This window comes from Gadus macrocephalus, chromosome 8 (assembly GCF_031168955.1).
Source record: "Gadus macrocephalus chromosome 8, ASM3116895v1".
NCBI classification, from domain to species: Eukaryota; Metazoa; Chordata; class Actinopteri; order Gadiformes; family Gadidae; genus Gadus; species Gadus macrocephalus.
The window spans coordinates 12556969-12621439 of NC_082389.1; the positions used below are offsets into that span (position 1 = coordinate 12556969).

The following is a 64471-nucleotide window of genomic DNA, read 5'->3' on the forward strand; positions in this document are numbered from 1 at the left end:
GGCTCTTTGACCTGACCTGTAGGCATCGTTGAGAAGATGCCCTCATCTCTACCTCCTACTGAATGACGTGTCTCTTTACTGTCTAACCCCTACCTGGTCCTTAATGACCTGTCACTGTATTCACTGTCTAACCCCTACCTGGTCCTTAATGACCTGTCTCTGTACTGCCTAACCCCTAACTGCTCCTTAATAACCTGTCTCTGTACTGTCTAACCATTGTCTGTTCCTTACTGACCTGTCTGTACTTTCTAACCCCTACCTGCTCCTAAATGACCCTTCTCTGTATTCACTGTCTAACCCCTACCTGCTCCTTACTGACCTGTCTGTACTGTCTAACCCCTACCTGCTCCTAAATGACCCTCCTCTGTATTGACTGTCTAACCCCTACCTGCTCCTTATTGAGATGTATGTTAATGAACTGTAAGTCGTCCTTATCGTTGATATTCATTTTGTTCACAGTTTTCTCAGTGCAAACAATTTATATTTGTATATGTCATTACGAGGAATGAAGTGTTTGAAGTGAGATAGGAGCCTGACAGCCACCTTTCAACCGTCTCAATGTCTGTTGCATCTTTCTGTTTCTTCAATGGTCACTAGGCAACACTAGCTCAGGTTACAGGCTTTTTTTTCCAATTTTTGGTAAAAAATTGTTTTACTTGTGTGACTGTGTTAGCCTCTTCCATTTTTTAAGAACCTTTTATTTGTATTTGCTAGTCGTTTCTATGATCACGCATTTGGTTCAATCAGTTGTATTCATTTGATTAATGCAGGTTGTAAAAGCGGCATTAAAAATGTAATGATTTTTATTTATTTAATGGTTTATTGCCGTTTTACCACACGTAGGTGGCCCCAGATCTCAGTTAACTCCTTACTCCTCCCCCTCCAGCACCGTTGCCATGGGAACCCAAGCAAAAAAAACACACGCAATCCGCAATAACCAATAAATCAAATCATCATACCGTCTCATTAGGCACAATTAGCGCTCTGCGCTCTGCCAAGCTTCCATTGGCTTCCACATGGCCTGCCACCATCATCAAAGAGGTCACAATCAGACCGCCAATCTAGACGATTATGACAACTATGATGTAATTTGGCGTTCCATCAGGGATATTAGAGTCAGATCGATCACACGGGAACAAAATTTGGGATGGGTTGTCGGAAGAACAATGTGTTCATGTGTTCGTCTCGCTATGGAGACCTGAAACAACATGCACACCTTTCTATTACTCCTAAATGATAACGTGTTGGCCTGTGTGGAGCTGGTTCAGCTGTAGTAGATGGCATATGCGTTCCGTGTTAACTCCAATGCCAACAGTAGGTCTCCTAAAGCCAGACGCCCTGACACCAGACTGTACCCCCTGCAAGTCACTGTAGACATGAGCGTGTGCTAAACGACTGCCCAGTAAGAACATGTTTCCTCTCATCGCCACCATGGCACACACACACACACACACACACACACACACACACACACACACACACACACACACACACACACACACACACACACACACACACACACACACACACACACACACACACGCACACACACACACAGACACAAGTTCTCCCACTTCCCAGGAAGACGACAAAGGCAAATAATGCCTGGCTTACAGTTGTGCACGCTTTGTCATTTAATACAGTACACACAACATGGAAACCAATATGCATGCACACAATCACATACGCACGCACGCACGCGCGCGCACACACACACGCACACACACATGGCCCTTTGCATTGAATAACCCAAAACACAAATATTCTGCATGTGATTCTTCAACCCAGATACCCTTCCATTGTCCTCCATCTTTCTACAGTTCCCTCTCTGCCTAGGGAAGCTCAGTGCACAAGTGCCTGTAAGACGAGCTAACTGGGCCAGGAGAAGACACAACTAAACTCTGCCCCTCTTGTTGTTATTACCCATGAGCACTTGCTGCCTGGATGAGCCCATGGACAATGTACAATCTTGTTTAATGCTCGGTTGCCACAGGTGAATATTCTATGCATACAAAATATAGAATAAAGTATAATTAAATACATTGAACAGTGGTCAAACTTCACATGTTACATATGACCTAATTTAGTTTCAGGGGTCTAGTTCCTAAAGCACTGTTCAGTTATGGTGTCTGAACACCAGCCTGGCTGGAGTGATGTGTGAGAGGTGTGGGTTGGAAACAGTTGACAAGTAAAGCAGCAGTCAGACCTGGGGTCTGCACTGAAGCTCACCCGTTCCTCAAATAGGAGAGTAGAACAGAATGGAATAGAAGAGAATAGAATAGAACTAATGGGAAGAGAAGAGACTCAAAATTGGATTATTGACGATGGTCTTGCTGATGGGAAATATGTTAATTTGGTCAAATTAGTCGTATGGAGGTGAAACTAGTTCACTAAAATACTAAGATAAGAATAATAATTTAACAATCCCTCCCATATTGTATGTTATGTCATACAATTATGCATAATATCATATTATGCATATTATGCATTATATTATCATATCATCAGTTGTATATTCTGAATCACTGTGGGTGAAACACTGGCATTTGGTGATGAGACAAACACACACACACACACATACACATACACACACACACACACACACACACACACACACACATGCTCGTGATTCCAACAGGTATAACCTGTAGCGGAAGAGCCTGGGGGGGAGGCCATCAGACACAGAGCAGATACCCAGAGCGAAGCCCCCCTGGCTGGGTACGATGGGGGACGAGAGCTGGCCTGAAACTGACCTGTGGAGGTGATACCAGAGGTGGGGGGGCTGGGTCCTCCATACTGTACATGTACTTCCGGACTCCTGACACTGAAGGTCTTTTACATCAGGTTCAGATTTTGTCGGGCGATTTATTTACATTTTGGGAAGCACTGTATATTGGTTTTGCGAGAAAGTGTTTTGTTTTTATGTGTTACACAGTCTAATTTGTATGGCAGTGAAGGGACTTCAACCAATAATTATAATATTATGGTTTCGTTTTTCTCGTTTATCTTGTAGTTGATGTGATTTGTCCCTTATGTACCAGGACCACTGAAAGCTGAGGATCTAAAACTGTCCATTCCCTGACCCCCCCGCACCCCCAGCCCACACACTCACACCCCAAAGAAAGAATATACCTTATATAAAATGACCTAATGCTGTTATTAGCATTTCTTGTCTTTATCTTATCTTTTATCCCATTTATTTTCCCTGTAGCACCGACAAACTCAACCCCTGAGCTTACCTGCCAACTATGTGATTCTGATGCTAACGCTTCTTTATCATAGGTACACAAGGTATTTAGCATTTTATTATTCATCTATTAATGTAAAGTTTGTTGCCGTGAATGCGAGGTGAATTTGAATCGGAATTGGCCGCAACTATTTGCATAATGCAAATCACTTGGTATATACATGGTGGTTGTTTGGGTTCATATTGGCTTGTTTGTTGTTGAACTCATCTGATACTGGGGTGTAAAACGTCCCCTCATTAGTCACAGGGCCAGTGGTGGATCCTGAAGCTCTGTTTTACTGAGAATTACTACTGCTAGTTATACTATTATTAAGTATTATTGTCCCTCTCTCTCACTCGCTCGCTCGGTCTGTCTCTCTGTCATCCCCTATCTTCTCCTCTCTCATCCCCCTCTCTCTTTTCTTGTATTCCCTCTTATCTTTTTCTCTCATCATTCTCCTCTTCACCATCCCTCTCTCTCTCTCTCTCTCTCTCGCTCTCCCTCTCTCGCTCTCTCTCTCTCTCTCTCTCTCTCTCTCTCTCTCTCTCTCTCGCTCTCGCTCTCGCTCTCGCTCTCCCTCTCTTGCTCTCCCTCTCTTGCTCTCCCTCTCTATCTCTCTCTCTCTCTCTCTCTCTCTCTCTCTCTCTCTCTCTCTCTCTCTCTCTCTCTCTCTCTCTCTCTCTCGCTCTCCCTCTCTATCTCTCAGTGGCTCTTCCTAGCTAAGTAGCTTCAAGCTCGTTCACAAACATTGACTGAAAACCTATGTGACGTTTAGCCCGTTTAAACACACACACACACCAGGCCATCCCAGCATGTTGGGCGGTAGACTGCTCACCACCTATGATCCTGATCTCATTAGGCTAACAGCTAGCTGCTAATAGCCTCAGTAGCCTGGCTGAATGCCACTAAACCAGTTAGCCAGCATGGGCTTGTCTGACGAAGGACAGATTCAGTGTGCTTGAGGTGGGTTCCTCGCCGTGTTGGCCCCTGAGTCACCGCTCACCATGAACATCAGAAGTTGGCGGGCCCCTATTATTTGGGGGATTCTTTTTTATTATTTCTGGATAATTGCGGCGGAATTGGCCGCAACTATTTGCATAATGCAAATCACTTGGTATATACATGGTGGTTGTTTGGGTTCATATTGGCTTGTTTGTTGTTGAACTCATCTGATACTGGGGTGTAAAACGTCCCCTCATTAGTCACAGGGCCAGTGGTGGATCCTGAAGCTCTGTTTTACTGAGAATTACTACTGCTAGTTATACTATTATTAAGTATTATTGTCCCTCTCTCTCACTCGCTCGCTCGGTCTGTCTCTCTGTCATCCCCTATCTTCTCCTCTCTCATCCCCCTCTCTCTTTTCTTGTATTCCCTCTTATCTTTTTCTCTCATCATTCTCCTCTTCACCATCCTTCTCTCTCTCTCTCTCTCTCTCTCTCTCTCTCTCTCTCTCTCTCTCTCCCTCTCTATCGTTTAGCCTGTTTAAACACACACACACACCAGGCCACCCCAGCATGTTGGGCGGTAGACTGCTCACCACCTATGATCCTGATCTCATTAGGCTAACAGCTAGCTGCTAATAGCCTCAGTAGCCTGGCTGAATGCCACTAAACCAGTTAGCCAGCATGGGCTTGTCTGACGAAGGACAGATTCAGTGTGCTTGAGGTGGGTTCCTCGCCGTGTTGGCCCCTGAGTCACCGCTCACCATGAACATCAGAAGTTGGCAGGCCCCTATTATTTGGGGGATTCTTTTTTATTATTTCTTCAATTCAAAACAATAGTTAATTTTTCCTTTCCAATTGCAACAAGACAATGAGCAGCAGTCATTAAAACACTTAGTTAATTAATTAAATGATTAATTATTTCATTTATTTATTTGGAATTGTATCTAAATGTGTTGACACGTCACATAAAATACAGTATATAAATGATGTTAGCCTGAAATGCATATGGGGTCATGACAGATTGCTGACATGTCTAAAAGTATTCAGTTTGGTGCAATGAACTGTCTATCCATTTTGGTTACAAGAATTCTCAGACCTATAAATTGGTTGACCTGTTGAAAAGGTGATATAGCAACTCAAAACATATCATCAGATAGACAGCGTTACTGACTATATCACAAACAGGCCTAGGCCCATTCACTGAACGGTTGTTCAGTTGTATCTATACTTCTTCATTTGTTAATTACTTTCCTCTGGCAGTATTTCCTCGCTTATTCGTTTCAAAATGTATCTGCAGTCCTCAGCTTTGTTGCTTGTGTGTGTGTCTGTGTGTGTATGTCTGTGCCAAATATGAGTTAAAATGAACACATCACTAGACCGCACACATCTATACCAAAGGCAAAATGCTTAGCTGGCTTTTTTTTATTGTTTAAAATGTTAATATTAAACAAATACAATAACCACAAATAAAGGCTTTTATAATAAAAGCTACCTAGACAATTCTTATTTCAACTCAATGTACAAAGTGGTAATATGTGAGTCATAAGGGGCTACTCGTGAATAGGGTGTATTTTATAAGGCAATAATGTCAAATGTTAGCGCCGTGTTTTTCTAAGCCTGGATCGTTTCAGTTTATGGGGGGGCAGAGAGGCCACGCTGCCTGCGCGCGCTCGGAGCATCGGGAGAGGAAGCACGCGCGCAGTATTTCCTCGTGCAGCAGGAAGCTGACTCAATTCCCCTTGGCTCCTGCACACTGATTTGGGTGGGCCCGTTTAAAAATAACGCGTATAAAAACCTGTCTCTGCTCCGTCAAGCTCACAACCGCCCGGGACACCGTGGGTACGGGACGTAAAGGCCCGACCGCACATAAATTGATGTTTTTCTTGAATTATTCATTTGTTCATTAATTTGCATGTGTTAGTATTTATATTTATTTAGGGGGAGGGGGACAAGGGGCCTTTTTTCTCACAGACAATCAGAAACGATGCGACATTAAGTAGGCCTACTACTAATAAATACACACTCAACACGTCAAGCCGCGGGCCTTAATGAGACTTCACCTTCACTGACAGATTGGCGACGTCCACCCCCCCCCCCCCCCCCCCCTCTCCCTCCCTTCCCTACCTGAGCATTACCATAGCAATATGAGTCATGTTTGGTAAAGATCATTAAGAATTCTCGCTTTTGTTTGCGTCCGGATTAACAGGTTGTTTCGATGGCCACGCCGATCCGCGGCCCCATTCACACCTCGGTGTTTGGACACCGCGGATCGACTCGGGGACAAATGAATGATTAGTAAATGCAGATTAAGTCCCATGATAACGAAGCTGGGAGATACGTTTTGGTTTTGCTTGAGTTGAGATGGGTGAAACTATTCGCTGATATTTTTGGAATTCATCTATAATAGCCTACCAACAAAATAAATATGACATTTTATTCTCATTCAATCACATTTTATTTATAAAGCGACCTTTTGGGTGGAAAATAAACAGTTTCAATACTGTTGATTAATTGTCTTATTAAAGTAGGCCTATAAAACAAATAAAGGCATTGTTTTTTTTATTTTAATCATTCAACCTGCGATCAAACATTTCTACCCACAAGGGAAAATCCCATTGTTCCTCTGTAATAAAACGTTATAATTTTGGGGTTGCTCTCGAACAAATTTTAAAACGATTGTCCCTCCCGGCCTCCATTCCGGCCCGGGCTGCCTGTCGCCCCTCAGCCGCCAAGGGCTACGGATAGTTCTCAGGCCTAAAACAGGGCAGTGTGAGATAATACATCATTCACACACTCATGAAACCGGCCTCCACCTGTCATTTATCCAAGATAAATAAAGAAAGGTAGTGGTTTATATGATAATAATAATAATAATAATAATAATAATAATAGGCCTAATAATAATAATAATAATTTATATTTTACGCTTCAACATTAAACAATCCGTTAAAGCAGAGCACATCTGCTATTATTTACTAGCCAACATGGGGCTACTTTAAATTGGACGATTTTACTAACATAAGTATTCTGGTTTCGGAACTGCTGTTTCTCTGTCCTCACAGGGCTGCGTCTGATTGGTCGAAGGGGCAGCAGGTGTGTCAGGACAGCCACGCCCCCATTGGCTGTGGCCATATAAAGTAAACTCAGGCTCTACTCTGCTCTACTGACGTCCTTCACATTTGTGCCTTACTGGCGTGGTCGCACACACCGATCAATGGACATATAAGTGGCGATACTGGTGTGTGTCTACCGCTTCAAAAACATCCTCATTGTTTAGTGTCTGTTGTCCTACTTGTCGCTGAAGAGGCAGAATGGCAGTCGCGGAAGCCGTGGTGCTCTCCGCCGCTTCTTTCCTCAACTTGCAGTCGATGGACGAAAAGCAGTCGGAGATTGTCAACGTAAGTAGGCTGCATGGTGATGAGCTTTCGGACGGACTGGGAGGAAGGAGCATAACACGTTCTGTATTTGTTAGGTGATGTGTATGTATATATATATATATATATATATATATATATATATATATACCTATACATCACCTAACAAATGCAGAACGTATAGATATATATTTATGTATATATATTTTGAAAAAAGTTAATCGAGTTCTTGTAGACGTCAATTCAATGTAATGTTGAACATCATAGCAATGCAGTAAATGCGCGTCATTTGAAGCGCAATGAAATGTGTCGGTTGAATGATGCAACGGGGTGGATGTTGACCGTGGTCGCGTATTTTTATCCTACAGCTTTGGAAGGTGTCCCCCACGGAGAAGCGCGCCACAGGTGCTGGGGACGTGACCCCGCACATCGAGGTAGAGTTCAGCATCATCGAGTCCCCTCCACTCACCGCCTCCACCCGGGACGAGGACGAGCTGGGGAAGTACCTGGACCTCGAGTTCATCCTCTCCAACACCATCGGCACTGAGAGTGTCCGCCAGCCCATGAGTGACAGCTCGTGCTCGCCCCCACAGCAGCAGAGCTCCTCGTATTTCCTCCCGGAGTCGCCCGAGAGCTGCAGCGGGAACTCAGCGCACGAGACCTGCGACGCCCCTTCACAACACCGGTCCCCCGACTACCACGGCACCAGCACGAGCTTCTCCGAACCGGGCACCGACCCCGTGCGCAGCCTGATGGCAGAGCTCCTCACGCCGGAGATCAACTATCCCGGTGGTGAGAGCCTAGGGGACTCTTCCGCCTCCAAACCGATAGACAGGCAGGAGTTCACGGAGCTGCGCGTGTTCAACCCGGTAAACTCTCAAGCGACGCTATCCCCACCGCTTGGATACAAAATCAAAACAGAGGCGCAGGAGCATTCTTGTATGATGGCTTCCTCATCATCTTCTTCTGGCGGGGACTTCATGCGGCCTTTGTACGACCACGGCCAGCAGATGCGCCCCGCGATGCACCCCGCGACTCTCACGCGCCATCAAACCACCGCGCCGGTGCCTGCGCAGTGTCCGGGTGGTTTCGCTCCCCCGCCGCATTCGATGCAGCAGCTGGGGAGGAAAGTGTGCCACATGGGGGGGATGAGCACGGTGCTTGGCGCGCATTCCCACCAGCACCTCCACCCCCACCACCATCACCATAGCCACAACCAGCCGCGCTTGTCACCGTACGCCAACGCGCCGTATCCACCACAAGCGCACCATTACGCGCACGACGGCGCGCCGCCGGCACAGTTCAACGGACAGTACGGCCTGTACAGGGATCCTATGCGCGCGCAGCTTCCTTCCACCATTCACGGTATGGTGCTCACGCCACCCTCCTCTCCTCTGCTGGAGTTCTACGTGCAGGACGACGCGGCGGGCATGAAGCAGAAGCGCGGGCGAAGGTCGTGGGCCCGGAAACGCGCGGCGACGCACAACTGCGAGTACCCGGGCTGTGGGAAGACGTACACGAAGAGCTCGCACCTCAAGGCCCACATGAGAACTCACACAGGTACGTCACTGGCACCGTACCCGTCTGTACGTCATAGGCCCCGCCAAACACGTACATCAAGGGCCTCGATGACCTCGATGTTGCATTTGGTGTCGTCGTGTAGTCCTTAGAGTTGTATGCCTTTACGTAACATATGACTAAATATGTTTCTTCTTCTTTGCTCTATAGGAGAAAAACCGTACCATTGCAACTGGGACGGCTGCGGATGGAAGTTCGCCAGATCCGACGAACTCACGCGTCATTTCCGGAAGCACACGGGCCACCGACCGTTCCAGTGTCACCTCTGCGAGAGGGCCTTCTCGCGCTCCGACCACCTCGCGCTCCACATGAAGCGGCACATGTAAAGAAAAGGAACACATTTCGGACCAATTGGAACGCGGTAACAGTTGGAATGCGTTCCAATCGACTGATTGGCTCCTAGTCCACCCCTTCCGTCCGGGTTGAACCACAGCGTTTTCGACTGTCGTAATTATGTACTTTTAAAGACAAATTAGTTAATTAAGACCGTCAGTGTAGCATGAATAAGTTATGAGTGGCGGGCGAATGCCTTATGGGTTAGGCCTCAAGAAATCGAACACTAAATTTGGGCAGGACCCAAGCGTTTTGTTGTACATATGTAATATTTGAGTATGTTTACATTACATGTTTATGTAACTTTGATGCTCGCTTACTTATATCAGGTCAGGGATTTTATAGAGGGAAAAATATAATCGAAAAATGCCTGTAAGATGCCATGTATACTGCATACCATGTCAGACTTCTAGGCCTTAATGAGATGATCCGTCCAAACGGATAAAGCACTGCCTATTTTAAATATAATTGTTGATGTTTTCATATTGTTTATTGCCAAGACATTTTAGGATGGAGGAATCCAAAAATTAGTTTATGGTTTAAAGTGATCTCATGGCGCCAAAAACCTATGATGTAAAATAAAACCGAACTCTCCGGAAAGTGCGTTTTTCCAAACTATTGTCAAAGATTGGAACATGTAATTATGCTTGAATGAATTGGCTCCGATCCCGTTTTTACTTGATCATACACCTTGCAATGAATAGTTGAACTATGCTGGGATACTTGAAACAGAATTATGACAGATTCTGACTTAATTTACTTCAAAAGTGCAATTGTTTACTTTTCTTCTTTTGTATTTTATTGTATTTTTTTTCAATACCAAATTGTACCAAAATGAAGTAGTAAAGGGCTAAATATTATCTGAAAAACTAATAAAAACATTCAAACCAACTTTTTGTGTTTTGGAGGACTATTTCATATTTTTATCACTTGCCTAACGGTAAATAAAGTTCGGTCCCAGATATTGTCAGGAAACAAGAAGGAAAATAGGTTGGTAAATGGAGAAAGTGTGCGTTTGCGAAAAGAAGTCACTTGTAGGCCTATGTCATTTTATTTGGCGTTTAACTCATTGGAAAACATTAAAATATGTGGATTATTCAACCCAGTCTCACGGAAATACGTCACGTCATTTAATCTATTCATCCGTGATGTGGGACACGTAATTTAATTTTTTCGTGCCAAAAAGCACAAATCACAAACTCATTCTAAAAAGAAGAGATGAAGCAGCTATCTTTTTTGCCGCCGGGGTTTGCCTACAGCAGCGCACCTGCATTAAATATATCCGTGAATGTCACAATTTCTCAGAATCAAAGGTGAAAGTAGAAACGGGTGGCCAAAAGCTGTCATATTGTTAGAAATGTGTGCTTTTTGGCCCGAGAAAAATTCAAATTACGTGTCCCAGATCACGAATGAATAGATTAAATGACGTGACAGTGTCACGTATTTCCGTGAGACTGGGTTGGATTATTAGCCAACCATCAAGTACTACAGGCTGAATTGAAATTTACATAAATAGATAAATTAATATTTGTCATGTTCACACCTCTCAAACCAACTTAATAGAAATGTCCCTACATACATAATAATCACACATAGGCCTACCTACAATTATTCTAACGGGTCAACTAGGCCTACTCAAATATTAAAGCTACCTCCAAAAAACCTCGCGCATGCAAATCAGTAAGATTTCGTTTTTTATCAATTAAGATAACCTTAACTGAAGTTATTTCTTCAATGAAGTGCTATAGTAAGGCCGATGTTCCCAGGAAGCCTACTGCAGATCCTCAATGAAGCGATGAGGGAGACGGTGGCATAGGATCCAACAGGCGGAAGGTCCCGTCTCATCTTTCGTTGTTAGGTCAACGCTGCCCTCTAGTGTTCGCGTGTGACGACATTGCATGCTCCCATTTCAGGGCTTATCTAACCATATCATTGTCCATTTTGTTAAAAAAAAAAAAGGCCTTTTTTTTATTCTACACCATCCAATCATTCAAACATGTTTTTTATGTGATCTAAATTTTTTAAAATACGTCAAGTGTTAAAAGTCGAGTAAACTGCAAATCCCCATTGACCCTGCATGGCCCCTCGGTGGCAGTACATGCAAGTGCGGTTGTTGGCCACTTGAAAGCAGTAGCAACACATTTGATAATATGTGTTGCTATACTGCACCAATCAGAACTACTATAGGTCAAACCAGAGCCATTTAGGGAGAGAGTTACGACAAGCGATGCTCAAAATACTTGATCGTCACTTGTTTTTTGGAGACTTTTCCATTTGAATCTGATTAGAAAGTGTAAATATAGAGACAGAACTGCGGTTTCTTGTAATTACGAGTCAATACATCCTTTGATTCACAATATCTATATAGCATAACAACATGAGTAGTTACGTCAATATGTTTTTGTTTTTGTAATTAGGGGAGAGCCGGGTCATTGAAACACTTTTCAGTTAAACGTCTTTTCCAAAGATGACGTTATGTATCGGCCTACAAATAATTTCGTCATGTGATCAACAACTCACATGTATTCTCTTAGTTACAAGTGTAATTTAATACATATCATTTATTTAGAGGGAAGTGAAGGAATGTTTAAAAAATGTTCTACCATTTCTTTAGTTTATGGTGGCTTCAGTGATCCCATGATACCTAAAAGCATCGTACTCGGTTAACTGATGTAATCTTTATGACTTTCAGATAGGAAAGAAAGAAACTCACATGTAAACTGACAGCAGCAGCCAGCGGCGGATTTAGCAAATTGGGGGGCCAATGAGTACAGTGTCCTCAGAATATTCAGAGTAAAGGTGCGGCCACACCAGACGCGTATCTCGCGTACTCCGCGTATGAAATCGCCATTTTTTCCATAGGGAACCATTGGTTTACGCGCGTAATACGCGTATAAGCAACATTTTACGCGCGTATATCGCGTACATTTCAAGAGTTCAAAAAATTGAACTTTTTACGCTCATACGCATGACGATTAGCCGTGTTGCCCAATCAGCGTTGAGCTTGACCCGACGTCACTGGCAGAGAGTAGTGAGCTTGGACAGAAGCATACGGCCGACATCTTTCTTTATTCTGTGTGGAAATAGTAACATAGTTACGCCATTAAATGCTTTCATGGAAACATTTCTAGCGAGAAATGTGCATTTTACTTTCATAATGTTCGCTCGGTGAATGTGAAGGATGTTTGGTTTGATAGTTATGACGAAGAGGGAACGCTCCGTTCACTTGCATGGACAGAGTCTCTGGTTACTAAGCAACCTCAACGTCTTGGCGGACTATATATCTGCTGATCAACACTACGAATGCTGGAAACACACCAGACACACCATGTGAAGTTATTTAACCCGATTATTGTTATTTATATCCGAGATTATTTAATCTAACCCGATCTAAACTCTATCACCAAAACACGGCGGCGTTTGGGTTTCCTACCTCGGACTCCAGCGCAGCCACGGCCGACAACTATCTTTATTCTGGGTGGAAATAGTAACATAGTTACGCCATTAAATGCGTTTATGGAAACATTTTTAGCGAGAAATGTGCATTTTACTTTCGTAATGTTCGCTCGGTGAATGTGAAGGATGTTTGGTTTGATAGTTATGACGAAGAGGGAACGCTCCGTTCACTTGCATGGACATGGACTCATCTAGGCGAGTGACGTAGGCGCGTATGGCGCGTATGCAACCATTTTTGACACAAAATGGTCAAGCAACATTTTACGCACGTATCTCGCGTAAAAATTACGCGAGATACGCGTCTGGTGTGGCCGCACCTTAAGGGTAAGCATGTTTGTACTGTCGTGTGATTCTCTGATTGAAAGAGTTATTTTCTTCCTTCATTTCACGTCAATGAGTTATCTTGTTGGGTCGGATTCTTCTTGTGTTTCTTCGTTCTTATATTGTTACACCCTTTAAACGCAGGTATTTATGTAAAGATATGTATGGGCCCCAGTCGCGGACTCAGACTGTTTGAAGGGCAGGGACGAAAAAATAAATAGGGCACATTCTGCACAACATTGGGCCCAACCAGCGTGTAAAAAGCTATGATGCATCATGTATGACGAAATAGTCCTCATCCTTGATTAAGATTAGCATTAAATTAAAGGAGACCCAGATCAAAGTAATTAATGATATGACAATTCAAATTATAACCACACCTCTATGATAAAACCACACAGGGAACTATAAAACATTTACAATATTTATTCCACAAACAGCAAAACACAGAGGGATACTCTTAGTCTGCTTTTTGCTTCGTTATGCATTGCAGATTTCAGTACCACTCGATGAAACTGTTCGTCATAGCGACGCCACATTAAAACAATGCCTCTTTCGCATTCCCCGTTCGTCAGCTACCAAGGAGTGGAACGTCTGCACCTCATTTTCTAACCACATCATGTTTTTTCGGTTTGCCTTATTCTTGCTCTAGAGGGCACATCGCCATAATCCATTGTATGAAGGGGCACCAGAGGACACCCATTCGTTTTTTTCACATGTAAAGGGAAGCCAATAAGGCACTTTCTCTCGTATTCACCACTCTAGAGGGCACTTTTTCAACCATGGAGGCACTGTAAGGGCATTAAGAGGGCACTCATTGAGGCACGTTATCGAATTTTCTTGTTCTAGAGGGCTCATCATCATAATTTATTGTATGAAGGGGCACCAGAGGGCACCCAATATTTTTTTACACATGTAAAGGGCAGCTTATAAGGCACTTTCTCTCGTATTCGCCACTCTTGAGGGCACTTTTTCAACCATGGAGGCACGAGCCCCCCCCCCCCCCCCTCCCCTGAGTCTGCCACTGGGCAGACTCAGGGGAGTCTGCCCAGTTTAAGTGATTGTTTACGTGCGTGCGAGGGTGAGAGAGAGAGAGAGAGAGCACAAGAGAGAGAGAGCGCTCTGTTCAATGATGTATCTATCTGATCGTATTTACTGTAGATGGATGGTTAAACAATGTCACACGACCAGGCATACTGCAGGCTCTCATTTTCAAGTGCACTGGTTGCGTGCCAGTCTCCGATAGGCTATACCTAGCATTTATGCAGTTGTTGATTGATCTACTAAGGCCCCGTTTGCACGAGGACGCTTGCGGGTAAAAACGACAAAATATTTTATCGGAAGTGTCTTTCGTTTAGACGGTGACAGCGTTTTTGGGGCATGAAAACGCATACATCTGAAACCACCCTCCAGAGTGGAAAAGTTTAATATGCTCCGCCGTAGCGTTTCCGTCTACACTGCCAAGACGCAAAACACTGCTCAGATCTGCTCACGTCGCGTACGCGTTTACGTCACATACATGTGCCAGTACAAGAAAATAAACAAACATGTCCGATTATTTCCATGCGTCGGACCTTCAAGCTGCTGTGGCAGCTCTAACAAGTGTACAGGAGTCTTTCCACGAAATGTACAGGATATGTACAGATAGTATTACTGAACAGAGAAGAATCTTTTTGTATTTTGGTCATATATCAGTGGTCATCTAAATATTCCAAGATTACAATGACAAAAAATATGTGAGGTAATCATCTATCCAAACAAAAAAACAAAAAAAAGAAGAAAATATAAATCTGATTATTTAAACAACTTCCCTTTTAAAAGTGCATCACAAACTGTCTATTCTGTTGCAACTCCAATGGGTTTCTATTGGGAGCTGCTAACTCCTGGAAACTATTGAGAGGCTCCAAAATCTGGAATTAATGTAAAAAAAATCTATTGGATCTGACGGAGATGCTGCGTCTCTCTAAATGGCTCTGGGTCAAACATTAGGTCAGAAATGATTAGCAAATGTATCCTATACCGAAACAATGTTTACTGTATTTAACCCTTATAAGGTGTTCGGGTCTGTGGGACCCGTTTTCAGTTTTTAGCTTTATAAAAGTGATACAAATAATATTTTTTTTGAACTAAGATTCATTGGCTTTGGCTCATTTTCTGTGAGGAACATAAATCAGAAAACATTTTCAATGACCCCCCCCTGTATACCCCCCATCACATTTATATTACACACAGGGTGTTCGGGTCTAGTGGACCCGGAGCTAGTTTAAAATGGGTTTACTTTCAGATCACAAATCCTTAGTATTCAACTGCACGAATGTGTGTGTGTGTGTGTGTGTGTGTGTGTGTGTGTGTGTGTGTGTGTGTGTGTGTGTGTGTGTGTGTGTGTGTGTGTGTGTGTGTGTGTGTGTGTGTGCATGCGTGTGATGAGGCTATTGTGTAAATGTGAGGCTATTATTGTGTGTGTTTGTGTGTTATAGTGACTATTTTTGTGTGATATGGTGACCGTTTATGTGTGTGTAAGTGTAAGTGTGTGTGGTGTGTCTGATAGTCTGTTATCGTGTATTATTGTGGCAGGCATGCATGTGCATGTTATGGTTATGGTTTAATGCATATGTTGGATGATCGCGCTGTTTTTTAACAATTGCCAATATTTGAGGTTTAGTTTTGTTACGGCTGCCGTCTAATGTGCATTTGATGTTCAATGATTCTGTATGCAAATCCAGCTGGGTGATTCCCTTCCGATGATTGGTCCCCTCCCTACTTCCTGGATCCCATCGAAGCTACCAATCGGGAGTCTCCAATCAAGCCAGCTGCATATAAGTAGCGTGTGTGTCCACAGCTGTGAACCAGTGATCAGTCCGCCTCTTTGTTGGTTTACCTTTTGTGGTTGCTTAGGGAATTAGAGTTTTGATATCGTTGTATTGCCTGGCTGTGATTGAGTGGTTTCAGCCAGTGTTTTAGTTAACCTTGTGTAGTTTTCTTTTGTTGTAATTCTGTGTGCATGTGCACCCTTTTCAGTTGATTAAACCCCCGATTTTGACCCGAATCTGTCCATTGTCACTCATCCATTTCATTTAACATCCCAATCACGTGTTGCGGCTTTTAAAACGAGCCGGGTCGTAACAGTGTAAACGGCCAACTGCCTTGTTTGCTTATTTCACATTACCGCATGGTTATAGAGCACTTTGCTCTTTATTGCTTTGAATTATTTTATTTCAAATTATTGTCTTACACTTTGATGATAGCGAACAGCAAACCCATTTTGATATTCATATATTGAGAGGGAAGTGAAGGAATGTTTCAAAATTCAGATTAGATTAGTTTTCTACCATTTCGTTAGTTCATGGTGGTTTCAGTGATCCCATGATAACTAATGGCGTCAAAATCTTGTTAACTAATGTACTCTATATGACTTTCAGATAAGAAAGAAGGAAACTGACGGGTGAACTGACAGCAGCAGCTAGTGGCTGATTTAGCAAATTGGGGGCCCAATGAGTACAGTGTCCTCAGAATACTCGAGTAAGGGTAAGCATGTTTGTACTGTCGTGTGATTCTCTGATTGACAGAGATATTTTCTTCCTTCATTTCACGTCAATGAGTCATCTTGTTGGGTTGGATTCTTCTTGTGTTTCTTTGTTCTTATCTTGTTACACCCTTTAAACGCAGGTATTTAGGTGAAGACGATATAAGGGGCAATTTTTTTAGAAACGCGTAGTAGTCCCACAAAAGGATGCAATTTAACAGTAAATATAAAGACTGTTGCATTGATACATTACAGTAGAAATATCATAATTTACAGAGGGAATTTTTCGCGTTCAGACTTTGTTTCTGTACTAAAAAAACTTTAATTTTTGAGGTTGGTTTGTTGCCCCCCCTATGGGGGCCCCAAGCAGACGCCTACCTATGCCTCTGTTAAAACCGCCACTGCTCATATCAGTGGTCACTCCTGGAAACTATTGAGACTCGAGAGGCTCCAAAATCCAGTATTACTGTTAAAAATTGACTATTGGATCTGACAGAGATGCCGCCTGACGGAGATGACGGAGATGCCGTCTCTCTAAATGGCTCTGGTTCAAACTATAGGTCCGAAATGATGAGCAAATGTATCCTATACCAAAACAATGTTTACTGTCTTTAAAATGGGTTCACTTTCAGATCACGAATCCTTAGTATTCAACTGCATGAATGTGTGTGTGTGTGTGTGTGTGTGTGCGTGTGTGTTATGAGGCTATTGTGCAATTGTGAGTCTATATCCTCATAGGCATCTCCGTCAGATCCAATAGACAATTTTTAACAGTAATACTGGATTTTGGAGTCTCTCAATAGTTTCCAGGAGTTAGCAGCTCCCAATAGAAACCCATTGGAGTTGCCACAGAATAAATAATCAGATTTATATTTTCTTCATTTTTTTGTTGTTAGTTTGGATATATTATTACCTCATATATTTTTTAATATTTAGTTGACCACTGATATGAGCAGTGGCGGTTTTAACATAGAGGCATAGTACCCATATTATTGTGGTGTGTTTTTGTGTTATGGTTTGTTTGTGTGATATTGTGACCGTTTGTGTGTGTGTGTGTGTGTGTGTGTGTGTGTACGTGTAAGTGTGTGTGGTGTGTCTCTGATAGTCTGTTATCGTGTATTATTGTGGCACATGCATGTGCATGTTATGGTGACTGTATGTGTGTTTGTGTGTTGTGTGTGTGTGAGAGAGTGTGTATCTGTATGTGAGAGACAGATGTTTGCGTGTGTGTGTACGTTTGAGTGTGTATGTGTGGGTGAGATGTAGTTCAGGAACATGTTCAAGCAATTGTGCGTGCGTGTTTGCCTTGGTGTGACTGTGTGTCAGAATGGATGCCCCGCCGGTGTTCTTGTTGACCTAACCCAGAGAGTTGTGCGTTCTGTACACACCGACGGGGTCCGGACCCTGAACCCTGATGCCAACATTCTCTCTCTCTCTCTCTCTCTCTCTCTCTCTCTCTCTCTCTCTCTCTCTCTCTCTCTCTCTCCCTCTCTCTCTCTCTCTCTCTCTCTCTCTCTCTCCTTAATAATAGTATAACTAGCAGTAGTAATTCTCAGTAAAACAGAGCTTCAGGATCCACCACTGGCCCTGTGACTAATGAGGGGACGTTTTACACGAGAGAGAGAGAGAGAGAGAGGCTCTGATTGGTAAGGAGTTGGCAGCCGGACCAGTCAACCTTAAGAGATTCTCACAAAGCATTTACACTGTTATATTTTTGCTAGGGCATTTCTAACCGATTAGACTAAATTATAGCTCTGGAATCATAAACCTTAAAGAGTAAGTGGAGTGGTTCAAACACCAATTTCTACCGTCGACTTGTAGACATCGTTGAGCAAGTTGGATCATGCAAGTATGTCCCCAGTCTGTGATCTGGGCCGTAGCCAGTTTTGAAAATCAGTGAGGTCAAGATGCTTTTCTTTTAATGGAGCCTATTTTACTGTATTTCTGCACAAGAAAAATTCATGTCAAAATGACACCTACAAAAACAACCCTGTTCTCCTCATCTCTGTCCTCCTCCTCCTCCTCTCTGTTCTTCTGTCTGTTCTCCTCCTCTCTGTTCTTCTGTCTGTTCTCCTCCTCTCTGTTCTCCTCCTCTCTGTTCTTCTGTCTGTCCTGCTCCTCTCTGTTCTTCTGTCTGTTCTCCTCCTCTCTGTTCTTATGTCTGTTCTCCTCCTCTCTGTTCTTCTGTCTGTTCTCCTCTCTGTTCTCCTCCTCTCTGTTCTTCTGTCTGTTCTCCTCCTCTCTGTTCTTCGGTCTGTCCTGCTCCTCTCTGTTCTTATGTCTGTTCTCCTCCTCTCTGTTCTTCTGTCTGTTCTCCTCCTCTCTGTTCTCCTCCTCTCTGTTCTTCTGTCTTTTCTCCTCCTCTCTGTTCTTATGTCTGTTCTCCTGTTCTGTTAAACGTGTGTGTGTGTGTGTGTGTGTGTGTGTGTGTGTGTGTGTGTGTGTGTGTGTGTGTGTGTGTGTGTGTGTGTGTGTGTGTGTTGGTGGTTTATGTATATCTGCAATGGCCCAGGAAGCCCAACTTCAGTGTTGAAATCCATATCTAACACATCCCACCTACCCTAGTCTGCAAACAGCCTTTAATCAATGGAGCTGCCTCTGTCACCATGGCCACAATCTGTCAATAGGGGTGCACACTAGCAGATAAGAGAGTTATCTCTGCCCAAGTTACCATTTCGGTAGAAAAATGTAAACACTGAGCTTTAACGTGGCTGGGAATAGGAATAGCCTATTTTGAAAGAAGTTCTAATGTGGGCTATTATGAATATCAATGGGTTTCTTTTCTCAATGGTTTCGATATCAGATGTAGCAACCCGAATGTTTCAACTTGCTTGTAGGCCTATGAATAACTTCAACACGTTTGCTTTGAATCGACAGAGTTAATTGGGACATTGTGTGAATGGGTTAACAGTTTATTATTGTTCCCTCAGCTCCCGGCTAGTGTACGTGACCGCGCCGCGCATGCACGATTCTCCTCTCTTCGCAGCCCCTCTAACGTGCCTGACAGTCTCCCTCAAAAAAAAAGGTAACAAAAAAAAACTAAACATGAAAAAAAACGACAAAAGGCTTCATTCGCATCTCGAAGCCCATTCCAAGCATGTCCATCCATCGCTGCTTTCAACCTGACTCTCTGCTCGTCTCTGCCTGTATCTATCGATCTGTGGCTGCATGTAGAGGTTCGCGTACCACACCTGTATGTCTACTGTGTTGCCTGGGCTCTGCACCTATGCTATGCGCTGAATGTTTTGACTGCGAGATTTAGAAATGATTTCGTGGGGTTGTGTCACATGTCTTGCCTGCACTCTATTTGCAATAAATAACCCTTTGTAGCCTCTGCATCTGGCTGCACGGTCGCCTGGTCCACCCAAATCGATTCTAAAAAAACGGTACAAAGCCCTCTCCCCATGTCCTGCGAGGTCCTGCTGCTACTGCAATGTGCTTTCGCAACAAAGGGGGACGGGGAGACGTGTTCCGACGCTACATGTGTGCAGATGTGCGGTTGTAGGCTAATTGGCGTTTACATCTATGTTGTGTGGACAAGTGTGTGCATGCATGTTCGATAAGCCGTTCATCCATCACCATTTATGGCTTGTGGTACAGACGGAAGGAATTCTAACTGGGTAGGCTACTATCACGTTGTTTTTCTTAATAGTAGTAGGGCGCAGGGGGTTGTTGTTGTTGGGATTGTCAGTGCTGGCAGAGGCACACATTTTAAGAATAACATTTTGATTGTTAGTTGAGAACTGCTGTAGCGTTTGGCGCTGTTCAACGGGGACTATACCAACCCCTGTATTCAGTTCCTCGTTGGCAGGGCATCTAGGAAGGTAGATGTGTCTTGTGCCGAGTGCAAAACTTTTTGCATTGTCAACAAAAATGATAATTCTTAAACCTTAGAAGCTATTTTTTGCTATCACAACACATGTTTTGCTTGCAATGCAAAAAGTTCTGAACTCGACTAAACACAAACATCTACCTAGGAATCAATTGCACACACGTGTTGGTTCGTTTATAAAGCCCGGCGGTGCAACCAGGGGAGGAGCCAATTTATTAGCACGATTACTTGGTGTTGAAAAAAAGGAGTGGTTTGTGAATGGGAGGGGCTGGCCTCAGTTTGACTCAACACACGGAGGGAAGGATGAAATGATGCAACTTTGGGCACCCAAAAAGTCAGTTAACTATAAAACCTATGAACAGACGCCAGCCTACCTGTCAGCCACTGGCAGAACTCCAGCATCGTACCCTGGTAAGATCCACTCTTTGAGAAAGCTGTATGTTCAGGTCACTGGTGTTGTGGTAACTGCGTAAACCAGTAGTACCCTCTATTTGAATTATTAACGGGACAAACGTGCAACAACCCGAGATGTGTCTTACGTTTACGTTTTACCATTTTATTCGGAAAACATGTCTTTTCTAAATCCGATCGAGTGAATCAGCCGGTTTATCGTGAAATGGAACAGGGGTTGGTAGAATGATACGTAAAGATAAACATCAGCCTAGTTTACACTCGTTTGGTGTGTGTGTGTGTGTGTGTGTGTGTGTGTGTGTGTGTGTGTGTGTGTGTGTGTGTGTGTGTGTGTGTGTGTGTGTGTGTGTGTGTGTGTGTGTGTGTGTGTGTGTGTGTGTGTGTGTGTGTGTTGTCGTAAAGCTCAACTGGGGGCGGAAACGTCATGATCTGAAGAGTATCCAGATCCAAATGGAGGGTACCCCACTAAGGTTGAGAGAAACACGTGGCAGCCCCCCCCCCCCCCCCTCCGTGATGTGATGGGGGAGGGCATATGGGTTCGCTGGGAAGATGCAAAAAACAATAAGTCATAGTGATTCTACTAATGGGGAGTAGTAATGATCAATTTATAATAATTATTATTATTATAATTAATTATACCCTCTGTTTTGACGTTCATGAGACGCTCTACAATCTTTATGAGCAGCAGGAATCTATTCTTGCAAATAAACAAGTAAGCTATTTTTTTGCTTCACCATGAAACGGGAACATTTACCCTGCTGTGGCCCGTTGCATTGTAAACTCAAAAGCCCTATTTGAGGAGCCGGGGCAGAAATAGGCTGTGTCAACAGAGGGCCGCCATGCGTGAGCGACGGCGGACCCAGGAGTTCCCCTGCTCCTTATCCGCCAACAGCCGGCTCTGTCACACACGCGAAACGCCCGCTGGTTGACGTCGCCTTCACCGCGCTTCAACCTTTTTTTTATGAGGATGTTGATTAAAGGATTGGAGAGGCGGCTACGAGGAAGTCATTAATCCATTATAGAAGTAGGCGATAGTTCATTTAAGCACTGTCTTTTTGGACAGGGGCCAAAGCATGAGATCCCTGTCTGATGTCGCAAAATACTACCAATATGTTCATTGATGACTATTTCAGGTCAGCAAGGGAAACTTCGAAGTAGATGCATGTATCGGGGTTGCACGACCATTGAGAAAATAATGTCTTTCAAATGGATGTTGTTACATAAAACCGCCATTTGGGGTCAGTGTTTCTCAACGTATCAGAAGGGGCTCTGAGGCCGAATGATGCCATAAGGACGGTCGTATGCGCTAGGATAATTTTTTTCACTTTCACAAGCTGTTGAAGTGTGCCTTATCATAACTATGTACCTTTTCATTGAAATGAAACAACACAATCACCATGGCATAACACCCAATAATAATGTATCTATATCTGAATTAATCAGACTAAAATTGTAATAAGAGTAGAAATCAACCAAATAGTCTATTGTATGATGCAGTCACCTTCTGCCAATGTTTAGATTTGCCACTGGTTATATTTAAATAATGAAGTATATTCTTGTGTATACGTGCAGCACTGTGTTCAGCTCCACCGCCCTGCTATCACTTTATATATAAATCATTTTTAGGAAGTTTTAGTCTCCACTAAGCTCAGGCTCATATGTCAAACCCGAGGTAGTCCCGTCGGTGTAAAACCACGTGTTTCCACACGGATTGAACCGCCTTTGTGGAATATGTTCCAATCTGTGGTCTAACTCTGACAACCTGTCAAAACTAATAGCGTTAATTGGTACTAGAGTCTGAATCTGTGCTTACACCCATTAGATTTTAGGCACTACATTTTGACCCCGTAGCCACGAGCTACTGCTAGTTATTCCCTCAGTGGGGCCATTCATATCAAGGACAGATGGGGATGGGGTTACCGTGATGTGTGTGAGGGGCCAGCAGGTCCACAAGGATGGAAGAACTTGGGGTGGCAAGAATTTCCCAACCTCAAATTGAGGTCACGGGCCACAGAAGGCAGCGCTCTACGGGGTCATGTTATTAACGTTGACAAAAGCCTTCCAGTGGGGGCCGTTGGCGTGGAACCGTTAGGTCCCCACGCGGCCCTGGCCTGTGGAGCGGTGTTGTCCGCGGACGTGTTCACACATACTCCGACTTCCCAATCGGTCAGGAGCCACCCTGACTGACAGCCAGAGTGTGTGGCAGCCAGGTATTGGGATTTGAAACCATATTTACCATCAGTTCTCTGGCTCTCCCTCTCTCTGTCTCTCCCCCCCCCCCCCCACCCGTTTATAAGCCTATAAATGTTTTATGCGTATTGGTTTGTATCGGCTCCCAGTTGCGCGTGGTGGCTTTTGTCACAAGTCGGAATGTGTAGGCCTATCCCTCATACGCATTGGAGGTAAAGCAATAACTATTTGAATGTATACGTAAAAAAAACAAATGCATTTGCATATATATATTTTTTTAAATCAAATTTGACTCTAACCACACAATGGTATGGCCCGCCACACTTGCCCTCCATCCTGACCCGGAACAGACCAATATCAAGGTTCAGTGGTCAACACCGTTGCCCAAACCGTTGCAGTTTTAAAACAATCTGTATGACACTGATAACTTTCTGATAACTTATACTTTTCATCTTTTTAAAAGGATTATTTTTTTTAAAGTAAGATTTGATTTGAATTCAGAGCTGCTCTATTTCCAACCTCGTAGGCCTCCTTTGAGATCCCGTGAGGGATTTATATTAGTTTTCATATTACCTCAAAGGCAGAATATCACAGATAATGTTTTTAAAAGAGAATGAAAGTAACTCAAAGGAAAACAAAACCGAAGCCCGAATAGATATGGAGACAATTGTATTCTTTCCTCGAGAGAATGTCTGTCCTGTCTCTGGGTACACACTGACTCATTCAACATCTTTCTAACCTTTCATGTAACGTACTGGCTCTAGGTACGCCACATAGAAGGGGAGACCACGCAAACTTCAATCATAATAAGGACATTTATTAAACAACTAGACAACAACGGCTGCCAACGGCTGCCAAATCATTAACCCTATATAAGTGTGGTGTAAGTCAGTGTCAACACATTTTCTTTCCTGGCCAGCAGGTGCTAGCCACGACATACATTTGGCCCTGAAGAGATTTTATTTACAACCGGCGAAAAGAGAACAATCAAAAGGAACGGCGTTTTAGAAAAACAGCAACAAGGTCTTTGCCCCCTTGAAAGCGTAGCCGCCCCAATAATGAAAGGAAAAAGGCAGTGGCATTTCTCCCTGTTCATGCTTCCATCTCCATGGAAACCACGTCACAACTGCATCACTTGTAGGCTTTCGGTGACGGAAGTTTTGCCTATTTCGATTTTGTGAAATGATAAGCAAAACATTTAGTTTCTGATTAACTTTATGATGCCTGTGTCCCTAACCAATGTCCAACACTATGTTCAACAGACCTAGGGTTGAGGAGCATAATGAGATTATACAAAAATATATTCAATGACTTTTCTTAAGCCTCCTGAATATAACATCAAATAATCATCTATAAAACATTGTATAACAGCCACAATTAAATGAGACGGATAATCCTGACGCTAGGTACCAGAGAAACCGGGGCAATTTTGTATATTTCCGATTTCCGATACAACTGCATATTTCCGATATTTCCGATCCAACTGTGTGTCGCAGTTCATATTGATTTTCATATTGATTTTTTACTAAATCTGTATTCATATCCACTAAATCTCCTTAGTCCTCAGACATTTTGGGTTTCTCTAGCTAGCAGTAATACAACACTAATGTCATTATCTGCAGTTATGTCGTGCAATGGGTTTTATAATAAGGGGGGGGGGGGTATCTAAATATTGAGGCAAGAAACCTTAAAACTGTCTGGGAGTAGGTGTGAAAATTAGGAATGATTATAAAGGGAAATACCCTTTTTATATACTGGTATTCTGCTATCACTGCCGTTATACCACAATGACACTGCACTGAAATCTTGCACAACACTGCAAGGTTAATTTAAATAGTCTGGCAAAGTAGTATTTATTTATTTAGTATTTGATGCATAATGAGTAACAGTAGGCCAACATTTACTTGGAAGAGGAAGGAATAATTAAGGAATACAAGTTAAGGTCATGCGTTTTAATATCTTGTTAACAAATTGAGTATGTGCAGCTTTAAGGAGTTTAGTAACTAACTAACTTTAGTAACCAGCTATAAGCCTTCACTATGACAGTGAGGGTCTACTGAAAGAGCCATTGTGTCAGCTGGAATTAGAACACTTGCCTTACTTTGCGTTGACACCAAATATTAAGCGAATATTCCACCTACTTTTCTTAGTGTTTAGAATAATATTTGAGGAAGAGGGGCTCTCTTGTAAACGTTTCTTTCTACCCATATTCATTTTCAACCATGGCCGAGATAACCACCGTATATAGATATTATAGAGCTCCAGGAGACCTAACGGCCTTTATGGCTGTAGCGCCCGCCGCCCACTGTGGTCTTATTTCGATGAACAAGATCTATCCTGGTTAATCTTGCAATAGGTTTCTGTAAGTAATTCAAGTTTGGTGATGATTGCATTAAGTTAACCCGCGTTTTGGCACCTAGAGGTGATTGGACTGATTGGGCTATCGGGCGGCTATGTTATTGCAGATGATGGGTTCCTTAAGAAACATTTGTAGACAAATGTCTACAAAGTATCATGATCGTAGATCAGAGGGGTCAGGAAATATGATCGTTCAATTGATTGCTGTAGAGCCCCCCTATGGCCCAATTGAAATAAACTTTAAATAATTAATCTTGACCTATGTGCCTTTAACTACACCAAGTTTGTTGTTGATTGGCTTCAATTAACCCAACCTTTTGACTTTTTCTTACTTGAGCAGTTAGTGTTGAAGGCTCTAACAGTCCCAAAGTTGGGCCCGCTCAAATCTAACATTCTGTCTAGGAATGGCATAAACACATAAGTATAAGACTCTTTGAAAATAGTTTTGCTCCCTTTTATTTCACCAAAAGGATCTCCATTTTTGTGAATTTGGAATAAGTAAGCCATATGTTTAAATGATTTTTGTAGCCCCGTGTATTTCTGCAGATTTAAGCCGTTTTGTCAGTTGGTCACCTCCATGCCAACGTGTGTCTGTATGAATCTCTGTTGTTTGGGTACAACATAGTCCTGTCCACGTTAATCCAACATGACTGCTCAATGGCTACTGGTCTGCTGAACATCAGGAATGTATTGAACTGTGTGTGTGTGTGTGTGTGTGTGTGTGTGTGTGTGTGTGTGTGTGTGTGTGTGTGTGTGTGTGTGTGTGTGTGTGTGTGTGTGTGTGTGTGTGTGTGTGTGTGTGTGTGTGTGTGTGTGTGTGTGTGTTGCAATGATGATATGCCCAGTTTGAAGGAAACAGCCCATGGGTCTTCTTCATCCCAGATTAAATCACACATGTTTGTGTATGAGAAGTACAGGAAAGTAATAATAAGACATGGATAAAAGTTAGTAAACGCACAACCTAAGTGTAAACATAGTGTCTAAAGTGTCCTCCAAACCCCAACAGCTCTTTGGCTGAATATCGGAACCTTAATGACTGTGCTATCCTGCACTATAAATGTATTGCGATGTTATGTAACTAAATTACAATTACTGTCATCCCACTCCGCTCAGTTCAAAGCCTTTTCCCTGACACCATTTCTTGACTTGGTTTGGCCTGGCTTAGTCTACGGTCTCTTCACAGCTCTTAAAAGACTATTTAAGAATTTGTGAAGATCATTTGAGACAGTTTGAGTGAGGTACAAAATGTAATGCGGAGCAAACATACTGATGATTAATGGCCAGATGTTATTTACCTTGTTACCATTTGTCGTTGCTAGTTTGCAACTGGCGCAGAGCGTTCCCACCACCGCCACGCGGCTGTAAATTAGGGAATGATCTGGCGACCCAAGGGGCGGTTCGGTGAAAGGAGGAGGCATGTTCTGGCGCAAACGTTCCCTGGTGCTATTTTGCCGTTTCAGAAAACAATTGCGCCACAAACCAGGAAATACCTGGTTTAAAGTCAGTGGCGTGTTGTTCAGATGCTATTTTAAGGGCGCATGCTAATGTTGCTTGTGCACCTCGCGCATACACTTTGCTTCTCTCATCTACCTAGCCACACATGCTTGGTAAATTATTTGGGAAAGAACAGCTGATACAGTGGTAATAAGTTATACTTTTAAATCAATGCATCTGCAAACACCGTACAGCAAACGTATGTTATTGCCACATACATCGTGTTCAAGCCCATAACTGTTAGGATTGATGAGTATTTGATCGTGAAAAAAATTGTTTTACCGCGAGTGAGTGTTAAAAAGAATGAATGAATGCGGGCGCGGGCGCGCGCGCGTGTGTGTGCGTAAAATAATTAATGAAAGCCGGCGCGCGTGTGTGCGTCCATCTGTTTAAACACACGCAAACTAAACACGCAACGCATAATACAGTCCATGGCAATGTATATTAATGGGGGGACACATGCATATTAGGAACACAAGGCGATAACGATAATGCATACAATACTGGTAAGAAACAATGTTTGTTAATGTATTGCGTGTTTCATTAAATAGAACCACAGTTCTAGCAAGTTTTCTTTGCCGAAATTTATTTGAGGACTCAGTGTTTCTGAAGTTGTGGAAGAGAACGCTATTCTCTTCCGCTATAGTAGTCAGCATCTGTCTCATCTGAGACTGCAAACGCGCTGTCAAAATATCAACTCGTCAGATTCAAATGTGCTCATGGCTCTTAAAGGGGATGGGAGATGGCACTCTCATTGGTTTTTTATTGCACGTTACGCCAAAACCACACCTACGGGTAATTAGGCTACTTCAGACCAACCCGCCGGGCCGAAGAGTCATTTATGCGCCGGTAAAATAGCAACATCGCCATAGAACTGCCCACAAAGCTACCATAATTTTCGGACTATAAGCCGCGCCTTTTTTCCCATTTTTCAATTCTGCGGCTTATTTCACGGTGCGGCAAATCGATGGATTTTTACAGCTAACGGCAACTCGGAAAATTTGTATTCAAAGCTTAAATCAGTATTCGGAGCTTCGTGTTTTTTTTTCCACGTACGTGACGTTACCAGAGCGAGGGAGGCAAACTATAAGCATCAGCGACACCAAGCAGAGAAGCGAGAGGTGGAGGAAGAATAGATATCTTGCTTCCCTTTACTTTATAACACAACATTAGCGGGATCTCTGGAGGAAAAGTAATACTTGACGAAATGCTAACCTTAGCTTAGTTGTTTGTTTACGTTCGCTGTACAGCGCCACGCCAATCAACTGTGACTGGCTTGCTGCAGAGCGTGAGCGTCTTGGGAATACCCGGACAATATAATGGATATAATATGGACACATCAAACAATCAATATTCTGTATTTGTTATGGATTTATTGTACAAATTCCCTATAAAGATGCACGTTCCAGGATGAATTGAAAAGCTCCCGTAAGGGCTGAGATGGCAGAGGACAGCTGATTTGGAACGGAACAGCTGTTCGCTTTCACGGGGAAAAGCTAAGGAACTTCAACCTACTTAGGCCTACTAATTAAAGTTAAAAAGCTATTCAATATTCAACAAAATATGCAGATACTGTCAAAATCGGTTCCAGGGAGTATATAGGGATTATTAATGTTGTTTTTGATGTTGTTTTTTTCTGGAACGAGTATTCGAATATTCGCTTGGAAAAACCAACAAGTATTCAAAGCCTGAAAATTTTTATTTGGGCCAGCCGTAATGGTAATTAAACATTAAAACAGCTGCGGTTTATAGTCCGGTGCGGCTTATATATGTACGCATCGTTCAATTTAGCTGCTGCGGCTTATACTCCGGTGCACCTTATAGTGCGGAAAATACGGTACTTGCGCTTGGCGCTTCTCACTTGCGTTTCAGACTGTTAAAATAGGGCCCATAGTGTTTACTGGCCTTATTCAATAGCATTCACACTTACTGTACGTCCACACCAGGAGCGACCAAAGCGTCACTGCGAATTTTCGCTGCGAATTTTTCTGTTCGCTTTGGTCGCTCAAGTCGCTCATGACGTACAATTCAATTATGCAGACGCATTTAAAGGAGCCGTATGCGTTTAGTAGGCCCTACAGACAGCCATATCAAATATTGAACTCTCCCATACACCTTGGCCATATTGCCGAGACGGTTTTGCTTGTTCGATAAAGTGCTTCGTCAACAAGTAGGACAGTGATTCCCCCCAATATAAAAATCCTAAAATGTAGGCTAATTACAACCGAGAACAAAAAACCCTGCGTGCTGTAGTAGTTGAAATATGTTTCACTGATCTGGATCTGCAAATCATGATCTGCACTCATTCGTCGCATTCAAAACAAATAGACGTTAGCGCACATGGCTAATTTGCATACGTGCACAGGACTGGTTGGCTCCGCAAGGCAAATAATGGAACATATCTATCTATCTAGGTCTTTCTGTCTATCTATCTATCAACGCGTGTCTAGTTTTAATGTGATGTATTGTGTGTATGTCCAGTCAGACTTGTTCTGTGTGGTCTTGTAGGCTACTGTCCTGTGTGGGACGAACCACCTAAATGGATTCCCGACGATTTGTGTCGTTTGGTATTAATAAAGACTTGACTATCTATCTATCTAGACTATTTAATTAAAAATTATTCACCTCAGGCTCCGTGAATAGTGGGGAATAGAGGGATAAAAGACAAGAGATATATCCCTTGTCATTTATCGCTCGTCTTGTCGATTAGTTTGTTTATGTGACGGTTTTGTTTAAAGCATGCTACACGCGATTGGTTGGTTAGATTGGTGGCATGTAGAGCAAATTATAATGATTCCCGCTTAAATACGAACGTTCTAGATGTAGCCTATAAATTCTCCCGCTTATCATCACTTGATATCCAAACCACTATGGCGTTTCGATCTCTGAACTGAAAAAGGGTGGGTTCGTACAACACCGGGTGCCCAGTTACAGCCGCGATTAATACTTCAGCCGACATTTTGTTCAGTGAGTGAATAAAGGTAGGTAGGAACCAAAGTGCCTGCCGATGTTCCCTGGGATCCACGCAAGCGAAGAGCGTCTACATTCCGATTGGCTGTCAGTGTTTGGTCGCTGAAGCGAATAATAGTCATTTGCATAAAGTTAAAAAGTTTTCAACTTCTTTTTGACGCTCTGGTCGCTCAACTTTGGCCGCTGGTAGCGTTGGTCGCTTTGGTCGCTTTGGTCGCTCTTGCCCATAGAAAGTGAATGACTTCCGGCGATTTGGTCGCTCAATTCGCTTCTGGTGTGGACGGACAGTTAGGCCCCGTCCACAAAGAGACGATTTTTGGTGAAACCGCATAAGTCTTGTGCGTTTCGGCCGACTGTCCAGACGGAGCCGGCGAATCCGGTGCCCAAAACCGCACATTTCTGAAATCTATCCAGACCTATGCGGTTTCGTGTTAGGATTCGTGTGGACGCCTGAAACGCAAACGATGACATCGTTAGCCCCCCACCAGCTGGGGGACGTCAGAGTTACGTTGAATTTTTTATTTATTATTTTATTCGTATTCTTTTTGTAGGTTTAAATAAAGACCTTTGATCAATTTAATTACTAACTGTACATTAAAAAGTATTTCTGCTCAATTGAAAAGGTTGAATCTCCTCGTGACTGAATGTTTGTACACAGCGCGCAGGCTGTATGTGCGCAGGCTTGATGTGTTCCACTTTTTTCTGTGGCGAACCAGAGCCTTGAATATTTACTACAGCGTTTCTACAGCTCGATGCGGTTTTGCAATGACTCGATCTTTGCAGGGATATTCCTGAACCGCATAAAACAAAACCGGATTGTTTTCGCCCGTTTCGGCTCCGTGTGGACGGGGCCTTAGGCTGCCATAAACAAGACTGTTAATTAGCAAAACATGCTGAAATGGCATGGCCAGAAAGTGTGTTTTTGTTTTTGAAAGAGAAGCATGAAATGCAGCCAAATAATGTTTTATCCATCCATTGACAGAAACCACGAAACATTGGGCCTGGCTGTAGTTTACTTAGCCACCGGGCATTGTTTCAGCTTCAGTTTTCTAATCCGTCTTCTGTTTTGTCTAAAGCTTTCACAAAATGTTTTGCTTACTTAATGTGTGCCCATCCAATAATAGAGTTATGGTGGCATCATACGTTGCCCTTTTAGACTCGATGGGATTAAGGGTTATTTAAACACATTTGACACTGAAACGCTAAATTCTAAGTCTCTAGGTTAGGGTTAGGCCTAGGTGTACACACTATCTTATCTAGCGGTTACCAAACATGTCGGTTCCCTGATTTTCTGGGAGGGTTGACGTAGCGCACACCTGGGAAACAGAGACCAGCTTTTGTGGAGCACAATGTGGGCCATGGCCTCCTAGCCGGACCAACACCGTTGTCCAAAGAAGACAAGAACTTCATTTTCTGTTGTCGTTTTTTTTAATCTTCAATCAGTCCATTAATCAGTCAATTTAACTTAATTTTTATTGTGCAAAACTTCAACACAACATTCTTACGCAATGGAAATTTAATGAGTTTGAAGTGTGGATATAAAACGTGAATCAGGGAAGTGATGAGTGGCATGCGAGAGGTAGATGTAATCAATTACTTGATTCGAAGACTGGAGACGGGAGTAGAGACAGAGAACTCTGTTGTAATAACTATGCATGCGTTGCTCATGATGCGATATGCATGTGTGCGTTAGCATTACATACTTATTGTCTGCAAACAAAAAAATGGGCAAATAACACTTTATTTGCAATCTTGCATAAACACCAAACCAATGTTTGAAGATGGCCTTCAATTTTTTTCAATTTTATTTGTATAGCCCTTAATCACCATTACAGTCTCAAAGGGCTTAACAGGCCAAATATTTGTGACACCCCCCTTTACCCATGCCCCCACACGGGCAAGAAAAAACTCCCTTGAATCAGCAAGGAAGAAATCTTGAGAAGAAACGCAGTGTAGGGGATCCCTTCTTCCAGGGATGGTCAGGAGTGCAATGGGTGCCACAATTGACATACAGGTAAATACATGCACATCATATTAAAATGGTGATGGGGTTCTGGCCGGTTATCCATGAGGAGAGTCCAGGCATCCAGTCCAGTACCCGCAACACGCTAGAACAGACAGAATAGTGAATTAGAATGGAAAAGTACATAGTGGGAATGTATAATGTAATAAGAAAAGCACAAGCAAACAGAGTAGTCTTCACTCTCGCATCAGTTGTTTTCACACTCCAAATGCAAGATTGTAGAGGTGCGTTTTGAGCTTCCCTTTGAATAGCTCCACAGAGTCAGCTTCCCTGATCGCTGATGGCAGCCTATTCCATAAAAAAGGGGCTCGATAGGCAAACGCTCTCTGTCCAGCCGATTTCTTTTTAACCTTCGGCAGTGAAAGAAGGCCAGCTCCCGAAGACCGGAGAGACCGAGAAGGACTATAAGGAATGATCAGGTCCTTCAAGTACGATGGAGATAATCCATGCAAGGCTTTATAGGTTAACAATAGCACCTTAAAGTCTGATCTGAAAGTTATTGGTAGCCAGTGTAGAGAGGCGAGAATAGGTGTAATATGATCAAACTTTGAGTTGACAACAACAACATCGTGAGTTGACAACAACAACATCGTGCCTTCCGCTTGGTATCGCCTCCACCCTCATTTTCTCTACTCATATTTCCATAGCTATGCTTGTTTATCAACGTTCACATGTTGAGGGGGGTAGAGACATATCAGCACTCACCAGATGGACAGTCCAAATCTTTAGATACAGTACTGATAACACTCATCTACACCCCTCCCCACAGAGTAAATTTATACTGCACAAGAAACACAGCAAGAAAAACATTTCCCCACCAACTTTCAATGTTCAATTGTTTGGCCGATAGATGTAAATATTAACTAAGTTCTCCCTAGGGCAGTATAGCAAGGGGTTGGGGGTTGGGGAGGGCAAACATATACATATTTATTTATTTTTGGCGCATGCAAAACGTGGCTTTTGGTTGTACGTACACTTTTAGTAACAATCCCACGCACAGTTTTATAAATTAGACCCCTGGACTTTGGTTCACTCAAGGCTTTCAGACTAAACAGTCACACTGTGTGATAAAAACACAATTCAACATTCATTATTCCAAAAAGGTACTACTACAAAGACGGTGCAGGTCTCTTGAACTTAGTCATGTGGATCTTCACATGAGATCTTACTGATTACTGATGCAGCAGTAAGTCAACACTTGAAGTCATTTGGCCTTCAGGTGTTTTAATCCCACTGGTAGGAAAAACATTCATATGCTTTGCTCTCTCTCTCTCTCTCTCTCTCTCTCTCTCTCTCTCTCTCTCTCTCTCTCTCTCTCTCTCTCTCTCTCTCTCTCTCTCTCTCTCTCTCTCTCTCTCTCTCTCTCTCTCTCTCTCTCTCTCTCTCTCTCTCTCTCTCTCTCTCTCTCTCTCTCTCTGTGTGTGTGTTTCTCTGAGGGTAAACGGGGTTTTCCTTCAGGCTAGGCTTAGGCAATTTATTTTAGAAGCTGGTTTTGACATATTGATTGAAATTCTCTCATCAACCCGCCAGCATTAAGTAAATCAAACTCAGACAGAAGAGGACAAAAAAAATACACTCAAATAATTTAATTTGGCCCGAAAGAAGTTATTGGCTGGCGACCTGTCTGACTAGCTACCTACCCAGCTACCTGCATATACTCTGCCCTGTGCTCTCATTATGCATGACCAGAGTCTTCCAAAAGTTGCCTGTACTAAAAACCTCGATTAGTGGGTTAGCGAGGTATGTTGCGCTCAAAGCCTGGGTTAGCTGGGACATGAGAGTCGATCTCTTTAAGCATCGCTGTATCACCATGGGGACTAATGCTCTCAACCAAACCTGGTCAGGAGCAGGTTTTCAGCTTAGTCTATCGGGTAGATTTGCGTGTGCAGCCTTCTAGCCTCCCCTTGACAATGACGTCAACATTACCGGGTGTTCCGATGGACCTCGGAGCCCGTATCGTACAGGGATCTCTCCGAGAGAGGCTCTTTCTTTAGGCAATCTCAACTGGGCCTGAGTAGGGTTGCCTCTTGTACATACGTCATCACGTCGTAATACATCACCACCAAGCATCCGCTGCTTAGTAGAACCACACAGAGAACACAGTTGACACTTTACTGACTTTGTTGCTTATTTGGAGCCGTTCTGCTCAGATAAAGGCCTCTCTCGCTGAGCGTTTTTACACTGCCAAATAGGCCATTTTAGGCACGGCTCTTTCGCGGCATGGTCCGCGCATTTACACTCCCCGAGGTAAATTGCCTGCTTGAGCTAGAACCCCAATTTACCCTCCAGGACCCTGCACACATTTGTGGTTTAATATGCATAATATGTTGCAATTTTTGCACTTGTAAATAATTAATCGCGTAGTAGCCTATATAGGCAAGGCAAGGCAAGGCAACTTTATTTATATAGCACTTTTCATACACAAGGCAGACTCAAAGTGCTTCACATATAAACAGTGTCATACAATTAAATAAAATAATGGGTCAGTAAAAGAAAAACATATGCAAAAATAGAAAGTTAAAAAGGCATTTTAGTATTAAAATAGAAAATAAAGGCAAAGTTATTTAGCAGAAAGCTATAGCAAACATAAAAGTCTTCAGTCTTGTTTTAAAGGTGCTCAGAGTTGGGGCAAGTCTTAAATCCTCTGGGAGTTTATTCCAGCTATTTGTTGCGTAGTAACTAAATCCTGCTTTCCCATGTTTTGTGTTTACTCTGGGGATAATTAACAGATAGGTCTCGGAGCTTCTTAGTGGTCTAAAAGGCTGATGTAGTGGAAGCATATCAGTTAAATATTTTGGGCCTAAACCATGTAGGGATTTATAGGTAAGCAACATGATTTTAAAATCAATTCTCTGACTTACAGGAAGCCAATGTAACGATTTCAGAATTGGTGTAATATGATCAAATCTTTTGGTCTTTGTTAGAACTCTGGCAGCAGCATTCTGAACAAGCTGAAGCTTCCTCAGAGTTTGTTTTGGGAGACCTGTAAGGAGACCATTGCAGTAATCAAGCTTACTAGTGATAAAGGCATGTACAAGTTTTTGTAAGTCTTCGGTGGACATGAGCCCTCTCTAGCCTACTGTTTGACTGCTTCAGCTCATAACTATTCAATAGGCCAAATATTAAGTTTTGCATTTGTTCTTATTGGTGTTTAACCAAAATATTTGAGTAGGCCTACAGGTTCCTATCAGTGGCGTCACTAGGATGTTTTATTCGGGGCTAAAGCCCCGGATCTAATTTGATTAGCCCCGAATATTTTTTGTAAAAAAAAAAAAAAAAAAAAGATTATTATAATTGTTATTTTATTTTTTTATATTTTTTGCTGCATGCAGAGCCTGTGCCATATCCGCACGTCGCACATGCTCCCATTTGTTAGGACTCTTGCGTAGCTTACTGCTAGGAATTTCTGTTCTACTGCTCAAGATTTTAAGCCATGAATTGATGAACTTGCATTGAAGAAAATATGTCAGTTTTCTGTGGGCTGTAAAAAGGCCAATCTATGAGGCTAAATAGCATGCCAATATTGATGACTGATTGTGTCAATTGTCTGAGGATGAATGCTAACATGATTTGTTTCCAACTTTTGCCTTAAGTTACAATTTAGCTAACTAGCTAGCTGCCCACCCTTTTCAATTCCAATGGTGGCTTTCATTTCATTACCAATGTTAAGTGTAAAAAATAGTTAACACTGGTGCTGAGTCATGATTCCTAAAAAAGAAATACCCAAAACATGTGATATGTTTTAAGTTTTGAAAAATCCAGGATGCCTGAGAGCCTTACTGCATTATATTCCATAATAGTTGTTTCTTTAGGAACCTGAATGTTGTCTTTTCCTTCACAGAAAAAAAGAAAATTCCACTATAAAATGATGCAGAAAAGGCACAGATAGATGAATAAAAATCCACCAGAATGCAGGAAATTAAGTGTTTGACACTCAAAAAAATCTGGGGGAGCACCCCCATATCCCCAACCTATAATCTGTCCCCCAAAATGTTGAAATGAAACCTAGCCGACCCTGTACGCAGGTTGTACACAATATATTCATAGATATTTTGTTTTTACTTTCTGGATTAAAAAGAAGGCATGTCAGCAAACTAATAATTAGTGTGATTATCATTTCATCATAGAGTGGCCCTTTGTGAAAATGAGTTTGACACCCCTGATATAGGTAATGTAAGGTCTGTCTCACTTGTATTCATTTTACTCTGAAATAACTTGAATGGAACTTTAGATGTCTAAGCAGCAGTCAGGTAGCTATTCAAAGCTATAATTACCTGCCTATTTTGTTTATTTAGGTAAAGCATTATGAATTATTTTTTTGCATGCGCAATAAAGTAAACAACAAAATGTGCACTGTCCTATTCCCTCTTGGGCTAAGCCCCGGATGTTTCAGAAACCTAGAAACGCCCCTGTTTTCCTATCATTTAACACTGATCCAGTGTCATAAACCTTACCGACATGATCCAGTGGTATCATGGCGTATAGTCCAACCGTTTTTCCGCTGGCAAGCCAATTATGTTAATCGGAATTCCCATTTCCTACTGGAATCACCGTTTTTCCTCTGGCATGCCACTCATGTAAAATGGTAATTACCAGTTTATACTGGCACCTACCGTTTTTCCACTGGCATGCCACTTATGGAAAATGGTAAGTAGCTACTAGGGATGTGCATTTCTGGCAAAAATACTATTCAATATTCGCTGCGAAGTATTTGAATAATATTCGAAAATCGGTCAATCAAGAACACCCCACGCACACACGCAACTCGGATAAACGCACACACGCAACTCGGATACACGCACACACGCAACTCGGATACACGCACACACAACGACACAGGGAGTGGCTTGTTGATTTGTAAGAAATCAATCAAAATTATTAAAACATCGCTATTTATTTTACTGAACACAGCCTGCATGACGGTGAACTAGACACGTCTTTAGCATATGGCCAAATAAATGTACACGGTGTGTCTTTTTACAATTCATTTGTTACCAGCATTCGTATTGTTATCAGCTCAGAAATAGTCCGCCAAAGACGTTGACGTCGCTTAGCAACCGAGGACTCTTGAGAGATTATCAGTCTACGTCACTCCCCGCTCTACGCGCATGTCATGCAGAAAGAGACGAGAGCGACAAGAGCCGCAATCATGTCTTAATAATAATAATAATACATTTAATTTAGAGGCGCCTTTCAAGACACCCAAGGTCACCTTACAGAGCATATAGTCATCATTCAAAACTATGTAAAACAGACTAGGAATAAAAGGAAAACAGGTTAAACATGAATAATAATAATAATTAATAACACTCAAAGACGCCTAAAGTGAAGGGGGGACCTCACTAACCACCACCAATATGTAGCACCCACTTGGGTGATGCACGGCAGCCAATCGGTGCCAGAACGCTCACTACACACCAGCTTGTTGTCTTGTTGCGCGGTTGGTTGCACAAACCGTTTTAATAAGACTAACAAAACACAGAAGTTCTACAGGATACCATCAACTCGCACCCCATTTAAGGCAAACAGAAGACGTCTTTGGTTACAAGCTATCAGAAGAAGTGATTGGAACGAGCAGATGATTATAGGCTTACTACCGCCACCGGAGCAAGTCCGGCTGTTTTCAAAAGCACCTGCCATTTCAAAAGCAACAACATAATGTAGCGACCCTGGGACAATTAAATAGTTGGTGTGTCGGTTTTCTGCGGTTGTTTACATTGTTACGAGTTTTTCAGTGACCTGGTTTTGGTTGATTAAAAACTACGATCAATTACTAATGACTCGACATGATTATGTCACCGGCGAGGTCGTTACATTGGTGTCAGAAGTGAAACTATTTTATTTTTATTTTTATTTATTTTTTCTCGGTCCTGCTGTGCTCGGCGAGTAGGCTGAAGTTGCGATCGCCGTTAGCTCTGTTTTTGTTGTGGCTTGTTCTCTGCAACAATAATGCTTCCTGCGGACTGTCGGGTGAAGATAGAGATGGACGACTACGGCGAGGGGGCATGTGGAGAAGCCTCGGAGTCTCTGGTGAGGGGTAGAACCAAACGGGAAACGGCCGCCGTGGAAAAAGATGATTTTTCACGCATAGTTCGCAGCGCCGACTGCCCGTGGCCACCACAAGACGGCGACAGACACGGCGGCGCCTTTCTTACATCAAGCCCGGTGTCCATCAAGACGCCTAGATACACCGGTAAGGCTGACTGGGAAGCTTTCCACGCGCAATTTGAACTTTTAGCCGATGCTGCCGGATGGTCAGTGAAGGTCAAAGCGCTGCAGCTTGCGATGTGTCTGGCGGACGACGCATTGTCTTGTTTGTTGCTGCTTAGCCCAGAGGACAGGGGGGACTATGTTGCCCTAGTGGGGGCACTAAGTAGGCGTTTTGGACTATGTGTTAAGCCGGGGCTAATGCGCTCAGAACTCTGTAATAGGCGCAGGAAGCCTGGGGAGACGCTGCGGGCACTGGCCAACGATATCGAGAGCCTGTCTCGGCGAGCATACGCCCACATGCCGCCAGCCGTGCAGAGCGAACTCGCTCGGGATCAGTTTCTCCAGGCCCTTTCCCCTACAGAACTACGCATTCAGACCCAGCTAGCCCACCCGCAGACTTTGCAAGAGGCCTTGGAGATGGCCATAGAGAGGGAGCTGGTGTGGGCTGGAGCAATCGACGGTCATCCTGCTCCTCAGCCGATGGTGAGATCGGCGAGGGAGAGGAGTGAGGACTCACAGAAGCCAGCCTGGGTGGACGAGCTCACTGAACTCGTCCGCGCTGTCTCTATGCAGGCGGACCGCCGCCCCCCGTCTCGTCGAGAGCAGAGGGTCTGCTGGGGCTGCGGGCAGCCTGGCCACCTTGTCAGAGAGTGCCCTACAACTGTGAGAGCCCAGGGAAACGGGTCAGGGTCCGCGTAATTGGGGAGACGCGAGGCCCTGCCCCCTTACCCCTGCCGTCGTCGTCTGGAGGAGCCCATCATCACAGCCGGGGGGGCGGAGCTCCACCCCCCCCAGAAGCAGACGACAACATCCCGGAGCCTGTTGTCGTGGTGGGGCGGACCTGGGCGGGGGACTTTTGTCATGTTCCTGTCACTGTTGAGGGGGTGGCCTGTTTGGCTTTAGTCGATACGGGGTCTACTGTGACCCTGGTGAGGCCAGACATTTTGCCGACCTGGACGGTACTCCAACCTACAACCGTGCAGCTCCGCACAGTCACGGGGGAGAGGGCTCCCATGAAAGGGAAGGGGTTGTTGTCCATCTGCGTAGGGGGAAAGACTGTCCTCCACCCAGTGTGGGTAGCAGCTGTGCAGGACCCCTGTATCCTAGGGTTGGACTTCCTGCGGTGCACTGGCTGCCAGCTGGACCTTGAGAGGGGGGCGATTGGCTTCCAAGGAGGGCCCACAGTCTATATGGCCCCGCCAAACACCTCCTACATCCGCCCCCCACCGACAACAGCTCAGATGGAACAGTCACACGTCACCGGCCCCCTTCACCCCCTTGCAAAGACCTTCCAACCACCCTGTCTTCCCGATCCCTGTCCATTGTCTCAGTCCTCCTCCTGCAACCCTTCCCCCTCCCTCCCACCCCCTTGTGTCAATGTTTCGGCTCCTACAGACTACTCCCTTGCCACCCCAGCACCCCACCCCATGAGCCTGGGCCCCTTCCCCTGCCCTGCCCAGCTTCCTCAGACAGGTGAGGAGACTGTGCTGTCGACTGTGCGGGCAATTTGGCAGGGGCACTGTGATGGACTAGACCCTCAACAGCAGGAGCAGCTGTGGCTACTACTGGCAGAGTTTAAGGACAGCTTTGCCTTGAACGAGAGCGATGTGGGTCAGACGCACCTGGTGCAGCATGAGATCGACACTGGGGATGCCAGGCCCATCAGAATGCGCCCGCGTCGCCTGCCCTTGGCCCGCCAGGAGGCTGCGGACCAGGCGCTGTGGGAGATGCAGCAGGCAGGCCTCATAGAGCCCTCAGATAGTCCCTGGGCAGCAGCCGTGGTGATGGTGCCTAAGAAGGGGGGTAAGTGGAGATTCTGTGTCGACTACAGGCCACTTAACGCAGTGACGAAGAAGGACTCCTACCCCATCCCACGCATTGATGAGGCCTTAGATGTCGTAGCTGGGTCGTCCTGGTTCTCCTCACTCGATCTCCGCTCTGGCTACTTCCAGTGCCCTCTCGCCCCTGACGCCAGACCCAAGACTGCATTCTGCACTAGCAGAGGACTGTGGCAGTTTCGGGTCCTCCCTTTCGGCCTCTGCAATGCACCTGCGACCTTCGAGAGGCTGATGGACAGAGTGCTCGCCGGCATCCCCCGGCAGCAGTGTATCGTCTACCTGGATGATATACTGGCACACGGGGGCTCCTTCGAGACAGCACTTGCCTCGCTGCGTCAGGTTCTGGAGAGAGTAGCTGCGGCGGGCTTGAAGCTCCATCCTGATAAGTGCCATTTCCTGAGGAAAGAGGTAACTTTCCTTGGGCACAGGGTGGGGGAAGAAGGCATTAGCACCATGGAGGACAAAGTGCAAGCTGTCCAGGACTGGCCCACCCCCACTGACACCAGACAGCTGAAAAGCTTCCTCGGACTGGCGTCTTACTACAGACGCTTTGTGAGGGGCTTCTCCTGTGTGGCCGCTCCCCTGTTCCGCCTGCTACAGAAGGACAGGGAGTTTGTGTGGGCAGAGCATTGCCAGTCTGCTTTCGAGACACTCAAGGGAGCTCTCACCAAAGCCCCGGTGCTCTCCCCTCCTGACCCTGCCCTGCCCTTCATCCTGGACACGGACGCTAGTAACGTTGGCAATGGCGCCGTGCTGGCACAGGAGGGGCCGGAAGGGGAGCGGGTGGTGGCGTATTACAGCAGGACATTTAACAAAGCTGAACGCCGCTACTGCGTCACTCGCCGCGAGCTGCTGGCCATCGTTAGAGCTGTACGCCACTTCAAATATTACCTCTGTGGCCGTCACTTCACTGTAAGGACCGACCACTCCGCGCTCCAGTGGCTCATGTCTTTCAAGGAGCCAGAAGGGCAGGTCGCACGGTGGATCGAGGAGCTGCAGTCCTACAGCTTCAGTGTGGTGCACAGGGCAGGGGTACGCCATGCCAATGCAGACGCCCTCTCCCGACGCCCCTGCAGTCAGGATGGCTGCCGCAACTGTGAAAGGAGGGAGAGCCGTGAGAAGGAGCTGTGCAGCCAGGAGGAGGGATGTTCTGCGGTGGAGGTGGCGTCCCCAGTCTGCTGTGAGCTCCGGGAGGTCGACACCGCAGGATGGAGACGGCAGCAGGAGGAGGACGCAGACCTTCGACCAGTGCTCCAGTGGTTGGACCAACAGCGGCGGCCCCCATGGGAAGAAGTGTCCGTTCTCTCCCTGGTCACCAAGGGACTGTGGGCTAAGTTCGAGGCCCTGCGACTGTGGGATGGCGTGCTTCAGCGGGCCTGGAAGGAACCCGCCACCGGAGAGGTGAGGTGGCAGGTGGTGGTGCCTCACTCTCTGCGTGGGGAAGTGCTTCAAGCGGTCCATGGTGCCGTGGGCTCAGGTCACTTTGGGGTGACAAAGACCCTGCGTCGCCTCCGCCTTGGCTTCTACTGGGGGCAGCACAAGAGGGACGTCGAGGACTTCTGTCGCCGCTGTGATGGCTGCACAGCCCGCAAAGGCCCCACGGAAAGGTCCCATGCCCAGCTACAGCAGTTCCCTGTGGGGTTCCCTATGGAGAGGGTTGGGGTGGATGTGGTGGGCCCGCTACCCTGCACAGAGAGGGGGAACAAGTATGTCCTCACGGCCATGGACTATTTTACCAAGTGGCCGGAGGCGTACGCTCTGCCTGACCAGGGGGCGGAGACCATAGCGGACGCTTTGGTCGGGGGGATGATTAGCCGTTTTGGGGCAGCGGAGTCCATCCACAGTGACCAGGGGAGAAATTTTGAATCCCGTGTCTTTGCGGCTTTATGTAGCAGGCTGGACATGCAGAAGACCCGTACTACCCCCCTGCACCCACAGAGTGACGGCTTGGTGGAGCGATTTCATCGCTGTATGGAGCAGCAGCTGGCCATTGTCTCGGCTGAGCATCAGCGGGATTGGGACAATCATCTGCCTCTGGTGCTCATGGCATACAGGTCAGCTGTCCAGGAGTCGACGTCCTGCACACCTGCTCTGCTGATGTTGGGCAGGGAGCTTCGCACCCCAGCTGACCTGGCGTTTGGCCGGCCGCCCGATTCTCCCCCTGTTCCTCCCGGCCCAGAGTATGCCAGGAGACTCCAGGACCGCCTTGAGACGGCTCACTCCTTCGCCAGGGGACAGCTGCTGAGCGCAGGGGTGAGGCAGAAAAGGAACTATGATGTGCGTTCTCGTGGCAGGCACTTTGAGGCTGGGGAGCTGGTCTGGACCTACAGCCCGCAAAGAAAGAAGGGAAGATGCCCAAAGCTCGATAGCGAGTGGATCGGGCCATGCAGGGTCCTTGAGAGGATGGGGGAGGTGGTGTACAGGGTCCAGCTACCACCTCGGGGAAGGAGGGTGGCTCTCCACAGAGACCGGTTGGCCCCTTATCGAGGCACCGCCACCCCTCAACCTGCTCCAGCGAGCCCTGCAGCTCCCCGCACCGGTGCGAATGGGCCCCGGACACGCACACCTCAGTGTTCTGGCCCTGGGTCCTCACCTAACCCTATCCTTGTCTCCCCTCCCTGTCGATCACCACAGTCAGCAACTTGGCCCCCAGCCCCGCCCCTCCCTTTCCCCCTGCCCGCCCCCGGGCCTGACACTCGTGGGCCCCTCTTGCCCCCAGGCGCTTCTCCCCAGCCCCCCGTGGCCCCAACGCGGCCTCGTAGGGAGAGGAGAGCGCCGGGTCGCTTCCGGGACTTTGTTTGTTCCCTCGAGGACGAGGAACTTTGAAGGGGGGAGGCAATGTAGCGACCCTGGGACAATTAAATAGTTGGTGTGTCGGTTTTCTGCGGTTGTTTACATTGTTACGAGTTTTTCAGTGACCTGGTTTTGGTTGATTAAAAACTACGATCAATTACTAATGACTCGACATGATTATGTCACCGGCGAGGTCGTTACAATACAGATCGCACATATCCTAACAACAGAACGGACATGAGAAACGTGTAAATCCCTTTATTTATGGCGTTATGTTGTGATATAGTGTCAGACCAAATATATATAGCTTTACATTCAGGGGCGGAGTGGGGCACTAATAGCCACCGGGAGAATCCTCCCCGGTCCGGCCCCACCCCCCTGCAACACCGTTTATTTATATATTTTTTCAGTAATAAAAAAAAAAATCGGTAAAAATGAATGATAATTATAATTAAGAAATTAAAAATGGTTAAAATAGGTCACAGTTCTGCTCTGTGCGGAAGAGAATTGGCGCTCCGAGAATTGGCGCACTTCCTTACAAGACCAGTAACCATAGCAACGCCGGTAAACAAAAGCACTCCGGATGGCCGTAGTGCTCCCCGCACTACAGCCATCCGGAGGCGCAGAGCTTTTGGCCGTGATATTATCTATAAAATTATATTATACTATTATATAATATAGAACGTTATAAGACGCTGTCACCTAGTGTGAGAGGAGAGTTGACGGAGTGACCTAGTTTCAAAGTTTATACCATTTATGCTCGGTAATACCAGTGTAACGTGTTGACACGACTAGACGACTACTACTACATGTTCCAAATCTGTTAACGTATTCTCCATCCATTAAAAGAGAAAGATCAGTTAAGTCATTAATTCGTCTGAAATATACCAGCCAGCACATACACATTTGACTAGCAGCTTGTGCTTGCTCCCGCCTAGCAATAACGTCAATGGTGGAGCTCTGGCTAATTCACCTGCACAACTCTTTAATGCTTGATTTCAGCACTTAGATGCATCCCCCTCCAGCATCCGCTTCTTCTTTATTCTGGCCTTTTCAGCCCCTCCTTTCTCTTTTCTCTTCTTGCCTTCCATGAGTGCCACAACAAGCAAAAGCAAGCAACCACGAACTTGCTCGCCTTCTCTGTCTGACGCGTCTTTAGGGCTATCCCCCTACATTTCCGAAAATGGACTTGACCTGCAAGCTGTTTATTGGATAAACGCATTTCCCAATCCCAGGAGTCTTTGCTCCATTACGTCAATTCAAGAACAAACATATTAAAGTAAACTGTAGTTCGTATTATTTATTCATGGCCATGAAAGTTCTGTAACGCCTGAATAATGAAGAATTAAATGAAGTAAAAAAAAAAAAAAAACATGAATGAGACATAGAGAGTAAGCAAGTGGTATAAATATTGGTTGGATGTTCTTGATACATATATTGTTTATTTCGGGGATTTTCATGGCGTCTTGGCGGGGAATAAATTATGCTCAGGGCCGGCTTGCAGACGCCTCGCGGCCGCTCACAACTGTGGGCCGGTCCAACTGACTTCGCAGGCCGCTACACAATTGTGGGCCGGTCCACCTGAACTCGCTGGCCGGCCGGCCGACCGGGAAATCTCCCGATCGTCCCGACGGCCACTCCGCCTCTGTTTACATTTACGGCAATAGGGCCTGAACGGCACATGCCGTTCCACCTGAACGGCACATGCCGTTCCACCTGAACGGCACATGCCGTTCCACCTGAACGGCACATGCCGTTCCACCTGTACGGCACTTGCCGTTCCACCTGAACGGCACTTGCCGTTCCACCTGAACGGCAAGTGCCATGGTATTTCAGTGGTCGGGGTGGCACATGCCACAGGCCAATAAACGATCTCGGCGTCTCTCTGTTAATTGTTTAATGGGAAAGAAGGGTCGCATGGACTATACGTCATCCAGCTTAGGTTGCGTAGCCATGCGCGTGTCGGCTCATTAACATCTGTACCGTGGCCTGAGAGCACACCTCTCCCAAGTGTGCTCAGGCCACGGAATGGATGTGGACTTGAGTACGGTTGGCGTGCTCACACTAGCCAAACGATCTAGACTTGAGCAGAGGTGTGAAACGGAATTGGGCACGGTACAGATGGCCTAGTGTGAGTGCGCCCTTACACAAATCCAGTACGACATCAGCGCTACCTCTCAGCGGTTGAAAACATATGCGATACATTTCTTACATGGGGTGAATTTAAAGTGAATTCCCTAAATTATAGAATAAGGCAGGTTGGACGTTGCTTAGGCATTTTGAAATCCTCATCACTCTATTTGTATTAATGGTGAACAATTCTGAATTTGGCAGTTATTTTATAGACATTATGTAGAATCGTTTCACTTAAAAGCATTTACATAGAATGCTTGATCGATCCAGTTTGTAAAGGTGAGTAATATGACGCGATAAACGCCCCTTTCACGTGAACGCGCATCGGAAAACCTGTCTCGACTAATCAAATCCTAAGTGAGCTTCGTAGTACCATTTAACTCTGATCGCGCGTCTCGGTCGAGCCAGGTTTTCCCAAGAAAGCCTGTGTATGCTCAGCGAGGTTCGTAGTATACCCTACAGATGTGTTGCTAAAGGTAGCTAGCACGTTTTTGGGAAGTGGCTTGGAGGCAGGCCTGAAGGGATGGGTTGGACTATTTCGATTGAATGCCATCAAAATCTCGCTTCTTACAAATTGCCTGCTCCAACTTCAACAGCTGTGAACCATTAGCATATATATTCTGTATAGAAATGCCACTACGGTAACCAGGGTTTTGTGTGGTCCATGGACCAACACTAGTTCAAATGTTATTTGGTCACACCCACTCACTCTCCAAATAAACACCTATACAAAAGCAACATTGTATACAATGTTTACACATAAATAGGCATGTTAGAATTTGATGCGCATTATGTTTGAAAGATATCGGATATAGGGCAGAGAGCTCCTACGTTGGGCAACCCCGGTCTCTGGTTGGGGTTAAAAAGGGTTTCCAAAACCCGGCTTCAACTGTTAGAAAAAAGGGTTAGAAGAGGGGCAGTTCCCCACTGCATGTAAACGTGTTCTCTCGCTCTCTCTGTCAATTCAATCAATTCAATTTTATTTGTATAGCCCTTAATCACCATTACAGTCTCAAAGGGCTTAACAGACCAAATATTTATGACACACCCCTGACCCAAGCCCCCACAAGGGCAAGAAAAAAAAGTCTATCTGTGTCTCTCTCTCTATCTCTTGCTCTCTCTCTCTCTCTCCGTTTGTATGCTCCCCCCACCCAGACCGGCTTTAACTCGGTGCACAGTCCAGGGCCAGGCTAACTGTTACCCTAACAGTTAATCTCTTCTCCATACAAAGCAACACATTGTCACGACGCTGGCTTTGTTGCAACATGCTAATCTGTCAACTTCACGAGCACTTTCTGCCTCCTTCAACGTCTTTATAGAACGTCATCAGAACTCTCAACATGAACGCGATACTCCATCATGGTCTGTGGATACTCTGGCTGATCATTTTTTTTATTTTTGCCTTTGAAAATGTCAGATAGAACCAGGATCTGCGTCATACTGAGAATTGCTTTGATCATGGCCCATGGAGAAACTAACTAATAAAGGTATTTTCCTTCCTCTCTCCCATTCTGTCCCTCCCTCCTCTCCCTCCCTCCCTCCCTCCTCTCCCTCCTCTCCCTCCCTCCATCCACACGACACCTCCTCCCGCTCTTTTCTACTGTCACATGTCCATGTGTCCACAGTGTAGAAAAGTTTGTGGATCAGGACAGGCTTAACGCACCGACACAGCATCGCCTCCCCAGCTGCAACGCCCAGACCCTTCCAGCCAGTGGGAGAGAGAGGTAGTCGCAGACTGCAGAGGGAGAGAGAGGGAGCAAGAGAGAAGGCACTTTGCAAGCCTCTTCCAGACCGACCTCACGCTGGGATTCCATAGAGAGACGGCGGGCGAGTGACAGCGAGTTGCAGCAAAAGAGAGAGAGAGACGTTGAGGCTCTGTTTGCAGTTGAGGTCTCTACCACAGCCCCTTAGGATGACCGAGAAACAGCTCCCGGGGATAGTGGTGAGTTTTTACACACACACACACACACACACACACAGACACAGACACAGACACATGACACATGAATACCTTGCTTTCCTGCTCTGCACACCTTCTAATGTGCACACGTTTGTCATGCACAATGAACTGTATCAATGCACCCCCACTATAAGTAGGCATATCTATCTAGCCTGTGGGGCTTCTCTACTCCCGCGACTGGGGCCCAGGCAGGTGGCCTCTAGACTGGCCAGAGATGGTTGGTGGGGGGGACAAGACTTGCAGAAGTTGGAGGGAAAAGTTATATAAAGATTGTGCCTGTGTGTGTGTGTGTGTGTGTGTGTGTGTGTGTGTGTGTGTGTGTGTGTGTGTGTGTGTGTGTGTGTGTGTGTGTGTGTGTGTCCACCTGTTGGTACACTGTGTTTTCCACTTAAATGTCAGGGGGTGTTCTTTAGGTCCAGTCAACAACCCCCCCCCAGGACAGATTGACACAGATTCAGGTAGTCCGGTTTCTGGATAGAGGGAGCACGTCAGAGTCCACAGTCCCTGTTTGCCCCCTGGGTTCAAAGTGAGCAGTATATCGGTTTTTAACGGAGATGCGCTGTGCCTTTTGAGCGATGGGTTTTTGTATCATTTGCACGTTCTCTGATTGTGCCAGTGTGTGTATGCAAGAACACACACACACACACACACACACACACACACACACACACACACACACACACACACACACACACACACACACACACACACACACACACACACAGTGTGTTAGTATTCCTAGAGCAACCCCTTCCTTTTGTGTGGAGTAAACGAGTTATGTAGATTCATTCACTCCCTTGACTTAACTTGCCTTAACTTGCGTTGTACTTCACTTGAAGTTGACTTTGAGGTGATGTGCATACTAACCATATGAACCATGAAAATGTCGTAAAACAAAAAGACACACAAAGTCGCATTTAAATGTATGAACCTGTACAAACTAATTAGCCGCTATTTTCTACTATTTATTAATCAAGCACTCACCTTCCGTCCAAACAGAGTAGTAATGAGCAGTGATTCACTTTTAAACAGTTACAACAGTGAATTTAGAGACATCATTTAGCAACAGGTAGGGGTTATGGCTAGCCTTGCATGGCCAGACGATATGCTGCAGTCCACAGTGTTTATTGAGCGGCGCTGCTGTCATGCCAAATTTGTACCGGCTGCCAAATTTGTACCGGGCGCGTCATCCATACGTAATCCATTCCAAACCTGCCTGGCAACAGATGATCGCGTTGTCCGTTGCCTGGCAACGGACGATCGCGTCGAATGACGTGGAAGGTTCCCGAACATTCGCGAACCTTCAAGCTCGTTCATTCGCACTAGTCCGTTATCTGTATTGTGCTATTTCGTCCTTGACCTGCTTTAAACACTCAGTTTACTTGCTAAATTTGATTAAACAATTAAATACAATACAAATATAAAGTAAAAACAAGTGTTATCTAGCGATCCGTTTTCGGTATTATGGTATTTCGTCTTTGGCAACATGAGCGCGAATGTTTTTTGAAACCCGCTTTAAACACTCAGTTTACTAGCTAAATTTGATTAAACAATTCAATACAATACAAATATAAAGTAAAAACAAGTGTTATCTAGCCATCCGTTATCTGTATTATGTTATTTTGTCTTTGGCAACATGAGCGCGAATGTTTTTTTGAAACCTGCCCGGGCAACGGACAACCCTTATGTAATCAGTTGTCCGTTGCCTGGCAACGGACAACTACGTGCCCGGTACAAATTTGGCAGCCGGTACAAATTTGGCATGACACTGCCAGTCGACCTTACTCTGCAGCTGATTGGATGAGCTTCAGCAAGTCAGATCCAGAGTGCCATACCTCCAAACTATTCCCCACTGGTGAACGTTACCGCAACCATTGACTTTTAAATAAAAACCTCTTGCATTCACATGAAACATAATTACAAAGCAGTGTAACTATTATCTTATCAAGGAATCCATTGTAGAAATTTCATAAACGGCACTTCTGATAAATCACTCGCCCAGGTTCACAGATTGGCTGACTGATGACTCATGCCAAACATATCTTGAGGCAAAAGCAGAAGTATGCTTGTGAGATTGAGGCTAGCTTTGCTAGGCGTTGCTAGGCTGGGTTAGGGCGAAAGAACTAAAGAAATCCTGCTTCTTTGCACAAGGGTGGCCGTTCCTGGACTTTCAATGTTACAGCAGGAATCTGTTGTCGGTGAGACGTGACTGAACAAAAAGGCAAAGATAATGGAGGATAATTGTTTTTCTGTCCTGAAGGCCTGTTGTGTAGGTTGTGTCTGTCTGTGTGTACATGTTTGTGTGTGTGTGTTTGTGTGCATGTGTTTGTGAGGGGTATGACGAGGGCTTGGTTGTCAAAGCCTGCTGTTTGCCAGACTTTTCAACCAGATTCAAACAGTGTTAGCAAGCTGATTTTCAAATCAGCTTATAAATCTATTCCGATTCTCTCGCATGGCTTGTTGCTTAATAGTTTAAGGATTTTTTAACAGCACGTACTAGAAGTGAAATACTTGCATCTAATTTCTGTTCCATTACTGTTCTAGTCAAAGTTATCGTCCTCATTAGCATTCTACTCAAAGTAAAAGTCCCCCATTATTCTATTCTCATTCTTCTCAAAGCAAAAATATTTTGGCTTCAGCATTTAAAGTACTACATGTAAACAGGGTATATGTGTAGTTAAAAAACATCTACCACACAAACAGCCCCAATAACACGATTAATGGACACACACACACACACACACACACACACACACACACACACACACACACACACACACACACACACACACACACACACACACACACACACACACACACACACACACACAGAGGGGGGCTTTCATGTGCGGGTGTGTGTCCGATGGGGCCGTCGTCTTGGTCAGGGGCGGTGATGTCAGCCGTGGCTTGCACTGACGACAAAGACAAAGTAGTCCAGTCATTTTATGAAAAAAGGTTGAACAAATTGAAATACAAGCAAACTCAACTGACTTTGTATCCTCAATATGTCCTGAGTATGAAAAAAAAAGCCCCAAAGAATCCCAATAGGGGAAAGTTTAGAAAAAGACCCAAATATACAATATTCATATACCTGTTCATTATTTTTCTCACGCGAATAGGAAATAAAATTAACCTTCAGATATCACCTTGAAAATTACTGAGTTGATTACTTGCATCAAGACAAACAAAAAATGTGAGAGTAAAAAAAAAAAAAAGTAGTGCTTTCAAGCAATTAAAATATTTATATGTAGCAGGCCTATTCGGCATATTGAACCGTCGGCCTAATGCGCCTCCTTTTTGAAAAGTCGGACAAACGGACCTTCGGACCAATGCGTTCCATTTTCGGAACATTGAACCGTCGGCATAGTGGCGCGTCGATCTAATGGGAAATATTTCGGACCATTGAGACGTACGAACAATGAGGTGTCGGGCAGGCCCCGGGCAAGGCAGAAAAAGGGAAGGTAACTTGGCCCCTTATGACGATATATGGGGCCATATTCTATTCATCACACTTATTACAGGCAAATATATGGATACATGGGTTATCGCATTGCAGTGCCATGAGAGTAAGTCAAGTTTGCTGCTGCTAGCTTAGCTAGCTAACATAACTGTGTAGTTAAAATATTCACCTAAACTTGACATCTTTGATCCCAATAAATTTTAGTTTATCAGGTATGTTTTATTAATGTAGGTTGAATTATCCATGTAGGAGTAGTAACAAAAGGAAATCTTTCTTACCTGACACCTTAATGAGAGTTGATTGACAGTTGAGTTGACTGTGGACAGTTGACAATAGAATGAATGACCGAATCTCTGCACCTTATGGTTACTTTTGTTGTACTCTTAAGATGTCAGCAAGATTCTACAAGACATTTTCATCTGGCTTTACCCAATGTTAAGATCCGTTATGGTATTATTATTATTTATTTTTTTAAGAATTCTTTTGGGGGTTTTATGCCTTTAATCAGATAAGACATTCGAGAGCGTCAAGAGGCGAGTGGGAGAGAGAGTCGGGTAGGGATCCAGAAAAGACCTGAGGGCGGGCATGGGGCCCGGGTCGCCGGCGTGCGGTGGGGGTGCCCCAGCCACGCCGCCACGGGCCAGGGTCCCATTGTGATATTTATGCAAATGAGCACATACATAATTCGATTATTCCCCGTTTGCCCATCTTGTAATACATTTTTTGTTTGTCTTGATGTAAGTAATCAACTCAATAATTTTCATGCTGATAACTGAAGGTTAATTTATTTTGCCTATTCGCGTGAGAAAAATAATGAATAGGCGTATGAATCGGGTATAGTTGGGTCTTCTTCTAAACTTTCCCATATTGGGAATCTTCTGGGCTTTTATTCCCTTACTCAGGACACATTGAGGATACAAAATCAGATTAGTTGCACTTTTGTTGTAATTTGTTCAACCCTGACCCCTATTTTGGCTTAAATTGACTGGACTAAAGCCACTGGAAGACGGGGCAGAGAGATCCTCCATCCACTAACTGCGCCTTCACCCTACCCCCCCATCACATCCCTCTGTTTTGTTGGTATGATTCACTCTGGGCCATTCTAACCCATTCAGGAAATCCCATTCTAACCCATTCTCTCTCACTCTTCCTCTCTCTCTCTCTCTCTCTCTCTCTCTCTCTCTCTCTCTTTCTCTCGCTTTGCTTAAAACTTACGACCATGTGTTTAGTGGCGGTCTCTTTCAAAATGGCCTCCTCCGCCCCTTCCTTCCCCCCCCACCCACGGGTCCAGATGGTCCGGGCGGACAGCACCCAGGTGATAAATATCCACAACAAGCCAAAAAGCAGGAGCCAGTTGCATCCGGGGGCCTCGGGCTGACGGTCAGCCGCTGCCAGGCCATGGCCGCCCTCTTTATTCTGCCCTAACTTTATTTGTTGCTGTTTGACGGCATTGAAACGCACCCCCCCCCCCCCACCCACCCGCTCCTCAATCTCCCCTACCTCCTCCAGAGTGGGTCGCTGGTCGGTCTTTAGTGCTGAGGGAGAGAGCGTTGCGTTGGCCACCCGGCACGAGTGCTTTGCTCCTTCACACAGTCTCTCTCTCTCTCTCTCTCTCTCTCTCTCTCTCTCTCTCTGCCCTTTTAGACTCGATGGGATTAAGGGTTATTTAAACACATTTGACACTGAAACGCTAAATTCTAACAAGTCTCTAGGTTAGGGTTAGGCCTAGGTGTACACACTATCTTATCTAGCGGTTACCAAACATGTCGGTTCCCTGATTTTCTGGGAGGGTTGACGTAGCGCACACCTGGGAAACAGAGACCAGCTTTTGTGGAGCACAATGTGGGCCATGGCCTCCTAGCCGGACCAACACCGTTGTCCAAAGAAGACAAGAACTTCATTTTCTGTTGTCGTTTTTTTTAATCTTCAATCAGTCCATTAATCAGTCAATTGAACTTAATTTTTATTGTGCAAAACTTCAACACAACATTCTTACGCAATGGAAATTTAATGAGTTTGAAGTGTGGATATAAAACGTGAATCAGGGAAGTGATGAGTGGCATGCGAGAGGTAGATGTAATCAATTACTTGATTCGAAGACTGGAGACGGGAGTAGAGACAGAGAACTCTGTTGTAATAACTATGCATGCGTTGCTCATGATGCGATATGCATGTGTGCGTTAGCATTACATACTTATTGTCTGCAAACCAAAAAATGGGCAAATAACACTTTATTTGCAATCTTGCATAAACACCAAACCAATGTTTGAAGATGGCCTTGGAGTTGACAACAATAACATCGTGCCTTCCGCTTGGTATCGCCTCCACCCTCATTTTCTCTACTCATATTTCCATAGCTATGCTTGTTTATCAACGTTCACATGTTGAGGGGGGTAGAGACATATCAGCACTCACCAGATGGACAGTCCAAATCTTTAGATACAGTACTAACAATAACACTCATCTACACCCCTCCCCACAGAGTAAATTTATACTGCACAAGAAACACAGCAAGAAAAACATTTCCCCACCAACTTTCAATGTTCAATTGTTTGGCCGATAGATGTAAATATTAACTAAGTTCTCCCTAGGGCAGTATAGCAAGGGGTTGGGGGTCGGGGAGGGCAAACATATACATATTTATTTATTTTTGGCGCATGCAAAACGTGGCTTTTGGTTGTACGTACACTTTTAGTAACAATCCCACGCACAGTTTTATAAATTAGACCCCTGGACTTTGGTTCACTCAAGGCTTTCAGACTAAACAGTCACACTGTGTGATAAAAACACAATTCAACATTCATTATTCCAAAAAGGTACTACTACACTCTCTCTCTCTCTCTCTCTCTCTCTCTCTCTCTCTCTCTCTCTCTCTCTCTCTCTCTCTCTCTCTCTCTCTCTCTCTCTCTCTCTCTCTCTCTCTCTCTCTCTCTCTCTCTCTCTCTCTCTCTCTCTCTCTCTCTCTCTCTCTCTCTCTCTCTCTCTCTCGGGAGTCTCGGGCCCCCTCCCCCCTTTGTCCCCCCACAACCGGGCAAAATAGTGGAGAAAATATTTGTTTTTTCTTTTTTGCTTTACTTTTTTACTGGAGTCAGTGCTAGCATCTTTTTTTTTAATCTCATATCATAAACTCATGTCCCAAAGTTGTGGTGCTACACTACAATCTCTACCAGCCATTTCCGGTCCCGGTCACTTCCATCATTTTCTCTCTCAAGTGTCCTGAAACTAAAACTACCCCATGATGCAACTCCCAACTCTAAAACATCCATTTCAAAGCAGTGCCTTGCCTGTCTCCACCACGACCACCAGTATCTTTTTACCTCATTGTTTTTGCTACGACAGGGTCGTGATTCCCCAACCGCCGCAGAACACGCAAGGTTCCAGACATGGAACTAGGAGAACCAAAGGTGTTCCAGCGGGGGTTCCTTGTTATTCAGGAATGTGGGGTTCTTAAGCTGCTGTGACCCCAGAGTGTGGGTCGGTGTGGGGGGGGGGGGCGGGGGGCGGGGTGGGTGGGTGTGTGTGTGTGTGTGTGTGTGTGTGTGTGTGTGTGTGTGTGTGTGTGTGTGTGTGTGTGTGTGTGTGTGTGTGTGTGTGTGTGTGTGTGTGTGTGTGTGTGTGTGTGTGTGTGTGTGTGTGGTTGGGGTGTGTAAATGTTTCTGTGCGAACCCAAACATATAGAAATGTCAATGCATCCATAAACACAATTAATACCATTAACATAATTTACCCTCACAAATAAACACATACAAATACAATGTTAGAGCATCATAGTAATTGTGATTTTTTTTTTGGGCCCTGGGTTGTCAAATTTAGCGCCAAAAATAGGATGGGGGGCCCAACCCCATGCACCCTTTTTACATAATCAGTGAGTTTGAGTGTGTGCTGTGTGTGTGTGTACGCCTGTGTGTGTGTGCGTGTGTGTTTGTGTGTGTGGTTGTGTGTGTGAAAGTTCCCTTTGTCTGATTTTCGCCGCATGATATAGGTTGGGAATGTTTGGCTTAAGATCATTTGTTCCTGTTGATGCCTTTCAACCACTAAGTGATGTTGTTATCATTTATGTTCAGCCATCTGTCCGTGGTTCATGATTTGCGGTCAATCGGTGGAAGGGAGCACTTTCTCTCTTTTTCTCTGTGTGTGTGTGTGTGTGTGTGTGTGTGTGTGTGTGTGTGTGTGTGTGTGTGTGTGTGTGTGTGTGTGTGTGTGTGTGTGTGTGTGTGTGTGTGTGTGTGTGTGTGTGTGTGTGTGTGTGGTGTGCTTATGTAAGGAACATATTGCCAGTAGAGTTCAGTGGTACTCACTCAGTAACTGTGCCGATTGCCGTTGGCCGGGGGGAGGGAGAGATGTGGGGTCTAAACAGAGGGAGAGAGGTGGGGGGGGGGGGTGGCTGGGAGGCTTCTGACCACTGACCCGGAGCGGATGGCAGACATCAGAGAGAGCGTTGCCCTTAAACGGGGGCGGGGTCAAAGGACGTCCAGAAGCCATACACACATTGTAATTCACATTCACTCTCTCTTCTTCCGCATTGGCTGCTGGCGCCTCATAGACTCGTTGTCGTCCACACCTTCTCCTTTGCCTCCATCAATGCCTTCACCCAAACCGCAATTTGGGCCTTCATCCACACCTCCAATCAGGCCTATACCCATGGCTCCACTCACACCTCCACCCTTGCCTCATTCCATGCCTCCACCCAGGCCTCGACCTATGGCTCTACTAACCCCTTCGCCTCAATCCATGCCTCCACCCACAGCTCCACTCACCCCTTCGCCTCCACCCACGGCTCCACCCACAGCTCTACTCACACCTCCACCCGCCTCCACCCAGGCCTCCACCAAGGCCTCCCTTGCCAGGGCCTTGAACACTGACCCTCAGTAGAAGCTAGTTTCCAAGTAAAAGGTTGTGACGGACGCACGGACAAACACACAGAACAAACAACAGGTTCCACTCCATCAAGCCTCTTTTCTTTTCTTTCTTTCTTTCTTTCTTTCTTTCTTTCTTTCTTTCTTTCTTTCTTTCTTTCTCTCTTTCTCTCTTTCTTTCTCTCTTTCTTTCTTACTTACTTTATTTTCCTTCATTTCTTCCATCCTATTTTTCTTTCATTCTTCCTCGAGTTCTCTCTTGATTTTTAGGTATTATATCCATTGTCCCTTTCTCTGAACGAAATGGAAAAGAGGACTCTAGACACAGACAGACAGGCAGACAGACAGACACAGCTACATATGGGGTGAAAGGGCCTTTTGAGGCGAACTGATTTGGAAACAGTTGAAGATCAAAAAACACTAACACGCAATAGAGAGATTTAGGAGGCCTGTTGTTACGGCGACACAATGGCCTTACCTCTGTCCATCATTTCACTGACTACAGGGCACACTACAGAGTCTGTGTGTGTGTTTGTGTGTTGAAAAGCAGCTATAGGCCTGGGACGAGGGGGGGTCTGTGCTTCTCAGGATCTCCTTTCGCTTAGCCACAAACCGCCCCATGCGTTATTTATCACTCTTATTTCTCTCTCCCTTACTCAATCAATATCTCGCTTACTCTCTTCCTCATCTTCATCATCCTAAACATGCTTAGATCCACAAAGTAAGACGTGACCTACTTTGATTGGATTCAGATGACTTAATTAATGGCGGCAGAAAGGGCTCATCATCTTATATTTCACTCTCACGTTAGAGATGCGTTTTTAATGTTCCAGAAAGATGAACGTCCCGCGGTACCATTTCCTCCTCCATGTGTTGACATACGTACCATATTGTTACATATTTAGTCCGTTACCGATATCCATGAGCTACTTCAGATATAGATCTTTATCATGGCGTCCTCATGATTAGCAATTTCCACGTAAACAAAGAAATTGCCTTTCCTGAATCGGCACGAATCAAATGCCTCCAACCTAAACTCAAACACACAAATCACATGCATCACAACCGAGGTGGATATCTCGGTGGATCAAAGTCCGTTGGGTCGATTATACTCGATCATCGCCATCATCCTCATCAACAACATCATCACCTTCATCATCACCATCATCATCCTTTCTTCCTCTTGCCTTCTGGTGACACGTGCATGTGTCCGTCACATGGCATCATGGCATCTGGGGCCCCATATGTGTGTTGGAAAATAAATAAAAGGAATATTTTGTGTAATTTTTCCGGCCCAATGTGTCGCCATGACCCCCCCTCCTCCCCCCTCTCTCCAGTGAGGTCGTCGCTCTCTCCCCCAGGGGGTGAGGGGTGAATAGGGGGGGGGGGGGGGGGGGTGAAGCCTCACGCTATTTATACAGGGCAGACATCTGGGGCCCCTGCAGCCAATGTGTGTGTGTGTGTGTGTGTGTGTGTGTGTGTGTGTGTGTGTGTGTGTGTGTGTGTGTGTGTGTGTGTGTGTGTGTGTGTGTGTGTGTGTGTGTGTAACTTGATGATTACCCAAGCGTTTGAAACATCTCTGTTGCTCACTATTTTTTTACCAGCTTTCCTCTGTCTCTCCCTCGTTTGGTCTCTTTCTTTCTTTCTTTCTTTCTTTCTCTCTCTCTCTCTCTCTCTCTCTCTCTCTCTCTCTCTCTCTCTCTCTCTCTCTCTCTCTCTCTCTCTTCCCCCCCCCCCCCTCTGTGTCCAGGATGTCCTTACTTGACCCTATTTGGCCCCTGGGCAGCTCAGGTCAACCTGTCATAGTCATGATGATTGACACTCACTCCTATCTCTCGCCGTCTCACGACCCTGCCCTCTCGTGTTGTTTCTCACTTTCTCGCCCTCTATGACGTTGGGTTTCTTTTCCTATTTTATTTTATCTTTGCTAATTTCCCCCTTTCTATTTATCCTTTATCCTTTACTTTTCTCGCTCTCGCTCTCGCTCTCGCTCTCTCTCTCTCTCTCTCTCTCCACACCCCTCTTTAACCTTTTGACATACTTTATGTTCTGGTCCTTACTTCTCTCTCTACGTCTGTCTGTCTCCTTTCTCCGTTTCTCTCTCTCTCTCTCCCTCTCTCTCTCTTTCTGTCTTTCCCTGTCTCTCTTTCTCCGTCTCTCTCTCTCTCTCCGTCTCTCTCTATGTCCATCGCTCTCTCTCTCTCTCTCTCTCTCTCTCCCTCTCTTTCTCCGTCTGTCTCCTCTCTCTCTCTCTGTCTCTGTCTATTTCTCTGGCTGTGTCAGGAGTCAACCAGATGGTTACCTTTTCAACTGACCAGATTTCTCCCCCAAAACGTTCTCTCCGTTTGTACCGCGGGCCAAACGTCGCCCTGCTGTCCTCAAACTATCTTTAGCCTTCCTCTGCTCCCCATAGAACCCTGCTGGCACCTTGAACTGCATGGCAAACTTCTCTTCATTCGTCCATGGCTGTTGACTGTTCAGTTGTATAGCCGATGCTTTTATCCACAGCCACTTGCAGGGGATTTATATATGGATGTCAATGCTGCGAGAGTAATGCACATGTGTGACGGCGATCCGTGGACGTTGGGGGATTGAACCGAGTTCCTTTCAGCTGGGAGTCGAACACCCTTGCCGCCATCCTCCCTTTATTTTCTATCACCCTGTCAGAGTTCATTCTATCATATTTCGTTCTCTTTTTTGTGTCCCTCTCTGATTTTTTTGCCCATCGTCTCTCTCTCCTGAGAGAGAGACAGAGAGCGACCTCAAAGACTTGAAATCAAAGCCAGACATTGCGTTACATCACAGCCAAGCACACTCAACCAGAGCCAATGCATAATTAAGTTAATTGCGGTTAAGGACAGAAATCGAGATGGAAGTAATGAGATGAGATGTAATCAATCAATCCCATATGAAATGGCAATGGGAAATGAGGGGCTTCCAGGAAAGTTACAGCAATTATATTTTAAAAGATCACAAAACATGTACAAAGAAAATAATGCTATATTTTTTAAACTATAAATCATCATCATCAACCTTTTATTATTAGACTCAAGGTCCATTTAAAAACATACAATACAAGAAATGGACAACACACACATAAATAAGAATAAAAACATAACGACCAATTATAAAAGGCACTTATACCAATGCCTGCAAAGGTATGACTGGTAGCGTACTGCGCTATAACTTGGGTTCGACAGCAGCATTATGACTTCATTCTTTGAGTTATTCAGGCGACAGATAAATCTGTACATAAGGTTCCTCAATAAAGCTTGTAAGGTGTTAACTCCTGCATTCACAAATAGCTCACTTGCACTACTCCACCTAGGTCTTTTAAGTAAGATCCTAAAACAATCGTTGTAAGCAACTTGTAGTCTGTGCATACTTGATTTTTTGAACTTACCCCATAAGGGGGCAGTATACAGGGGAGTGCAATATGCTCTAAAGAGACATATTTTTACATGATCAGAACACAGAATTTTCTTGCCAACATATTGGCTTGGGCATATAATGTACGACACTGTCTTAAAATGTCGTCATCGTCAGACATTTTATCTGTTATAAAGTGCCTGAGGTACTTAACTTTATAACAAACACAAAGCTTTTCCCCAGAAAGATAAAATTGTGGAAAGTGGAGGTCCTTATCACCCTTCGCCCTACATATTATCACACTGCTCTTATTTGAATTGTATTGCACATTATGTTTGACACCATATTCTGTACACACATTTAACAACTGCTGAAACCCAGCACTACTGGGAGAGAGAATGGCCAAATCATCCGCATACATTAAATGGTTAATCACCGTGTTACCAATCATACAGCCCGTTCTACAATCGTTCAGTTGGTCAGATAAATCGTTCATGTACAGATTGAAGAGGGCTGGTGACAGTAGCCCCCCTTGTCGAACTCCATTAGCAACACTGAAAGGACCAGAGACACTGCTACCCCATCTGACTTGCATACTCTGGTTAGCATACCAGTATGCAAGTATTCTTATAATGCTAGCAGGTACACCCCTTTGATTTAATTTTGTGAACAGCTTCTGGTGATTGACTCTATCAAAGGCCTTAGAGGCATCAATAACTCCAATTAAAACAGAGGAATGTTGCCCTCTATACATTTCTACTATTTCTTTCAAACTATAAATACACAACTCAGTGCCATGCTTTGGTTTGAAACCAAACTGATTGTCTCTGGTATTAATATACTTACCCAATCTATCTAAAAGAATACTCTCCAGAACTTTGGAAATCACACTTGCCAGTGCGATTGGCCTATAATTGTCCATGCTCCCAATCTTGCCTGCTTTGTTCTTAATGACAGGCACAAGAGTTACGGCCAACATAGAGTCGGGCAACAGCCCATGCGTCATAAAGCCAGTGAAACATATGGCAAGTAGAGCGGCAACTTTCGGGCTAGCAAACCCGAGGTGCTCTGCAGTGATCTGATCTGAGCCACTTGCTTGCTACTGTATAAGGGTCACTTTTTACACAATTAAATAAAGCCGAGTAATTCTGCTTCCACAAATCAGCGATTTTATCAGCTCCAGAGACTCCCTCTACTGTGCTAGGCAACAATGTATTGCTCCTGTTAAGAGTTCTCACTTCCTTCCAAAATTCAACAACATTCTTACTTAGAAGCTTTTCAGCCATAGAGTCTGCTCTCATAACTTGTTCATTTTTGGATACATAACGAACTGCATATTTAAATTTTGAAAGAGTTAACTTTTTATAATCCAGGACAGGCCCCTGTCTAGGTCGGCCTTCCTGAACCCAAGCTTTATATGACTCTTTAGCTTCTGCATGATGAGCAGCAACATGCTTTTTCCAACCTGGCTTGGTGTCAGACCTTTTAGAATACTTATGATATGACCTGCTGGCCTCATACACAGCTTCAACAATATCATTGTACATAGCACAGAGATCTTTACGGTGAGAAATTACATTACAGTTTACGTCAGAACACATAATTGCATCTCTCGGTAAATATACAGCACTAAGAAGGATATCAGTTTTCCCATAGTATGTTAAAATATCCTCATTTGTGAGCTTGGCCCAATCCAGTTTGGCCTTACAGGCATGTTTACCCTCCTGAGACATCTCAGGGAGACTCTCACAATCTAGTGACGCAACAAAAGGAATATGATCTGACATGGACGCCTCATACACAATCTTAATAGATCTTATAATTTCATGGGCATCAGCAGTGCTAATACAATGGTCAAGCCATGATGTTGTGTGCCAAGCCTCGCTTATATAAGAATAGCTATCAGCAGGTAAAAACATTTGGCTGGACACAATTAAATTGTTATCGTCACAGAACTGTAGCATATGCTTAGCAAACAAGGAACGTTTGTCTGTAAGGTCAGCATTCATATCCCCCACTACAAGGACGCTTGTGGAATGATTATCAGAAATAAAAGATTTATAAAAGCAAGCCTATTCAGATATTCATCTTCATTTTGTTGCGACTCATATGGTGTGTATACATTTAGAATACTGAACTCCTTGTTATTTATTTGTATGCGCACTGCAATACACCAGTCAACTTCAAGCCTGATGACATTAATGACAGAGTCCAGCTTTTTGTGCCAGAGGATTGCCACGCCCCCTGCTATCCTCCCTCTCACTATTCCCAAGGATAGGTCCGTTGTGGACTCGCCAGCCCCATGGAAATTGTCACTAAAACAGTTCAACTTTCCCAAATCCTGCTTTGGTAGAAAAGTTTCTTGCAAACATAAAATGTCACAATGTTGCAGCAAATTGTCCACTACTATATCGGCTCCTATCACCTTCGCTGTTACCCAGGCGCAGCCCGCGACAGTTATATGATCCAACTTGCATAAAGTTTGCCTACAGTTTAGCTGAGCATAAATGATTGACCCCTCTAATAAGGTGAAGATTGCTTACAATGAAATTAAAAATGATAACTGTTCTTTTATGAGACACTAGTTCCCCATGCTAGCTTTTCTTATTTGGTTGTAGTTTGGGTGAAAAATGTCTTTGGTTCTACAACATGTTATATAAAAATGTATTTCTGACAGGAATCGGCCGCGTCAAGTTTGCGGTCACCCACTGACACCGCCCTTGTTCTTACGTAATCGCCATGGCAACGCTGCCAATTCCAGCCCGCCGCTGTACTGTCTTGTCAGCTAGCTACATTCTCATGAAACGGTCAGAAAGCCACTCACTGCTATCACCGTTGACAAGCTGGCAGCTTCACCAACATCCAGCCCCACAGTTAGCAGTTATTGTAGAGTTAATCTATGTATGGGAATATATTTGCAACAATATTCAAAAATGTTTTATTTAAAGAAGGATGCACAGAGTCATGTTTGTGAACTAGCTAGCCAAAGAGCTCAACGATGTTTAAAAGGTTCTGTCATTGCTGACATCTAGGTGCAAATTTGCCATGTTAACTCATCTTGACGAAGGTCTATATGAATATTACTCTGTATTAAAGTCTGGACGGAGATACGTTTGATTTCGTTCCCTTACAGGTGGTTGAGCAGTCAAATTCCGTCGTATCCCGCTATTTCAGTCTCACTCTGTTGGGTTTCTGTGGATACATTCATGGGTGTAATTTAAGATGAAATCCAGATTCTGCCATCATTTGCTGTAATGAGTATTGGCAATATGTCTGAAGTTAATGAGAATGCCTTTAGGGAAGCGCTGATCTCTTTCCCTCTCTCTTACCCTTCCTCCCCTCTCTATCTCCCCTGCTCTCTGCTATCTCTCTTTGCCTTATCCTCTGCTCTGGCGGGTCTTTCTGTTTGTTCAGTGATAAATACAATGTAATTGATTGAGCCTTCTTCATTCTTGTTGTTTTGGCTTTGATAGCTACGATATGAAACACACACACACACACACACACACACACACACACACCACACACACACACACACACACACACACACACACACACAGGGCCAGCATATATGCCAGGCCCTATGTGTCAGATGAATAGGAAGCCCCAGCAGACAATCCACCCTGACTGGGGGCCCCCTACAATGGCCTGGCCCCTACACAGGTTCCCGTGAGAGCCCCTCTCGCCATACTCAGCCCTGAAATCAGGACCGGTGAAAACCTCTTGTTTGTTCGGGAAGGGTCCCCCGATGAAACCCCCCCCCCCCACCACCCAGACAATGAGAGGGAGAGCTTTTACAGCAGGGAGAGGAGGAGTGGGAGAGAGGTGTGTCTTAAAACCGTGTACATCACTTGATAATTAGTGTCAACTGAAGAACTATGCTTCAATGCTGTCGCTGAAGTAGAAGGGTAAGATGGTGATCTGCAGTTCGTTCGTTCATTAAAACAGAATTGTAAGGTTAAACGCTTAACTTGTACGAACTTTGACTCTGCATTCATTACGCTGAACTTTACGGTCATATAGGATACATGATCTGATATATGCCAGACTACGTTACAATGTTTTGGTTTTTATACATTTTATAGGGTTAGCATCCCACAGAGGTGCATCACTAGAAACGCACGGCAAGCAAAACCTTTTATTTTGCTGTGGTTTGCTGCTGTGCGCTCCACTCTTGTGTTGCGCCTTTCTGACAGATTTAGACGTGCAATAAAAGCAAAAATATTCTCTTTATAACTTTTCAGCAGAAAGCTTTTCAGCACCAGTCCCACTGCTCGTCAATCTCACACCTGGTCCAGGCAGCCAATCAAATCAAGGAAGAGGCGGGCTTTACTACTTTAACACAGATTTAAAACCATACCGTTACCTTTTTCTAAGTTTTTCTTATATTTTTCTCTTTTTTTATGTCGTGAACCCAAGATCTCCTCCTTTTTAATTGGCTTTTCCCCCCATCCTCACCAAGTAGCGTGGCAAAGGCCAGAGCTCGACATCTCTTCCATCCATTTTTATTTACGGTTAAGCCGTTTGACTGCCCAGTTGCGCACACAATGTTGTTTTGCCCGAGGCGGTTTGCCAAGGCCTCCCACATTTTTGAAGTGGCCACGATTTTTGCGATGTTTTGCCGAGGACACCAGGAGGGTCCGCAAGGACGTAATGGGTCCGTAATCCCCCTGGTGTTGCGTCGACTTGAAACCATAACAGAGCCTTCACACTACACTCCACACTTAGTTCGGCTTTCGACTGTGATGTTGTTTCCTGCCATGTTTTCTGGTGCGTAGAGAAGAAACACTAACTTTACATCCCCAAAACGATGAGCTAGCACCATTCCTCACAGGAGGAGTCAAAAGACAAACTCTTCTTGGATCACAACAAAACGAGAGCGCATCTTAAATGGACGCCAGCGACCGGAAGCACATGTCCCCTTACTCTACGCAGAATCCACTCCCTCATCTGTATTTCAACAGCGCTTTCATCTGTCGTTTTATAAGACGCAATAACAACACCCGGGAGGGCCTCTTTCACTTTAACTACTATTATTCTGTATGGTGGTCCGGTAGTGGCCCTCCGCGGCGCAGACACCTCCTCTTCGCCGACCGTGAAAGGAGACGGCGATGGGAGCAACTCCAACGGAGGTCACCGTGAGACCCCCGTGTTTGTCGCCCCTCGACACTTGACGGACAAATGAAATCGCATCCTGTCCGCTTGTCCGTCTCGTAGTTTAAAAACTCTTCCGAGGGTAAGGGGGGTGTCTGGGAGGGGGGTTTCTACCACTCAAGCAGCGCTATCAAGAAGCCATTAGGCATCAAGCCAGTTGTCTGTCAAGTGGAGACGGGGGCGCTAGCTAGTAAGCTTGCTAGGGTTAGCGATGCGGAGGTAAAGACATGGCCACCCTCTCCTCTGTTGTCTCCTCGTAGTTGTGTACATCTACCGTGTGACCGGTGTTTTTTTATTTAATTTTGTTTATAGCTTATTCACACACCCCCTCCTATTGTGATGCACTTCTCTCTCTCTCTCTCTCTCTCTCTCTCTCTCTCTCTCTCTCTCTCTCTCTCCTCTCTCTCTCTCTCTCTCTCTCTCTCTCTCCTCCCTCTTCTTCACCTCCCTTAATTTGTCTCCCTTTTCCTCTCTCTCCCTCCTCCCATCTGGTTTGTGTCTTAAAAGCTGTATACCATCGATACAGGGACACCAATGAGGTGGGGTGCTAGGTTGTAGGGGGTGCTGGGTGTGTGTGGGTGTGTTTGTGTTTGTGTGTGTGGGTTATTAGATTTCAGAGGAATCCAAACAGCCTTTCTTCATGAAACCCAAAACAGAGAGACTA

General features: G+C 44.8%; 1 protein-coding gene and 1 long non-coding RNA gene across 3 annotated transcripts; both read left to right on the plus strand.

The window, feature by feature from the left end:
- The first annotated feature begins 7237 nt into the window (after positions 1-7237).
- On the plus strand, positions 7238-10347 carry klf17 (Kruppel like factor 17). Its single transcript, XM_060059082.1, has 3 exons — positions 7238-7569; positions 7914-9105; positions 9274-10347. Exons 1-3 carry the CDS (start codon positions 7483-7485, stop codon positions 9447-9449), a joined length of 1455 nt encoding a protein of 484 aa, XP_059915065.1. The 5' UTR covers positions 7238-7482; the 3' UTR covers positions 9450-10347.
- A 10492-nt stretch (positions 10348-20839) lies between these two features.
- Positions 20840-56833, plus strand: LOC132463158 (uncharacterized). 2 transcript variants are annotated; one of them, XR_009526973.1, is made up of 3 exons: positions 20840-20999; positions 46634-46950; positions 55176-56833. It is a non-coding gene; the product is annotated as an uncharacterized LOC132463158 (long non-coding RNA). The 2 variants fall into 2 exon arrangements; XR_009526974.1 differs by lacking the exon at positions 55176-56833 and adding an exon at positions 47368-48126.
- Positions 56834-64471: the final 7638 nt, after the last annotated feature.

Excerpts from the sequence above, each read along its gene's own strand:
- klf17 (XM_060059082.1), top strand. The coding sequence starts at position 7,483 with ATGGCAGTCGCGGAAGCCGTGGTGCTCTCCGCCGCTTCTTTCCTCAAC. Across the intron at positions 7,570-7,913 it reads AGCAGTCGGAGATTGTCAAC|CTTTGGAAGGTGTCCCCCAC; the intron begins GTAAGTAGGCTG and ends TTTATCCTACAG. Across the intron at positions 9,106-9,273 it reads CCACATGAGAACTCACACAG|GAGAAAAACCGTACCATTGC; the intron begins GTACGTCACTGG and ends TTTGCTCTATAG.